The sequence below is a fragment of the Henningerozyma blattae genome, chromosome 7, assembly GCF_000315915.1.
Source record: "Henningerozyma blattae CBS 6284 chromosome 7, complete genome".
NCBI classification, from domain to species: domain Eukaryota; kingdom Fungi; phylum Ascomycota; class Saccharomycetes; order Saccharomycetales; family Saccharomycetaceae; genus Henningerozyma; species Henningerozyma blattae.
In genome coordinates this window covers 666598-736700 of record NC_020191.1, presented here as the reverse complement: position 1 = coordinate 736700, position 70103 = coordinate 666598, and the positions used below count along the sequence as shown (strand labels likewise).

Here is a 70103-nt window from a genome sequence, read left to right as displayed (position 1 = left end):
AATAATTAAATTAATAAAAATAATAATAAAAATTATAATATTAATATAATAAAGAGTGTAATATAGGTTGTTTGTATATATTGCTTGTAACGTAAAAAATGAAATGTAAAGTGAAGTAATAGTTGTAATTATAGTAAAAGTAATAAAAAAAATTCATAGGAGAGGAAAGAATTGATGACTGAAAAATATTAATAATAAAGATATAAGCGCATCATTCTTGACCAAATCCAATAGTTTCTTCGACTGCCAATGTCAGCTTTTGCTTCATTGAATCATAATCAGTATATGGTGGTAAATCAACTCTATTGAAACAAGTATGTGATTTAGGTAATTGGTTTGATTCACCAGCCTTTTCAATGGTGAATCTTCTTGGACCATCGGAACCTTGCAAATCTTTGAAACCATTGACTGGAATACGAGAAGTACCTGTTGTGAATTGTAATAGACGGGCTCTTTGTTCATTATCCCATTCACCAACACATTTCCAGAACCATTGAATGACTTCGTCAGATTCTTGATAACCACGGTAATCAGTATGTTTTTTCCAATCTTCGATATCTATTTCAGCAATACCACCAATCAATAATTCTAATTCACGTTCATCAAAGACGGTAACCAAATCTTCCGGTATCAATTCATTGAAACCATCCATAAATGCTTTTAATTGTTCTTGAACTCTATCAACAATCTTCCATTGTGTAAATAGTTCGATATATTCTTTTTTATTTTCATCAGTAACTTCGATATTTCTACCATTCTCCTTCAAATCAACTGTTATAACTTCACCAAATCTTTCATCATCAGCACTAAAAGTTAAATCTAAAATACCTTCTATGCTGTTGTCTAATATCCATTTCAAAGAGTTATAAACTTCATTGTCAACACCTTCCATGTCTTGTAATACAACTTTCTTACGTAGCATCATTTTATATAATGCACCGACGAAAAAGGCATCCAAAAATCTTCTATGGAAGACACCTAACCCTACGACTCTACCAATAAACTTGAAGTAATTCAAATGCTCTGGGTTAATTGCACTGTTTGGATTGATTTGGATTGTATAATTATCATGAGCGGAATATTCGAACAAACAATAGAATGGATTAAACATTTCATGTGATAATAAAAAGAAAAATTCTCTTGAAACACCACCATAATCTAAACCTTCTTCACCATCGAATTTAATCATTAATCTTTTCTTTAAATCTTCAGGAGTTTGTCTCATAATTTCTTGATAAGCATCTTCAAAAATATTCTTTCTACGTACTTTAATGTGACATTGACCTGGTAATATTCTAAGAGCTGGTTGTGATCTGAAATAAATTACCTTACGTCTGAAATCACGCTTGTATTGTGGAACATTTTGGTCTAAGGAGGAAGGTAATCTTGGATCATCCCAAGTGGTAGTTTTTGTATTGTGATCTACGAAGTAAACACGAGCAGTGTTTGTTAATCTCATTTCCCAACCTGATGGCAATGGTCCTAGTTGTGATACAGGCTGTTGTTGAATAGTTGTGTTTGTTGGACCATATGTACGAATATATTGTTGTCTTCTTGGATCGACCCAAGTAGTGGTTCTTGTATTATGATCAACGAAATAAGCTCTCCCTTCTGGAGTGAATCTTTGTTCCCACCCTGAAGGTAATTCACCCAAACCTGAAGTGGTAGCATTTGTCATTGAGAAAGTAGCCGCTGCTGCACCATTTATAGCAGGCGTTGTAGCATTTGGATTAGTTTGTACGGTCACACTTGTACCGGTAGATTCTGACGATAATGAGCCCGGTAATGTTCTTCCTCTATGTTGTCTTCTTTCCAATTCTGTGTTTGCATTCATTTGATTGCCTCTTTCAGTTTCAGTTTGATCTAGAGTTGGCCGTTTCCAAGTGGTAGTTCTTGTATTATGATCCACATAATAAGTTCTACCAAAATTATCAGTTCTTCTTTCCCAACCAGGAGGTAGACGGCCATATTGGTCTTCAAAGGAAGAATATTGTCTTGCATTATTTGCATTTGAAGCACCAGCGGCAGCAGCACCAGTTGTAGTTGTAGTGGAAGTACCATTTGTTGTAGTAGAAGTTGTATGAGCACCCGTATGTAAAGTATTTTCAATAGCTTGAGGAGTTGGTCTTGGAGTATGAGAGTTTGTACGGGATGCAGGGACATTATTCAAATGATTATTTGCTGCTGCTGCAGAACCAGGCGCAGTGGAGGAATTGGTATTTGTTCTAGAGGCATGATTGTGAGAGGATGAATGAGTACCTGCTGCAGTTGAAGTGCTTGTCGAATTGGAAGCAGTTGTGTGACTTGTGTGACCACGTGAAGCGGAAGAGGGAGATTGATCCTTTGATAAAACTACAATCAATCTACCACTAACAGCCAAATTATCATTTGATTTCTTCAATTCCCTTGTGATTGTTTCTTCACGAGAACTATTACGAGATGAATTATCATCTAGATGGCTTAAAACATCACCAACTCTAACATTGACGACACCTAAGAAACCTTGATCTTTCTTTTTGAATTTCTTTTGATCAAAGACTTGAATAGTCAAAATAGAACTTTCACTGACGTCATTAAATTTAAACGTTTCATTCCAATATGGATTTAGAGTTTTCTTTGCAGCACTTGTGGATTTTGTTTGATAACCATCGATGGTTAACACAGCAAAGGGGTCTGGAGATCTGAAGACATCTCTTTTGTACAATGTCTCAGCCGCTACTAATTTGACAGAAATGGTAGAGGGCATTATAATAAAAAAGTGTATGGATGTGTGTGTGTATGATTAAGAGAGGAGAGAAAGTATATATTAAGTAAAAAAGATAGGGAAGGAAACAAAATGTATTAATAAGAAAAAGTGCGGTGCTGTTTTGATATATGGTCTTTTTTGATTTATGGTATATGCAATGATATATCAAGCTTCAATACTCAGTATATTGTGGGGAGGGGACGTGTGACAATAATAGTATGGTACAATGAAGTAGAGTTGCGATGTGAGAAAAAAATAAAACGGAACGCAGATATGAAAACCCAGAGAGTATCACTTAGGAGTCAAACTTAAAAGTATAATATTCTGCTAGTTCTATGCTTATCAACTGTTGTATGAATATCAATCAACTATTCTATGCGTGTCTGATTAACCTCAAAAATTTCTATGTGTAATATCAGCGTCAAAAAGACAAAGATCAATTGAATAAAGAATTCTTAGATACTAAAATATGGATAGTTGCTTGTGAAAAGATGCAATGAAAGCAGATATATATATTTGTAATATAAGGAAATGGAAATTACTAATAATACTAATGCTACCAATAACAACCGACTGACTCAGTACAACGTGATTTCTAACGGTGTAGACGGATGAATGAATTATTTTTCTGGCAAAGCTTTGAAATTGTACCGGAAACAGAGACAGGTTGGTATTTAGGATATTGCTTATAAATTAATATCTTAAAGATATTTGACTTTAATTTGGTATGTTTTGTTTTATTTTTTTTTTTTTTTTTTTTTTCTTACTATTTTACCCCTTTCTAGCGGGCGAAGGAAATTTCAAATTGGATTTCAAAATTTGATTCGAAAATTCCAATCAATCAATTTCAAAGACTCTTTTTGATTTTCAATGTTTTTTCGTTTTTCATTTTTCGTTTCTCGGCCTCGGCTTCGGCCTTTTTTTCTTCTGTTCGGAAGATAGGCCTCATCGGCATAAGCGGATTTCTAATTCCGTGTTTTCCTATTTTTGAAGGGGGTGTAAATGTCACTTAACGTGCAGCACGTGATGCGGTGATAAGGGCACGTGTTGTGACAGTTTTATGGATTGTAGTGACAGCATTATATATTTATAGTGACAGTAATATATATTTTGTATTGACAGTATGGTAACTGTAATGAGGCTATTTAAATACTCGTTATAAATTATAGAGGGCACCAGGCCAAGCCAATTAAAATGACAAGTGTAGTATATAGAAGTAAATATCAAGTAAAAGAAGGGAATGATAAAGTCAAATAAATAGGTTTATAAAATATAATCGATATGTGAATTATGACTATCGGGATGGGATTGAAATGAAATGAATTGGGTTCTAAAAATACAGAGGGAGTAGGGAGATAGAGTAGTGTAAATACAGATGTAGAGATCGAATAGGGGGGGGTTATGGGCAGCCTGATCTTGCTAGGATTAGCAGCACCAACCACAAGTAAAAATATACCACCATGAAGAACGAGTCGAGTTACGATTACCATCCTCAATAGGGTTACCATATTCATCGGAATTGATTTGATAATAATTGTTTTGAGAATAATTACTCATATTGCGTGTATTTGAATAACTATTATTATGCGAATTAGTTTTTGAATGGGGGAGATTATTATTATTATTATGTGAACCATAATTCATCTTATTATTAGAATTCCCATTCAAAGGGGTATTCAAATTGACTGAAGAAGAAAGAGTAGAATCATTGACAACAGGCACAAATGAAGGTTTGTTATCGATATTCGAAGTATTGTTAGTGAGTGTGGATATTCTTTTGATCTTTGTATTTAAATTGGAATTGAACCCTGTATTTGGAGTGTTTGTTCCATTTGTATGTGTATTATGATTATGTGAATGTGAATGTGTACGGGAATTTGTTAGATTAATGTTATTATTATTCAATTGTTGAGAATTGACATTAATATTGGTATTATTATTATTATTATAAGCGGCACTATTTAAATTCCCATGGCCGTGGATTCCATTATTATTTGGATTTGTAGTATTATTGTTATTAGTATTATTTGCGTTTCTTGTATGCTTTGGATTTGGATGGCCATAGCCATGCAAATTGATTCTTTTATTAATCTTAATATTCCAACCTCTACCATTATTTAATTTCAACCAATCATAATTACCATCATCTTTCAACCCATTTTTTAGTAAAGTATCATCCATTAATGAAATTAAATAATTATAATCTGGAGTTTCATCGAATTTTAAAGCTCGAACATATTTCAAATAAGTAGCAAAATTTTGTGGTAAAGGGTTCCCTGACTCTGATGTGGCACAATTAAACGTTAATAGATCATCAGGATTAATTCTCTGTTTTGTAAGTCCGATTTTTTCATATTTTAATTTATTATTTGGAGCTTTTAACCCTTGCCAAGGTAAATTGCCCAATAGGAAATAGAAAAATACATGACCCAAACTCTCTAAATCATCTCTTCTCGATTGTTCTTTACCAAAATGTGTATTTATAGACATGTATCTTGCAGTACCACTTAACGATTTTCTTTCTCTATATGGGATATGTTTTTTGGTCTTTGGATCTCTATATTGTTTTGCCATACCAAAATCTACTAAATAAATTAAAGAAGGATCATTACAGGCTGATTTCGCTATACCTGTAAATAAAGAACCATCGATGGGAGATATTCTTTGGTATTGTGAGATTAAGAAATTATCAGGTTTAATGTCTCTATATATTAAATCGTGTTCATGGATACACCTGATTCTATCGATCATTTGCTTAGCTAACATACAAGTTGTCTTTATAGAGAATTTGCGACCACACCATTCAAAAAGATCTTCCAAAGAGGGACCTAACAGATCTATGATTAAGACGTTATGCATTCCCTCTTGGCCATAATAGTAAACATTGGGGATACCATTACAATCGTTTAAAATTTTGTAAGCTCTGAACTCGTCTCGTAACTGGGGTGTATCTGACCTTCTTGGCTCGAACTTGATGGCTACTGGGGTAGGAGTAGAGTTATTTTTAGAATCGTTTTGTAGGATGTCTTCACCTTCGAAGATCACACCAAAGGAGCCTTCGCCTATCTTTGGGCCGACTGCATAATGGATCCCTACAATATGTTGATGATTAGATTGCATGGCCAGACGAAAGGGTTCTTTTAGCTTGTCTTTTTATTTTATTCTTATGTTTTTTTAGTTTTTTACAAAATATATTATTTTATTTGTTATCTTATTGAATTGTATTTGTATAGTATATATTATTGTCTTTTCTTATAAAAACGTTTTAAGGAAAAATAAAAAAATCAAAAATCAAAAAAGAAAGAAAAAGAAAATAAACAAATATAAAGAGAGATGGGAAAGTAGGAGGTGAAAGAAGAGAGAGAAAAAATATAAAATATAATGTAAATAGAATACACCAATGAGAAGTAAGGAAAGTGTGTTTGTATGTATGTATGTATATCTTAACAAACTTCTATTTGTAGTTATTCCGATAACGTAAGAAATAAAAAAATTAATAATAGTGATAAAGAAAAAAAAAGTTTAAAATGACACTATGTAAATCTCTTGACTCCATGCGATAGTTGAGATACGTCAGAAGTTTGTTGTAAAGTTTCCTGTTTCACGAGTCTAGAATGCTATGTTAGTATCAACATTCCTTTGCAAAGACGATTAGGAAGAGGGCTTATGAGTAATGTTCAAAGGCATAGGAATAAGTCAAGACTAAAAATCAACAATTCATTCTCGCCAACGCGGCCAACTCGGCGAGCGCGAAAGCAAGGCAACTGAAGGATAAAGATTAAGATAAGCATGAAGAAAAGAAATAAAGACGAAGTGTTAAGCCATTAGTCGCCAAGTCCAAGCATAAGTTAAGCAATCACCTTGATGCTACTAAAACCAGGTGAAAAGTGTCTAGCGTTCCATGGACCTCTATTATACGAGGCTAAAGTACTAAGAGCGTGGAACCCAGAGACTCAAGAATGTAGTACAGCATTACCCAGCACTGGTGTCAATGCCAACGTAAATGCCAGCACAAACAATAACAATAACACAAATTCAAGTTCGTCCAGTAGTAGCACGACAACTGGTGGAGATATGAATTGTCCTCCTGACGATCTTTTGAATGCCGAGAGTTACTATATTCATTACAAAGGTTGGAAGGCTTCTTGGGATGAATGGGTAGGAGTATCACGAGTGAGAGATTTGACACCTGCCAATAAGACGTTACAACAAAAATTGGCAAAAGAAGCTCGTGCAAGTGCCAAGAGTAATAGACGAGGGGCATCTACCAAGAAAAACAAAGAAAAAGATACCGCATCCTCAACAGCCTCCCCTACTGCAACCACTGTCATTGATCATTCTCCATCTCCTATGGGTTCTAATGGGATGGCTAATAATGGCATGTCTAGTGGAACTCCCAATGGTAATAATAACGGTAGTCGAATCACATTGCATATGCCCATACGATTGAAAGCTGTTCTTGTCAACGATTGGGAATACGTGACAAAGGACAAAATGATTGTGAAATTACCTCCTAAATTGACCATCCATCAAATAATGGAGAATTATTTGAAATTGAAAAGTGACCAATTGGAAACACCGGTAGAGCAATCTCAGTTAAACGAATTTATTCTAGGGTTGAAATTATATTTCAACAAATCATTGCCCGTGTTGCTACTATATAGACTAGAACGATTACAATTCAACAATCTAATTCAACTAGAAAATGTCTCAATAGATAATATCGATTTTACCAAAATATACGGGTGTATCCACCTTCTAAGATTGCTCTCGTTATTGCCAGAACTCATCTCCATGACTACCATGGATACACAAAATTGTACATTGCTTATTTCTCATGCAGAGAACCTTCTATTGTGGCTACTGCTGAATAACACCAGCGTTTTAGAAGAAAATGGTGAGCTACCGACAATCCGTCCACGTGATAGGGCACACAGGGCACGCCGTACAGACACAACGCCAGAACAACTTTTCTTTGATGAGGATCATGCAGGCTCATTCTATGTAAATACTTCTAGTCAATATGAAGGGGTTGCTCTAGGTATGTGACACTTTGTCTTATCTTCCTTTTTTTCTAATAAATCTTTTTGTGACGCATATCACGTGATCATCCCACACATGATCACGTGATACATTAAATAACTCTTATTTCCAGGGTTATCTAGAAGAACCCTCAGGGCTACAGGGCACTTTGGAAATGTGAATTTCCTAAAATGCTACGCTATCACATTCGATTCAATGAGATCTAGACTGATACGTGGATGTGTGGTTTGTTTATACATTGATGTTTTGATGCATTAATGTATTCATGTTTGAATGCATTAATGTTTACATCTTTTGATGCTTTGTGATTAAGACCTTTTTTTTTATCATTTCTCATTTTTCATTTTATTTTACTTTATTTCATATTATTCTATTTTATTTTTCCGGGGTCGAATGGAAAAGCTCGATGAATCTAATCTACTTTTCCCTATGCATTTATTGTAATCTACTTTTTTTTCTTTTTTTTATTATTATTACTCTAATTTTTATTACTCTATTTTTCAATGTTCGTATTTTTTTTTTCAATATTATTACTCGTATTTTTAATTTCTTTTTCTTAACTCTATAGGAACCATTCATATGAATCGTATCGCAGATTTCTATATTTAGACGCTTATACCAGTGGGATGGAATCATAACATTCGTGTTGAGCCTACTTTATTGATTCTCTTCTTTATTTTTTTTTTGTTTATCTTACATTTTAAAATAAAAGCTGGCAAAGTTATCTCCCCTCTCTGTCTCTCTCCCCCACTACCACTATCATCTAATCATAAATATCGTTAGCAATATCAACATCAATATTAATACAAATTGAGTTTCAAATGGTTATACTCTAGCACAATACCCGACTAATTAATAACATTCAATTTTTTTTTACATATATATATAACCACTTATCTTATCATGGAAAGATTGAATAGTAATAGTCCCAAGAGACAACTTCAAACCGAAATATTCACCAAATATGCCACTTATAATGTTTATGACGAGCCAGTATTGGATTTCGATTCATTTATAAAGCTAGTAAGTGATTCGAATAGTCTCACAGATAATTTAACAGACCATTCGTATAATTTAAATACTATCCCTAAGGGTACTTTTGGTTGTATATTTTTCGCTGTGGATGAAAAAAATAAAGGTTATTTAACTATTAATGATTGGTTCCATTTTAATAATCTTTTGGAATTAAATAATTTCAACTATATCATCTTATATGAATTTTTTAGAAAATTCGATCAATTGAAATATCCAACTTCGAATTTCTTATTCCCTAAATCAATCAATTATAATCAAAACTCTTTATCATTCGATACTTTATTTCTAACTAAAGAAAATATAATAGATACTTTAGATATCTTACATGATGAAATATTAAATCTATCGTTTTTAAATCCAATTGATAAATCAAATTTCGAAAAAAATTTCATCTTAAATTGGAAAGATTTGGATTCTAACTTATTAACTTTTTATCAGCAATTTTATTTTAATCCAATTCAAACTAAAACACCTTTACAAATCCCAATTATTTCATTGAATTCCATATTGACTATAATTCAAACAGAATTGCCAAATATAAGATTGAAAAAAGCTTTTAAATCATTATCAAATTATCACCCCAAAAATAATAATTTAATCATTTCCATAGACCAATTGAATTACATTTTGAAAATTTTTTATATTCATAGAATCTCTATTGAATTTTTCGATTCACTTAAAAATATTAAAAATTTAAATAATTTTTATAAAAATTCAAATAAAGATTCCATCGATTACAATACCATCAAGGACTTATCCTTTTTAATCCAAAATTTCGATTTGATTAATCAAATTTTAATTAAATTTATTAAAATTAACAATTTAAATGAGTACAACATTAAAAATAATCCTTTCACGAAATTTCAATTTATTAATTTCATTAATAATCAATATAACAAAGTCAATAACATTACTTTTTTCACTCCATCACAAATAGATTTATTATTCAATATTGTAGAAAGTTCTAAAAAAGTTAAAAATTTGAATAAATGGGATCCTGATAATGCAAAAAATCTAGAATCATCATCATCGTTTAATGCTTATAATAATCTTCATCATCATCAAATTCAATCCATAGACGATTATATTTCAAATGAATTCATTCATAATTCTTTCAATTCAGATAATACTTTAAAACCAACCTCTCCAACTTCTACTACGTTATCTTCAAGGCCAACATCTTTATCAACTACTTTAACTTTACAAGATTTTATGAAAATCTTAAATCCAAATTATTTAAATGATTTAATTCATCAATTAGAATTGAATAAAATTCAATCAAATTCAATTTACATTAATTATTATTTTTATCCAATCTTCAATTCAATTTACAATTTTTCTTTGGGTTCAATTGCTGGTTGTATTGGTGCCACTTTTGTTTACCCAATAGATTTGATTAAGACACGTTTACAAGCCCAAAGAGATCTTTCTAAATATAAAAATTCATTTGATTGTTTAATTAAAATTTTAAAAGTAGAAGGCCCCAAAGGTTTATATTCAGGGTTATCCCCACAATTGATTGGAGTGGCTCCAGAAAAGGCTATTAAATTAACTGTTAATGATAAAATGAGATTTAATTTGAAAAATTGGAATAATGGGAAATTGACTTTACCATTAGAGGTCATTTCAGGTGCTTGTGCTGGTACTTGTCAAGTTATTTTCACAAATCCTTTAGAAATTGTAAAGATTCGATTACAAGTAAAATCTGAATATGCAAATGAAAATTTAGCAAAATCGCAAATTACTGCAATTCAAATTGTTAAAAAATTAGGTTTATCAGGTTTGTATAGAGGTGTCACGGCTTGTTTATTAAGAGATGTCCCATTTTCTGCAATATATTTCCCAACTTATGCACATTTGAAAAAAAATTTATTTAATTTTAATATCAATCCAGACCCAATTATTGATGACCCTACACTTATTAATCAAAATTCAAATACTACTAACTCAACCACTAATAATAATAATTCAAATCCATCAAAGTTTAATAGATCAAGATTGAAAACTTGGGAATTATTAGTCGCAGGTGGATTGGCTGGGATTCCTGCGGCATTCTTAACCACTCCAATGGATGTAATAAAAACAAGATTACAAATGGATCCGAAAAAGGGTGAGACGAAATATAAGGGGGTTTTTGATGCTGTTCGTACAATTTTAAGAGAAGAAAGCTATAAAAGTTTTTTCAAAGGTTCTACTGCTCGTGTTTTAAGAAGCTCACCTCAATTCGGTGTTACTCTGGCGGCTTACGAATTATTTAAACAATTCTTTCCTCTAAAAAATGATGAAGAAACAAATAAAATCTCTAATAAGAAGCAAGATTTTCCTAAAGTAGTAGACTCTTTTACAGAATTTTCTAAAAATTATGCGAAGTCGTCTTCAAGTAATAATACATCAACAGAATTTAATTTCTTTGCCCCGAATGTAGATCCATATGGAAATAATTATATTAATTATTATTATAAATGTTGCCAGGCAGCAAAGATTTTTATCGATTTAGATACAATGTTTGGAAGATTTGATAAAAATGTGTACAATAGATTTCAAAAAGAGATTAATTCAATCTCTCAAGAAACATCAAAGGATTGATACTACCTTTAAAAAAGTAATTATCGCATACTTATTTTTTATTTTTATTTATTTATAGTGACGTAATTTGTAAAATAAACAATATATCTGTATTTTTATTTAATCGGCTTGTTCTTTGAAATTCTAGCCTTTAGGTCTACCATCTTCTAATAATATTTTTAATGCATTGAAATTTTATTTATATTTTGGAATTTTTTCTATAAAATTAAATTTTTAAAGTATAAAGTTATATTAAAAAAAATTAAAAACAAAATTTTACAAAATAAATAGATAATTTTCTACTATTCCTCAAGTCTAAAATGTTGTATCCTTATTACTTTTTGAAAACTAATAAAATCATTTACTGTTTAAATCAGACTTTTCAGTTGAAGCTGCTTGAGTTGCTGGATTGCTTTCTTTGGCAGTAGTGTGTTTTTCTTTATTTTCTAGCTGATTATTCGAGGTTTTCACACCTTTTTTATTTGTATTCTTTTTAGAGTCTGTTTTCTTAGTATCGCTAGTTCCATCTGATTTATTACTGCTTTTTGAAGAGCTTGCGTCTTTTACGCCCTTCTTATTGTGTGATTGCTTATCTGTAGATACGGGTATTTTTCTTTAGTAGTAGTTTTGCTATTTTCAGGTCTTTTCAGTATCTTTGTTTTTTTACTGGTGACCCGATTACTATTATTATTATTACCCTTAATAAATTCTTTCAATTCAGCACTTCCCTTTTCGTCAACCCCACCGTTAAGATGGTTTGCATTAAACATCATATTTGGTGGAGGAAAATGTGGGATACCTTGCATATTAATTGGTGGGAGAACTCCAGGAAACCCAGGGGGAGGAGGAGGCATGGGATGAGCGTGAAAATTGCCCGGTAGCATTTGAGCGTGTGGTGCCATACCAGGAGGCAATTGGTATGGAAGACCATTCTGATTTATTTGTGTACTAATAGGGCCAGCATCTTGCTCAGCAGAATAGCCATCGGTGCGGATCTGATTTAAAACCGCGCTATAAACATTATTAGCAGTGATATCTTTTGGTAGTTTTTCATTTCTAGTAGAAGAATCTATTATGGAAGTAGCATCAACTTCATTGTTTATTAAAGCTCTGTAAGAAATTGTTTTTGGTTGAGGAGCAGTTATCTTCTCTTGAAAGCTCTCCTCTTCTTCAATATCTTTGTTATCAGCTTGCTTTCCACCTTTCTTAATATGGTTCAACAAATTTTTAGCCTTCTTGGTTTTCATTTCTGTAACCTTTTCTTGTAACATCTGATTAGTGATGCTTTTAGAGTTAGCCTGCTTGTGGTCCTCATTAACTTTCTTGGAGGCCTTTGAGTGATAGATAAATTGTCTATCTGTGATGTTTAACAAAAATGAAGCATCCAAACCCAGCCCACGATTAGTTCTTAATCTGCCACCAAATTTATTACCGGCAACGATTTCATGGTCAAATAAAACTTGAACAGAAATTGTAGAGCCCAGAGTGGTATACCCAACAACAGTACCCTTTGAAAACAATGGAACTTTACCTGAGTCTTGAATGTATACAACACGGTCACCTAGGGAAAATTTCTGCGTACGCAATAAAGAAAAGGATGTTTTTGGATCTAAAATTGCATCACGCGGAACTTTTGCTAGATGCTTCTGTTCTGGTTTTGGTTCTTGTTTTGAATACCGTTCAACATAATCTTCTACTGCAGAAATAGATACTTTGGTTAGTGAGTCACTTTCAATGGACACTTTAACAAAATTTGCAGTAAAAGTTTTCAAAAACTCAGTAATATTCGAAACTAGATCGTTGCATTGCTTAGGTGAATAATTTGGGAATAAACTTTCAATAGATGGGATATTATCCTTGTTCTTAGATAACTTAGCAAAAAATTCTTTAAAGGTATCCCTATAGTGTTCTAATAACGAAACTGCAATATTGGAGAATTCCCAACCTTTTGGATTTCTTCTTGCATAACCTAACACTTTTTCATGGCGACTTTCAAACTTAATTGGAATACCAACATTTATATGTTTCCCATCAATGCCTGCAATTAAAAACTTCGATAAGATTTTAGACAGGAATAATGGATGCAAATTAAGTTTTTTAGAAATAACATATGATGGATAATATTTAATTTGTTCATTATCGAGTTTTAATCTTTCCTTACCAATATGAGGTTCAAATTTACTTAATTTCTTCTCAACAGTTAATTTTAATCTTGTCTTACTACTATAGTCGTCAATAATGGCTTTCCCACCGTAAGCATAATCACCTAAAAATATAACTTCCGATCCTCGTGGAAACTCCTCTTCAATAGGCTGAGGTGGCTTTTCAGCATATCTTTCATCCTTATTTTGAATGTCCCGGACCATTAATTGAAGTGGAAAGTATTCAGAGGTGCTAGAATATGTTTTAACATATGCACCCTCTTGATTTCTTACTAAACCAGTAACTGGTAATACTTCAATAATGGCAGTTAGTTCTCCAATATTAACAGCCTGTTGTTTTAAATATTTTCTAGCTAATGAAGTTTGGAGAGAATTAAATTGTTTTTTTTCTGTATCCTTCATTGGTCTACTGGATATTTTGATATTTTTCGTGAATGAAGACAAATAATGGTCAAGAGGGTTAACGTTTACCAAAGAAACTCTTTCATCAGATTCATAAATAGTCTTACCATCGCTAATAGCAAGCAATTTAGATTCTCTCAAATATGGCCATCTTGTGTAGATTACCTTACCTAAATATCTTTTAGAAATATCAGATAATGATAAATTAGTTTCTTTGTAAATATTATTCACACTCAATACCATTGATTGTTGTCTAGAAGCCTGTTGAAAAACCATACTTTCATTATATTCAAGTTTATAATCAAAAGGAATTGTAGCTAAAGTTGGGAAGCCTGCTAATAAATCCTGACCAAATTTTGCGTCAGGTAATAACCCATAAACATAATCTTTCCCATCCATAGAAACAGTTTTATGTTCTTTTTCGACACAGTGATTGTGTTCTAAATCTTTAAATATACCTGATAAAGGTGATTTATAAACTTCATCAATTTGTGGATTAAAAGTAAACGTCAAATTTCTACCAAAGGAATTACGAATCTTTTCTTCTGGAGATAATTTGGATAAGTAAGGCTCCATGGCATCAATCAATCTTTTTTCATCTATAAAGGATAATAGAACAACAGCTTCCCATTCGGCAGTTTTACCATTTTTATCTAATTTTACTTCATGAGGATAAAAATCGATGATTTTAGAATTCTCTTCGTACATCAATGGTCTCAAGCAAACTGGAATTAAATTTTTTGATCTTTCTGGTAAGACAGCCATCAATTGTTGAAATGGAGTGAATGGTACACTTTTTTCAAAGTCAATTACTTGATGTAAACCTAAAATTAAATCTGAAATTCTTGGCGAGTAATGATGTGGATAATACCAACTCCAAGATTGACAACCTTTATAATAATAAAATAATACCCATTGTAAACCCTCCACATAATCGCAACTCAACTTTTTTAATTGTTGTTTACCTTCATCAGTATTAGTAGTGAATTGTAATTTATCTTTGTAGTATTCATTTTTCCATTTTTTAAATCTGTCTTCATACACTTGTTGTTCACGATCTAATTCACTTTGGTCATCGACTAGAATGGAAGATTGATAGGTCTTCAACATTCTTCTAATAGATTGCAAACGCTCTTCATGCTCCTCTTCGGTTTCATTTGGATTTATTGCATCAACGTCAATACGCAAAGAATAAGTATCAGTAGAGTTTGAATGAACAACAATTAAACCCAAGTCAAAAGCTGCCTTTTTCAAGAAATCTATATTTTGGTTAATAACTTCATTTTGTTTTTCCTTATAGATATTTTTTGTGTTAGCATTCTCTGAATCTTCTTCCGAATCTGAGTCTAAATCATGTAATACAATAGAGGAATTTAATGATAAGCTAGGAATTTCCTCATCAGCAATATCAGGAGCAAATTTTAATTGCATTTCTTTCAAGATCCAAGGCTTTATCATGCCAATTATTTTTTTTTGTTGTTTTAGTATTAATTTTTTACCAATTCTAGCTCTCTTTCTTTCCCCTTCAATTGAAATGTTTTCTAGTTGTTGATTAAACCAGTCAACATCGATATCTTTTTGTTCAAAATTCATTAGTTCAAATTGAGTCAAATATTCTAACCAAATTTTTAATCTTTGCAAATTGATTTTGCCAAATTCGTTAATATAACCATCTAAATGTAATAATGCTTCTTTAAATGTTTGCAATAATACAGGGAAAGCACCTTTGTTTAAATGTAAATCTGGTAAATTTGGTAAGAAATCGTTACCAATAACAAATAAAATTAGAATAAAATCATCTAAGACTCTTTCAAAATTGTATTCAAATTGCAATTCATCTGCTATATTTTCAAATTCTAGTTCCAAATACTCTCTTAATAATGAAAGATGTAATAAAAAGAAATTTTGATTTTCTAATGCTGGAGTTTGACCACTTCTTCTACCAAATTTAACCTCTTCTCTCAATAGGGCAAAATGTGGAGCATGTGTTGATAAACCTAAAATGATTAAATCGGCATCTAAACCATATATACAATGTCTTGTATTTGGGTTGTAACCTTCTTGAGATCTAATTGTTCTAATATAATCCATAATTTTATGTTCACCTTCACCCGGTACTTCATGACCAGAGAAGACAATTTCAACATTTCTCCAATTTGAATCATTCGATATTTTGTCATGAATAAAATATTTCAAGTTCTTTGTTAATTTAGCCATAAACTCAGTACCAGGGGTAATAGAATTGGAGTCAAATGGTTCACCTTTAGGTATTTCTGTGCCTTCTTCGATTGCCTTTTGCAAAGCCTTTTCAGCGTCCATGGCAGTTCTAAATCTTCTTGCTCTTTGCTGATTCATTTTAGCTCTTGGAGCAACACCATCAATGGCCATATAAAATGTTTGTTTTGGTTTAATTGTCATGAATAAATGATCAATATAAGTGAAAATCTTTGCAAAAACTTCTTCCTCACTTAATCTTTTCGTAATATCACTAGAATCATCATTTGAATGCGTGCATGTATGTAAGATTGAGTTCATATCTAGATATAGATTATCAAATTCTGGAATTTGATTACCTTCAATCAATTGTAAAATCATAGGCCATCTTTCTGAGATATATCTGAAAAACTTAGGAATACCCATGATTGATTTGTTTCGTAAAAAGAATTAATTTAATATGGTTATGATAAAATATTGTTTAATCACTTATAACAAAAATAGTAATACAGTAAATGAATTAAATATAATGTCGTCAAATAAATACAATTGGGGGGGGAACAAAAGCGAATATAGATATAACAATATCAACAACACTGAGCAATAAATATCTGAGTAAAAAAACAATGAACTCTAGGATAGTTTTATCGGATAATTTTTTTTAAAAAGTAATCTTTCAATGGCTAATTGAAAATAAAAAAAAAAGGGTAGTAATAATTTCTGTAATAAATAACTAGAAGAACTTATACAGTTATGAACTAATATAGCTTAAGTTCCAAAGTTCGTGGGCAAAAATATAGTTATTTTTAATTCTTCCTTTCAGAGTATTTTTTTACTAATTGAATGAGTTACTTTTTTTCTCCAATTTCCCATTACACGTATATATTAATTTTTGTTTTTTTATTGCCTTGTCGACATGAATCAGCCGAAGATAAAAAAATCGCGAGATAAATGCGTGATTATCACGTTTTGGAACTTTATAATTCTATTGTCAAAATATGTTCGGATTTAGTTTGATGTCTTTTGTTTAATTAGTTTCAGTAAGTAGTTGAAAAATAAAAAAAAATAAATAAAATAAAGTGTAATAAAAATTCTGGAATCTGAAGGCGTCACAAATTGTTTCGCTAAAATTGAGCCATTGTTGCATTATTGGCGAATTATAAATTAGTGATTCATATTGGAAGCAAATAATATCAATTATATATAAATATAGAAGCGCAATATGAATAATCTTTTTGGTAAATCGCAAACTAGTAATAGCTTTTCGTTTGGACAAAATAATACTTCATCGAATACTGGTAATACTGGGTTCTCATTTGGTGGTGGAAATAATACACAAGCTAATACTACTACCAGTGGAGGACTATTTGGTAACAATAATAACGGCACTAATACTGGAACTAATACCTCAGGCTCTTTATTTGGTACTGGTAATAACAATAATGCAGCAACCAGTGGTGGATTATTCAGTAATACCAATAATAATAATAATAATAATAATAATAATAATAATAATAATAATAATAATGGCACCAATGGTATCAAAAGTGGCGGGTTATTTGGCAATTCAAATAACACAAATACAACTACTTCTACAGGTGGTTTATTTGGCAATTCTAATAATACAAATGCAACTGCATCTACAGGTGGTTTATTTGGCAATTCTAATAACACTACGTCTACCACCGGTTCACTTTTTGGGAACACAAATAATAATGCCACTAATGCAACAACAGGTAGTCTCTTTGGTAATTCTAATAATAACGCCAGTCTTGGATCTGGCTCATTGTTTGGTGCTAAGCCGATAGGATCTACAGCTCCCACATCAAGTGGAGGATTATTTGGTGCTAAACCCATTGGATCTACACTTGGCCAACCAGCTACGACAGGGAGTTTATTTGGAACGAAACCAATTGGATCTACTCTTGGTCAATCTTCTGCCACGGGCGGATTATTTGGTAATACAAATAATACCGCAAATACTGGGTTATTCGGTAATACAAACAATACCACGGGTACTGGATTATTTGGTAATACAAACAATGCTACAGGAACTGGGTTATTTGGAAATAATAATATGAATAACAATAACAACCAATCTAATGAAATTTTAAATAATGTATCACAATTGGCAATAACACCGATGACTCGTATAGCTGAATTACCACCTCATTTGAAAAATGAAATCACTAATATTGATAATTATATTCAAAGACAAGTTCAAATATGCCAGCATTTAATGGAAGATAAAGAAGAGCATAGTGAATTAATTGATTCTATTCCTCGAGATGTGAAATATTTAAATAACAAGATATCGATGACAAATCAAAATTTATTACAAGATTTAACTAAGATGAATAAGATTAGAGAAGAAGTGAAGATCAATGTTGATAATTCTCAACAATTTTCCTTGTTTTTGAATGGATTAATGATACCTGATCATAAGATTAGTAGTAATGAATTGGAAAGATTTTTCAATAATAAATTAATATTATTTCAAAATAAATTGGATGAATATTTCAGTGTTTTGGGCGACATTGAAAAAGCTGTTAATGGTATTGATGAAGGTATATTTAGTGATAAAGATGGTGTATTTAAACAAAGAGAATTAAAGAACGGATTAAATGCATTAGTGAGTACGGTAGTGGAAGAATTCCAATTATTTATGGAGACTGCAGAAAGAATTGCAGAATTGCATCAACGTGTCAGAGATATTCGGGGCAAGATATAAAGTTGCGTGTACGATCTGTATATGTATGTATTATGTAGGAATAATAAATCGCATTGTATATTAAACCATTTGAAATTTGAAGCGTGCCACCACGGGGAGTTGTAAAAAAATAAAAAGCTTTAGCGAAGGATCAGGCGAAAGGGCAAGATAAAAAAAAAGATAAAAAATAAAACAACCATAAATAAGCACAACTACGTACAGAATAATAATAGAGCAACCACACAAAAGATATCAATGACGAAAGGGCTAGTTAGAATCCGGTTATCAAGACAGTGTCGTAAAAACACACCATTCTATAACATTGTAGTCACTCAAAGTTTTAAAGCCAGGGATGCCAAACCTATTGAGGTGATAGGGACTTATAATCCAATTCCTATACAATCTAATATTACCAAGAAGAAGAAGACAAACGCTGTCAGTGTGTTACCGTATAAGGATATTCGATTAGATTTCGAACGTGCCAAGTATTGGATTGGTGTTGGGGCTCAGCCTACGGAAACCATGACCAAGATACTCATCAAAGGTGGGATCTTGGGGAAAGAATGGAATAAGTACGAAGCTAAGAATACAAGGAAAGTGATTCGAAAGAGACTTGAAGTGGAGGAATAATGAACTTAAAATGCTGTATATATATATATATAATAGCAATTAATAATAATCACTATGTAAAGATGCATGCGTAAATATTCCTTTTAAAAAACAATGAATTAAACCAAAAGATATAATATATATAAGTGTAAATATAAAGGTAAATCTGCAGATTTATACATGAATTAGGAAAAAAATAGAGTAAATAGCTAGTTTTAGAAAATGCAATCGAACATTAAAAAAAATTAGAAAATGTTCGTCAGGGTATTATAAGATTAAGCGGGTGAACGAGACCGATATGCAGACAGACAGACAAAGGGAAAGGAAGAGAGAGGCAGATGGGATATTAGAAAAGTCATAGAGGGGCAAAATTGAGGCCTAATCTAGAACCAAACCCTAAGTTTGAGTTTGATCTTGCTAAACCTGGTTGTTGAAAATTGATATTTGGTGGTTGTAGAGGGAAGGGAAACCCAGGTAAGGATGGAGTAATAGCGTTATCTGGTAATAGAGGGTTGTTGCACAAGTTGGTAGAAGATTGATTCATGAGTTGCTGTTTATCGTTCTTCAACTCTTGTGCGAGTCTCTTATGAGCAGCTTTGATCAAATCATTATTTGAGATAAAGAATTCTTCCGGGTTATTCAAGTATATTTGAACGTTACGAGATGTAGCTAACTGAATAGAAGCAGAAGCAGCTCTTGAAAGAATACGAGGAGGAGGAGCTCGCGAAGGATCTATTGGAGTTACAGAAGGGTCTGAAATGGCAATATTAAAAGTTTCTAATAGCAACGAAACAAATTGTTGAGTAAAGATTGGCTCGTTGGAATAGCTAGGAGTAGTGGAGTTTAAATTAGAAGTGGACAAATTGGATAGCGATAGATTACTCATGACACTTTCATTGCCAGCATGACGGACTCTAGAGTAAAGCGTAGCGATAGGTGTATGTACCGGAGTATGCACAGGAGAAAACCCGTTTGAGTTGCAAGCACCATTAATAGCAGCAACGTTGGATGTGTTTAATCTTAAAGGTTGAGGAGCAACCACTTTTTGAGAGTACATTTAGAAAGAAGGGAAGATAAGATAAAAATGCAAAGCTAAAAAAAACGAAAGAGGGATTGGAAAATGCAAATAAATAGCAATAAAAAAAATTGTATGTAAATTGCAAATGCAAATGCAGAATACGAAAGTTGAAAAAGCTTGATGATATCTTTAAAAATACCATATATATTATCCACACTAAACCATCTCCTTCACTACTGCTACTGCCTTATATATACGTCAGCCTAAGGTCAACCCACAGAAAGACCTAATGACCACACCGGACCACCAAACACCTCTTTGGGCAGAATTTTTCACCCTGCCAATGCTATTTCCAGATCTGGAAACTGTCCGTGCCGAAACGCGAGGGCACGCGTGCTTTCCTAATCCAGCAATCTCCGCGCCCCACTCTTCCCCCTCCCCGCAGCAACGCGAAACGCGAAAAAACGGTCTTTTGCCATTCCGGAATTCGGCGGGTGGGTAAGTGGAGTCTTTTTCCATTTGTACAGACAGACACTTTCTTTTTCTCTTTAGGCAAGCTTATTATGGGCGCCTGTGGCTGCTGACTCCTGATGGAACACGTGCAGCAGGCCAGCCACGAGCCAGCCGGCTGGCCAGGGCGATTCGGAGTCGGAGTTGGAATCGGAAATCTGGTGAGTCACGTGTGTTGATCTGGTCACGTGTGGTGGTGTGAGCAGCGTGCGTAGAGAGGTCACGGGACACACTCCTGTCTTTGTGGTCATCACGGGCAATAGTGTAACACAACAACGACCCCATTGATGACCTTGTTGAGATTGAACATGATCTGGATCATTATTATCTTGTGATTGGAAATCAAATGTTTCTTTAATGAAATCGCCTTCGACCACAAAGTTGGGATTGTTTTCCATGTCGGTAGTTGTGATAATGTCAACCCCCAATACATTACAGATACTAGAGTAGCATGCTCTATCTGCATCATTCATCATTTCCAACGCGTTTGTGTGAGTCCTAATGAAATCGTATATTTTGCCTCGAAGAATCGTGATACTTTCCATCCCCTTAGTACTGGTATTTGAATTTCTCAAGAAGTTTTGGAATCTTTGGTTATTGAAATACTCGTCCTTTAATAATGATCTTAGATAGTGGATAAATGTTGTCTTGATATCATCGTTGGAATTCGATTCCTGAGATATTTGAACCTCTTGGATCGTTGGGTTTATCTTGGGTAATTGCCTGTTATAGATTTGGTATGTCTGGTACCAACCAAACCCCTTGGTATTATTCACCGAATCGATTTCCCATTCCTTATACAGGGGCAAAAACATGATACGATATTGATATTCAGAGACTATTCGATATTTAATAGAAATTCTTTCCATCGTATACCCAATAGAAAGGCAATATCCATCATTGGAAAGAGTAATCCCATTGATATTGACTTTGGTATCATATTTATTGAACTCATTTTTCAACCCATTCCATTTTTTGAATTTTTTATTCAATTGTTTCCCTACTATGTTATCATCTATGAAATTCATTCGTTGTGCAATGTTTTCTTGAGAGTCAATGGTTAGTGTAAAACTGGTTTCATTCGATAATAGGATTACTTCTCTCTTATCGGTGTAATGTTCAAATGGGATGATATAGAATTTCTCTAAATAGATGTCTTGGTTATTATTCATCAATTGTTTGATTTCATGATGATGCACTTCGTGAGTATTAAATATTATCAGTTCTACTTTCCCTGTGATACTAAGCAAAACATATCTTTTATTATCATCAGGGACAAAGGGAAACATATAAACTTGGTTTATCTCAAACCGATCATTCTCTTTAATCTTAATGACTATGGAAGACTCACTTGTTGGATCTTTTCTAACATAATACACACTATTGTTGATTAAACTGACAATCAATTCTCTGGACTCGCCCACACCTTTGGCAATAATATGTCTAATCCAACTATTATCAACAGTATTACAATCCACGATCTTTATTGTAGTAGCATTGGTCACATTTAACCCATCATCAATTTGGAAAACAAGAACGTCTCCATTTTCATTCCCCACAAGCAATTCTTTACCATCATCACTCCATACGAAACAATTGTACGCTCTCTCCCTAGCACTCTTTCCCTTCTCATCGATGCAAATGGCATTTTTGAATTGATTCTTATCATTCAACCCTTGCTCTTCATTTTTTAATATGTAAATATCACAATTATTACTCATTAATCCAAGCTTACCATCTCGAGATAATTTAATCATACGAATAAAGGAATTGGGTTGAGAATTTAACAACGTATTATCATCGAACTCATTTTCAAAATCCCATTTATTATCAAGTTCAAATATTTTCTCTTCAATATGAAATAATCTTTTACTACTACCACTACTGCTACCACTACCACTATCGCCATTCTCATTTCCATTCTCGATAGCTGGTTTTTCTAAAACTACCAAATTGTCTATCTCTCCATTATAGTTTATTCTTGTATCAATTACATCATTTCCAATCTCTTTCTGATAGATTGGTTGTCCAATACTTAAATTAGGTAATGTATTCAAATATAATTTCCCTTCATGGTTCCATTGAATATTATCTTGGAAATCTTGATATTCCTTCCGATTGATGACTAAATCTTTCATTTCTATACCAATTATATAAATATATTCAATTAATTGACAATCTTATATAATTCTGGCTAGCTATCATACTTGGGTTGTTTTTATTATTTTTTATAAATTAAATCAAAACCAAATTAAATCAATCTCTCAGAAAGTTGAGTTTCTTTTATCGCAAGTTTATTTTATTTTTTTTATTCATTTTTCATTTTTTTTTTTGGATCAAAGATTTTCGGCCGAGCATATAAGAGATTTACAATTCAAAACAAAACTTGTAAAGCTTATTTCCCTATTCTATACCCTTTTGTTTTCCATCCTCATTACCCGGATCTATATAGCATTTGGATGAATCGTTTCTCCATTTTTGAAGAGCTGCTGAGTTAAAAATAATATGAGAGTATAATGTTGTTGAGCGTGAAATATTACGTACTAAGTTATATTTTTATACTACCTACATTTCTCGTAATATAAATAGAGCTCATTTTTATATACTTCTGTAGTTTTATATACGTTATTTAGCTATGTTATAAGAACAAATCATATCATAAAGATCCAACAAATATACAAGAAATAAAACTAATAAAAATTTCAGTTAAGTAATTTATGACCAACGGTCGAACTGTTCAAAATATTGTTGCTCATAGTTTAAATCTTAGTTAAATAATCTGTTTGAATAATTATTATATTATTAGTATAAATAAATCTCCTTACTTCTTTCGAAAGGGAATATATAATATATACAGGATGTACAATGAACAGTTATAAACTATTGGGATATTTTCGTGGTAATTTATACTCCAAAAAATGGACAGATTCACCATCAACGAATTAGTGGTCTGATATTAAAATAAAACCTATCACATCCTAATACCTCCTTAATATCATTACCTGGGTATTTTTGGTAATGAAGCCACGTATGCTTAATGCATGTTGGATTATTAATTATATTAAGATATAAAATAGACGTAATATGATGGGTAATAAGCTTCCATAACTCAGCATAACTTTGTTAGTACTCCAATCCGACAAACTAAGTGATAGGCTAACAAACTAACAGCCACCATGAATCGATTCATTATCGGAAGTATAAGTTGTATTAATATTAGAGTCCGACATTGTTTAGGGAATAATTCTGTTGTTAATAGTAAAGTTATATTATAAAAACCTCCTACCCTTCTGAATAGTGCTAGATATTTATGGTCTTTATACATACAACAGTATATATACTGTTTTAGGATGAAAGATAGTATAACGTGAATACACGTTGCTAATAAAAATCCAAATTAGATAATTCGTTGTCACTAATTTAAGAACATCATGTAGATTTTACATGAGGTACTAAACATGAGAGATAAATAAGTCTTGTGAGGTTAATTAGGTGGAAAAAAAATTTTCAGTTATAGACGACGATGAATTGACTTCTCTTGTCCAAAAAATAATGTATAAATTGCCAATATTTCAGTCGATATCTAATCTTATATATTTTATATTTTTCATAATTTTAATTCCTACTCAAAAGGGTAGGAGGTTTCTATGATATAAAATACTTACTAAAAAAAGAATTATTCTCTTGATTATGACTAAGAGCAATACTAATATTAAGGATTTAAATCTTGTACAAATAGGAATAAATATATGAAAAAAAATATATATATATAAACTCATTAATTATTACTTGTTTCGGGTATAAAGTATTTTTAATCTTTAATAGCATCAATATTCAACAGTAACATTAATTTTTAACAAAAAGCTTCAAATTTCAGATTGTTCTTACAAGGATATATATATATTAATCTTTATGTTGATATTTTAATACATTCTAAAGTATTAATAAGTATGACAAGTTTAATATTATTTAAATAGGTAAAATAATTGAATTCTGAACAAATTATAAAATAAAGTGGTTAAACTAGCTTTTCATGTATTAATTTTTTTTTTATATAGATATATACGTGTCTATGTGAGGGAGGTCACGTTGATAATAGTTTGTTGAGATAGAGCCTATTCACAGGCATCTTGACCTTTTGATATTATCGTTTGAATCAGAAGGAGTGTTTAAATCTCTTGGCAATTCCGAGGGACTAAAAATACATTCTAGATTATCAAAATCATTCATAATCTCGGGAGGTGTCTTGTTATTAGGAACGACCGTGTTCAAATTGGCATTTGTGTAATGTGATGATGGCAAACATGGGTAAAGATCGTTGAAGATTTGTGTTGGAGTATTGATTATTTGTGTTGGAGTATTGATTATTATGGCCGATCCATCTTCAAGGATATTTGTAGCAGGGGGCGTGGAGCAAGAAGCGTCTAATAGCAATTTGATGTTGGGTTGGGATTTCATTGAAGTTAAAAACTCCAAGACTTTCTCGATATCATGTTGTTGTGACCTGTGTCTTTCTCTTGCCATTATGTTTTCTTTCCATAACAATTCGTTATCTTTGCGAATTCTTAAAAGATCGTTGGAAATCGTGACGTGGTTATATCTTAGTTTTTTCAAATCGTGTAGAAGGTTGGATATACGACATTGGGAATCTTCATTGTATTGGGGTATGGAATCATGGGTTGCGGTTGCGGTTGCGGTTGCGGTTGCGGTTGCGGTTGCATTTGCGGTTGCATTTGCGGTTGCATTTGCGGTTGCATTTGCGGTTGCGGTCGCGCTTGAGGAAGACTTTTGTCTAATGATATTTTCCAATAAATCTTCTCTACCTCTGATGAAATTTTGATTTTCAAATTGCCATTTTTCATCGTTGGTATTTGCCATGTTCATTGAGCCACTACGGATGTCTTGAACTTTATGCCAGCCATACATATTCAATTGTCTGACAAAGGATGCAAAATTGCTATGTTTGAAATAATTGGGTAACACATGATGGACGAATTTTTCTCTATTAACAACAAGAAAGCTTTTGCCATCGTCGTTCCATCGGATCATATCTTGGTTGATTGGTTCTTTGAGCATGTTCCAGAGCTTATTGACAAATGCGGGTCTTGTCTTGGCAAGAACACGTTTCTTGCTTGCGGTGGTGGCGGGGAGCGTGGTGGCGGGGAGCGTGGTGGCGGGGAGCGTGGTGGCGGGGAGCGTGGTGGAGGGGAGAGTGGTGGTAGAAGTTAATTTTATCAATTGATTCGTTGAAGTTGAATTATCGGTTGTGACGAGTAATAGATCATCCTCGACGTCGTCGAATAGTTGGGATGGGTTCAAGATTTCGTCAAAGAGGGAATCGTCCAAACCAGCGCCATCTGCAGCATACATTGTTGAGTTGGAGGAATGGCGGAGTTGGACGAACGATGGACGATGGCTCCAGAATATTTCTAAAACGTCAACTTGTTCCTTGCACATATTTATACGCGACTAGCGGCCGCTTGGCGGCCGCTAGTCACTCAACGAGTCTTAGCTGGGCATAGCACTGGTACTTATTCGTCTTTGACATTCCTTTATATTCGTTCGTCGCCCTCCCTGGCACGCTCCAGCCTGCTGGACCCTTTTTTTTTCACGTTGTTGTCACGTTGTTTTCACTCTTGCCGTTCTTGTCTGAATTTTTCACTCTTGCCAAAAGCAACGCGCATTGCAAGATGGCCTGATCCTGGAGCGAGTTTGCACCACCACTGCCCTCCATTGTGCACTGGTCACACGCCCACCGTTCTGGGCCATCCGTTGCTCCGCGGAAGGCAGCCATCGCCCACCGCATCGCCCACCGCGTAGTCTGGCCCCTAAACCCACACACCACGCCTCCGCCCACACACCACCAGCCCCGCGTCCGCCGGTCCGCCAGGCACGCCATCGCCGCGCCTATTGATATATAAGACTGCCTGTGCTGTGCTCCACCAAGCTTCATTGCCCTGCCCTGCCCTGCACTACACTACACTACACTGTGCTACCCCCACACCCCCACACACACCCCCACACACCCCACACCCCCACAATGCCTCCCTCAATGTCTGCCTACGCCTCCGACAACTCGCTCCGCGGCTCGTGTCCGCCAGCCTCTTCCTCTGCCGCCTCGCTTCCAGGCTCCGATTCTGCCTGGCTCCGCGTGGCCAACGGCCTCAGCGACGACGCTTCCAGCCTGGCTGCTGCCCTTCTACGACCACTCCATTACTGCTGCACTGCTAAGACCACTGGCCCTGCCACTGGCCCTGCCACCACCACCACCACCACACCAATACCCCCCGCCAACTCTCGTCGTGTGGATCCCGACTCTCTGGCCGCAAAGGCTCTTGTAGGCTGGGGCGAGTCTGCCCAGGAGTTTGCCCGTGAGGCTGCTCTAGAGGCGTCTCATTTGCAGGACTCCACCGGGCCCAGTGCTGCCCAGAGGAAACTGGATGCCCTGCGCAACGCATACTCGTCCCCAGTGGACACAGAGCGGCTGGACAGGATTGCCCGTGCGTCCAGAGACGGGCTAGCTGGCTGGGGCGAAACTGCCAGCCAGCTAGCCGCCGACGAGCTGGCCGATCTCGACTGGCAGCAGCGCCATCCTTCGGCTCCCCGTCTGGAATCTGCCCTGGCAGCGGCTGCAGAAGCCGTGGGCAAAGCCGAGCAAGAAGTGGCCAGCTTGAACGCCTCATCGTCGTGGTGGTGGGGCGGCAGTTGCAGCACGGACGAGTCACGTGCAGCAGCTGCGGACAGGCTGGAGCGTGCCCGTGAGGAATACACGCGTGCCAGGAAGAGACTGGATGAGTTTTTGTCCAGGCAGTTCCGTTAGGCGGGCGGGTTTGTGGGCGCATTGCCTGCTGAATGTTTATTTTTACACACTTGATAGTTAGATACGACTAGTTAGATACGATTAGTTAGATACGACTACTTAGATACGATTAGTTAGATACGACTACTTAAACACGACTACTTAAACACGACTACTTAAACACGACTACTTAAACACGACTACTTAAACACGACTACTTAAACACGACTACTTAAACACGACTACTTAAACACGACTACTTAAACACATCCAAACACAACACATCCAAACCCATCGGCGTGACCCCGCTGCTATTGTGACGCCCCCAGTTTGCGACGCGTCTCGCTTCCACAACGCATGACCACACGCCTTCGGTCCTGTCTTATTTCTCGCGCCATATATTTTTCTGCCCTTGTCTTTTCGCTTCACGTGCCGTCCGCGACACTTTGCCAAACTGCCATCATTCAGTTCCTTTATCTCTCCAACTTGTCTACTTGACTTTTCTCACTTTTCTCTACTACTGTTATTTTTAACTCATACCGTATGCCGAGAAATTATTATAACACCCTGTATAAGCAAAGGTATTGGCACAAGAACTTCAAAGTGTACAGAAGTATACAGAAGTATACAAAAGTATACAAAAGTATACAAAAGTGTAAGCACATCCATCCATCCATACATATATATATATATATATACACATATATATATATACATAACCACAAACACTCTCCCTCCTCCCTCCTCCCTTCAACAACCGTCATTTCGATGGCTCATCTTTAGCACAATAGCAACAGCACAATAGCAACAGCACAACAGCAACAGCACAATAGCAAAGGCACCCCAGCATCATGAGCGAACAAACATCGACCTTCCACATCGCCCACGTGGACGACACTTTTCTAAAATTATCCCCCACCTTATTCACCCCTCAGAAACTCAACAGATTCGACGATTTGTTGTTGTATTTATCCATCATCAAGAATAAAAACATCCTGGAACATGGCGAGCGGTTGATGAATCTCAGTTGGAGGATTATTAATAAAAACCTGGCGAAACCCAGTCCTGCTACCAATTCCATGAAACGAGATGGTGTCAAGAATTTTTATACAGTTTTGTCATCGAAAAGGCAGCCGAATGTGAAGGCGAATGTGAAGGCGAATGCGAATGCAAATGCAAACGCAAATGCAAACGCAAATGCAAATGCAAACCCCACTGCAGCCCCCACTGCAACCCCAACTGCAAAAGCAACCCCCCCACCCACCCCAGCCCCAACCCTCAACGCCATCGAACGTTACTCAAACCTGCAACATCCACACACACACCCAGATGTCGTCAAAGGTTTCGACACCACCACTCTCATCACCAAAAACCCTACATCAACACGCTCCTCCACATCAACACGCTCCTCCACATCAACCTCCGCTTCATCCTCACTCTCTTACAACACACTGCCCCCAGCCTCCACTCGCCCCTCCTTCTACATCGCCAAGACCCCCTCCCAAGAATCTTTACCCAAGGACAACAAACTTAGACAAACCTCATTGTTCACCCATAATCGACCGAACACTAACCACCAATTCCACCACACTTCCTCCTCCTCCATGCATGACCACAACGAACCCAAAATCATCTTTTCCAGCGAAGATGACGAATCAGATTGGGACACCACAGATTCAAACGATGACATCAGCAGCACCGAAGATTCAGAAGATAAGTATTATCAAAACCAATGGGACAAGCTCATGATAGCAAGATCCCCACGTCTGACAAAGACAATATCAAACACTTCCCCACAACACGATACAATCAAGAGAAGTCTCTTGAGTGGTCTTTTCAATAGTGCAATCAACCATGATTTACATTTCCCGGATTCCACTGTCAAAGTAAACTCCACAACAAACAAGCCTACCTTAAAGACCTCTACAATCACTGCACTCGGCTCAGTAACACCAACTTATGCCATTCTCTCTACACAAAACCATCAATCGAAATTGGGTAATGCAAATACCCTCAATTCGCCTTCAAACGCTCCTCTCACTGCACACACATTATTACCCACGGCATTAGCCACTCATATGTTTATTCCAAACAATATTCGACTGCGTAATAATACAACAGCGCCACCACCACCACCACCACCACCACCACCACTGCCGCCAGCACCACCACTTAAATCCCCTTCCCCTAGTGATTCCTCTTCCTCCACTCACCCTTCCTTATCCAAGAGAAGAACTTCCATGGACATCCCTTCCAAGAATAGAAGTTTCAATTTTAGCAATACTGATCTGGTACATCTAATCCAATCCCCCAATAACAGCTCTGTCATGGGTATGAAAACAAGAATGGAAATCTCTGAAGAGGAAAAGTTTGTTAGAGCTTACAACAGATTAGACAAGTTTAAACCAAAACAAAGCACAAACACATCCAAGAATGGTAATACAAATCTACGTTAACTCTCCTTCGTTCGCTCTTTCGCTCTTCCTTCCCACACTCACACATTTTTCATATTATTATCATCACGACTCCGTGATTTATACAATTGCATCTTTATAGACTATTTATTTATTTATATTTCGAATATTTATATTTCCCTTCACTATTCGAATGTTTATTATTTTCCCCAACTATTTCTCTTTATCAAAAATCAAATAAATATCTTTTCTTTTTCTTTACATTTCCTTTATTTGCTTTTTTTTTTTTTCCATCTCGCATCAAACCCTCATCGATTTTTGAAAAATTTGAAATTTGATATTCCATATTTGATATTTGAAATTTGATATTTGATATTTGAAATTGGTGACCCCATTGTACAGCAAACACAACTCAATCTAATCAATCACAGACCCCCTCCCCCCCTCCCCCTCCTCCCCCCCCCCCCCCCCACCAACCCCAAATATGTTGAGAAGACAAGCTCGTGAAAGAAGAGATTACTTGTATCGTAAAGCTCAAGAATTACAAGAAACTCAACTACAACAAAAGAGAGCCATCATAAGACAAGCTTTGGCTGAAGGGAAACCATTACCCAAAGAAATTGCCGAAGATGAACAATTACAACAAGATTATCAATACGATCAAACTATTGCCAAAGAAAATACAACTAATGACGATGAAGATTCGATAGATGACGAATATTCGGCCACTTCAGGTATTCAAGACCCTCGTGTCATTGTTTCCACTTCAAGAGATCCAAGTACAAGATTATCTCAATTCGCAAAAGAAGTGAAACTTTTATTCCCCACTTCCATCAGATTAAATAGAGGTAACTATGTCATGTCTCATCTCGTGGCCGCCTGTAATAAATCTAATTCCAGTGATTTGGTCATCTTACATGAACATAGAGGTGTCCCAACTTCCTTAACTATCTCACATTTACCTTATGGTCCTACTGCATTTTTCTCCTTACATAACGTCGTCCTTAGACATGATATTTTAAATAGTGGGAATCAAAGTGAAATTAATCCTCATTTGATTTTTGAAAATTTCACTACAAAATTAGGTAAAAGAGTAGAAACTATTTTAAAACATTTATTCCCTCCAGGTGTCAAAAAGGATTCATCAAGAGTAATCACTTTTGCCAATAATGGTGATTACATTAGTGTAAGACAACATGTATATGTAAGAACAAGAGAAGGTGTGGAAATGGCCGAAGTTGGGCCAAGATTCGAAATGAGATTATTCGAATTAAGATTGGGGACTCTGGATAACAAAGACGCTGATGTTGAATGGAAGTTGAGGAGATTTGTAAGAACAGCTAGTAGAAAGGATTATTTATAGAAATATAATTTGCATATACTTACTAAATAAATAAAAAATACTGTACATTATTAAACGAAACCATTTTATTTTGTGTTTTTTTTTCTCTCTCATTTATAGAAAGCGTATATTTTAGCCCTAATAATTTTTTCTTGTCATAATTTTTTTCAACATATATATATAGCCCGAGGAATGGTTTTAAAATTACATCTTCCAAACTCAAGAATTCAAGGCAAATGATCCCCTCTAACGAACTACCATGATAACAGATAAGTATATTTGTGACACAAAAGGGTTTGACTCAAGTTCAAGAACTTTTTTTAGTGTGTGCGTGTGCGTGTGTGTGTGTAGTTTCCTGGGTATCACATTACTCTAGACATCGATGATGATTTAAATTTCTGCGTTATCGTATTGAGGCTAGTTTAAGTACTAGTCAACTGAAAACAACTAACACACGGCTGAGATGTCTTCTTGATATTAAACGTAATTTTATATGTAATCTTAAACGTGATCTTAAACGTGATCTTAAACGTGCTAATGCATTTGGAATAACCTCTAATTCAAATCACATACTTTTTATACCACAGTGTATTGTGTGCAACTCTGGCAATCCGGTTCCGGGAACCGCGTGACTTGAAGCGATAACACCAGCGATGCCGAGGGGTGTCGGACAAGGCTTTGTGTTGTTGGAAGGATTACCGGGCTTCATGAAAATGTATGAACATGTAAATGGATGGATTAAAGGTATTTCTGTAACGCAGATCATCTACCCTTGAGACATTTGTAGGTTATTATTATTCATCCTGTTCGGAACTGATCTTCTAAAAGTAAAACTAACTAACGTTTTTGAATTTTTCTTTCTACCTGTTGATATAATTAACTCAATTACCATCCGTCCGTATTCATAGGGGTTTTATTTTTTTGTGATTTATACATTATTTCATTTTGTTGTTCTTCGTTTAATCAAAACTAACAATCTGAACTATTATACCAATTAAATTTCTCTATTGGATCATCAATTCCTCATACATTCGTGTGTTTTCTTTTCATTTTTGGATTTTCTTCGAGAACCCTTAAATTTACTAGATTGGAAAGACAAAAAACCTAAGTCATTATACTTTTTTTCCTTTTCTTTTTTCATTTTTATTTTTATCTTATCTTTAATTAAATAACATTCCTCTTTTTATTACGCATACACACCACTCTCAATTATAATATCATGTCTGCCTTAACTAGAACCACTACACGTTTGATCACTCGCCAAACTTTATTGCAATCCACTCGTGCTCGTTCTCCTTTGATCTTGCGTGCATGGGCTTCGTCTTATCCACCTCATACAATCATTAATATGCCTGCTTTGTCACCAACAATGACTCAAGGTAATTTAACCAGTTGGTCTAAAAATGTTGGTGATGCTTTGGCTCCAGGTGATGTCTTGGCTGAAGTCGAAACCGATAAGGCTCAAATCGATTTCGAATTCCAAGATGAAGGTTTCTTGGCAAAAACTTTTGTAGAACCTGGTACCAAGGATATCCCAGTTAATAAGCCAATTGCTGTCTACGTCGAAGATGCTGCTGATGTTGCTGCATTTGCTGATTTCCAACCGCCAGAAGATTCTGCTTCTGCTCCAGCTCCAGCTGCCGATGCTACCGCTGCTGCCGATGCTGCCCCTGCTTCCACTCCTGCCTCTACTCCTGCCTCCACTTCTGCAAAGGCTGCTTCTGAATCTTCTGCTCCAGTAGGCAGAATCTTTGCCTCTCCATTAGCCAAGATGATGGCATTAGATCAAGGTATTGCTTTGAAAAATATTAAAGGTACTGGTCCAAAGGGCAGAATCGTTAAGAAAGATGTTGATAACTATTTGGCTTCTAATAAACAAACCCAACAAGCTAAAGCTGCCACACCAGCTACCACTGCTGCCACTACTGCTTCTTATGAAGATGTTCCAATTTCCAACATGAGAGAAATTATTGGTAGACGTCTGTTAGAATCAACCAATTCAATTCCTTTTTATTTCATTTCCACTGATATGTCTGTTTCCAAATTGAATAAACTAAGATTATCTTTAAATAGCTCTCCAGATGCAAAGGCAAAGAATTACAAGATTTCCATAAACGATTTATTAATTAAAGCCATCTCTGTAGCTGCAAGACGTGTTCCAGATGCTAATTCTTATTGGTTACAAGAACAAGGTGTTATTAGACAATTCAAGAACGTCGACGTCTCTGTAGCTGTTGCTACGCCAACTGGTTTGATTACTCCAATCATTAAAAACACTGAATCAAAGGGTTTACAATCTATTTCAGTAGAAACTAAAGAATTGATTGGTAGAGCTAAGATCAACAAATTACAACCAGAAGAATTCCAAGGTGGTACTATCTGTATATCAAACATGGGTATGAATGATGCCATTTCAAGTTTCACTTCTATCATTAACCCCCCACAATCTACCATCTTGGCCATTGGTACAATTAAGAAAATAGCTATTGAAGATGCTCGTTCAGATATTGGATTATCTTTTGATTCTGTGATGACTATTACTGGTACTTTCGACCACAGAACTATCGATGGTGCTAAAGCCGGTGTTTTCATGAAGGAATTGAAGACAATTGTTGAAAATCCATTACAATTATTATTATAAATCTATTAAAATGATAAGAATATATAAATCCAATATTTTCAACTTGACCATTAATTCCATCTAACCATTAATTCTAATATTGCCGCTATTTCTTCTACTACTGCAGCTACTCCTATATTAACTTCTTATTTCTATATATCTTAGTTGTCAAATATTAAAATTTAGTATGAAAATCTTGTAAAAATACATATCATCCTCTCATCTACATATTTTTATCTTTCTCTCTTTTTTTCTATTTTTCATTCTCCCTACCTCATCGATTTCCTTTTTTATTAATTTTTTTATCAATTACACAAAGCTGTATACAGTTATTAGCGTTTTTTTTTAGGTTACACGTCTATTGTATTTGACCCTGGCGGGTAGCTATATAAAAAAAAATCAAGAGCAGAAAGACCATCAAAAATAAAATATATATTAAAAAAAAATATAAAGATTGAAATTATTATAATTTTTATAAATATTATTACTCTTGATAAATATATTTAATTTTAGTAACAAAAATAATTGAAGAACAAATTAAAAAAAAAAATAAAAATGTGTTCAAGTGAATCTGATCATTCCTTTGAAATGGAAAATACTCAAAATGCATTAGAACAAATTGAGCATGTATCTCCTAACAATACATCTTCTGATGAGGATGTTTATGTGGAAGATATTTATGTGGAGGATATTGACCCAAATCCAATCAAACTAAGTGATTTATTTGAAGATATAAGATCACATTTTGATGAGAAAACAATTGCTAAAATGAAAAGCAAAAATATAGATCCTTTAAGAATGTTAAATAGAAAACAAAAGATAAGGCTTAAAAACATTAAAGAACAAACAAAAAATATTAATAAACTTATAGATAATAATAAACAAATGAATGTTGTATATAGAAGTTTTGAAAAACAAATCAGAAAATTAGGTAGGACTTTAATTGCATTTATTAAAAGATTGATTGAAATTGAAGATAATTATTGTGAAACAAATGTAATGATTAAATTAACAGAAAAGTTAAATGAAATTCGTCTTTTATTTATGGAAAGTGATGCTAATTTTTTTATTATTCAAGAAAGATTTGAATCGATTTTTGTATATTTTAAAATGTTAAGACCAGTCATTGATGCATCAATCAAACATCAAGCTTCAATGATAAGTGAATTAGAAAAGGAAAGAAGAGAAAGAAATATATTAGAAAGGTGTGAAGAAATTAAAAATTTGACTATTTCTGATCAAGATAATTTGAAAGATGCTACGTTAGAAGAAAAGGTAGGATCATTAAGAGAAGATAGAAAAATTTTGGTTTTCACAGCATGTATGTTGAATTTTTTATCAGAAAAACAAGTTGAAGAAGCCATTGAAAAACATTTAGAAGAGTATTCCATCGATGGTCCAGAGTGAATAGAGAATAAAAAAAACTTTTAATGGATCAACGCATTATTAGAATCAAAAACGTCATTGATGTCATGGGAAACACACATAGCTCTCCCTTGTATTGTTGTTGGGTATATATATATAAATATTTTTTCTTTGTTATATAAGTTTATGTTTAATTACTATTTTAAATAAAAATATCTTTAAAACTCAATATATTTCGTTTTTTTGAACTATGCATTCTTCATGGGACTACCTACCCTTTTTTTCGTAAATCTCCGACCTCTGAGCTAATCCGCATGCGGGGATAAAATTGTGAAGGATATTTGTTCGTATAAATAAAAATAAATGTTTTGAATAACTATATCAAGAGCAAACATGGAAAATTAGTACCAATTATAATACCAAAGATATAAGTATGACATTATCCTTACTTTCCAATATTACATTATCTATATAAGTTATCTATAGCAAAGAATGTCAACTGACCTTACTCAACTTCAGAAAGAAATAGTGTCTGGTTTAACAGCAGGTACTTTAACTACTTTAATAGTACATCCATTAGATTTAATTAAAATTCGTTTACAGCTATTGGTAACTTCCCAAAACAACTCTTCTGGTTATGCACAAATTATTAAAAGTCTAATAACTAGTCAAAAGAATCATCCAATTAAAGAAATTTATCGAGGGTTAGCAATAAATATCTTTGGTAATGCAATCGCTTGGGGTTTATATTTTGGATTTTATAGAACTTTTAAAGATTATTTATATAATAATTATACTCTAAGTTTGAAAGACTTGCCCAAGTCAAACTTATCCTCAGACTCAAAAGATGCTCAGTTAACGCCATTGATGTATTTAACTGCAAGTGCATGCAGTGGTATTTCTACAACATTAATTACAAACCCAATATGGGTATTAAAAACTAGGATAATGTCAACTAGTGTACAAAATCCAGACTCCTATAAATCAATCAAAGATGGTCTAACAAAATTATTAAGAACTGAGGGAATATCATCACTTTGGCGAGGCTTGATACCTTCAGTATTCGGTGTAGGTCAAGGTGCAATATATTTTATGACTTACGATTCCTTGAAAAAGAAAGTATTATCTTATAAGATAGTTAAAACAAGTAGTGCCTATGAAGAGATTTCGAAAAATAACAGCATATCCTTGAATACCTTTGAAATTATATCAATAACCTCTTTAAGCAAAATGTTTTCTGTTTCAACTACCTACCCTTTCCAATTAATTAAATCAAATTTACAAAGTTTTAACGCTTATAATCATAACTATAAACTACTTCAATTCATATCAACATTATATAAAAAGCGTGGCATAAGAGGTTTCTATAAAGGATTATTAACAAATTTAGTTAGAACAGTACCTTCTACCTGCATTACATTCTGTACTTACGAATGTTTTAAAAAACATTTATGAACATTTACTAATAGACTTTTTTTCAATCACTTTCAATAATTATATAGAAGCATTAATCAAAAAGTTTTAACAACAGTGAAATATTTAATCTCCTTTTATCTTGTATAAAGATTACAAGATGAGTATGTAAATTGTTTCTCAGACAAAAGGCACCAATCCATATGATATCTTCATAAATGTGCCTTTAGAAGAAGAGCGATAATAACTAACCAGAAGAAAAATATATTTACATTCCTATTTTTTTTCTAAAATTTAAATATTAATAAAGCTTACTTTGTTTAATGACGGTTAGTTAGATAAATTGAATAAAATACTATAATATATAATAATAATAGAATTAATATAATATTGTTATCATACATAAAAAATTAAATTAAATTTTAATTAATTTAGTAACCTAAAGTAGCCAATTTCTTAGCAGCTTCAGATTCGGCAGCAGCAGCAGTAGCAACAGCCAATTTCTTGTTGAAAGCCTTCTTCTTGGCGTAGTATTCGGCGGATTGGACCTTTCTCTTGTCTTCTAATTTAGCGACAACATCTTCGTATTTCCAACCGACAGAAGTGGATAACTTACCCAAAGTGGTGTACTTTCTACCTGGCTTCAATCTTAAGACTCTTAAAGCTTGTGGAACAACAACTCTCTTCTTCTTGTCGTATGGTGGTGGGACACCTTCGAAGACCTTTAATCTTTCCATAGCGGCAGTACCACGAGCAGTCTTGTGGGAGACCATACCTCTAACAGCCTTGTAGAAGATTCTAGATGGAGCTCTGAAGTGGAATGGACCACGTTTCTTGTTGAAAGCAGTAGCCTTTCTCAAATAGTCGTGGTACTTCAATTTGTTTCTGAAGAATTCACCGGAGATGTTCAAAGCTTCAGCTCTGACAACAACGATCTTTTGACCATTCAACAATTGCTTAGCAACAGTAGAAGCCAAACGACCTAATAAATGGCCCTTACCTGGTTAAAACACTTTAAGTTATATTTCAATAAAAAATCAAAATATAAAATAGTTTGTTAGTAAAATTGTTTCTTTTTTCGTTTAAAATATTTTTTCACTCATTAAAAGCTATATTAAAGGAACATTATATTAAAATATTGCATATTTGTTGTTTGTTGTAAACATTTTGATATTTCTCTTCAAACCACGTTATACTACTAGTTTTTGAATATTCTTTTTATATTTCAATAATTCTTCCATTCCTCTTGAAAATTTTTATATTGCTTTTATTGATAGCTCACTTATCATTAAAATAACATACCATCAATGACGACGACTTTTTCGAAAGTAGACATTTCGTTTGGTTGGTTATATATTCACTTGGAATTTAGGGTTAAACCTCCAATATAACTTCTAAAAAATTATATATATTTTATTATAGGACGTTCTAATAATAATAACATGATTTATTGAATTTTAGGTGTTTGCTTAGAATTTCAAAATTGAGATTGAATCGGGTATTGGTACCGTAGGTGGGAACCAGTCTAGAAACTAGTCTAGACTTACAAGAATATCATGTCTAGGCAGAAGCTTCAATGTCAGCTAGAAGGAAACCTAGGTAGAGGGCTGGATGGTTCTAGACAGAAGCTTAGCCTAGACAATGATTTCGACTGGTAAAAGAATCTTGATCTTAGTAAGAGTGGCTGACAGTAAAGATTGACATACTCCATGTCTCTTCCATGAGTAAACTATTCATTTCCAAGGAGGACGTAAAATTTCAGGAGGAGAACGAGTGGTTACAATATTCTGCGAGTGCGTCCTCTCTAGAAAGGCCGTCGTTTTCCCACCGGTAAGCGAAGCATAAAGAAAAAAAGTGAAATATTGGGTGCACGGGGTTAGCAGGGAAGATAAATTTCATCAAGAATGTTTTTTCAAAATAAAACTGTTCGGAGTACTCCCATTTAGGTAACTCCATATCTTGTGACTAAAAAAGTTGCTGCCATGGTGATCATATGTAAATAAATAAATGATGGCACAATAAAGAAGACTAAAAAAAAGAAAAAAAAAAAAGAAAGTTAAGAATACGTAAAATAGTCTCTTTTTATCAAATTGCACAAAACTGTGTATGAGATGTTGTCTGTTGATGTATATGTATATATATATATATAAGTATATGAGTTAACGTAGTACTACAGGTGTAGACATGACTATTGATTATTCATATTAATATTCATATTCATATTCATGTTCATGTTTAAATTAGGATTTGCATTAGCATTCCGATTTACATTTAAGTTTACATTGGGATTCAAATGATTACTGTTTGGATTATTATGAACAGCATTTTGAATGTTTGGGTTATTAGTGTTTGGTAATGGCATTGGCATGGACATTGGTACCCCCATTTGCATCTGCATTGGCATTGATATCGAATTACTATTCATTGGTATCCCAGTTGGTAATGTATTCATATTGTTGGGCATTACATTATTATTTGGGTTATTGTTATTATTATTATTTCCTAATGAATTTAAGCCCAGCATACCCCAAACAGTAGATGCATCTCTACTAATCGAAGGTTTATCACCTAAATATCCAGCATCGAGAGCTGTTCCAGTAGCTGTATTAGATGTGCTTGTGATGGGAGTTGGTAATGTCACCGGTATTGTCCCAAGTCCCTGTGGATTGGGTATTTGTTGTGATATTTGATTATTGAGTCCCATTTGGTGATTATGAGTGACAGTGGTAGAAGTAGTAGTATTTGTGGGATTCTGTATAACATTATTATTAGTAGTATTTTGTATAGGGTTTGCATTATTAAAAGATATCAATGCGTTATTTGTTGGGTTTAGCGAATCTTTCTTTAAATCATTAATAGATATAGGTGCTATTGGGTTTGAATTAATAGAAGTAGGATTTGTTATATTGGTTGGTGAACGTTGTGAATTTGGTGAACCGGGTCCAGAACCAGAAGGAGATGAGCATGATGAAACAGTTTGTTTTTCATTATTGCTTTTCGTGTTATTCAGGTTAGCATTAGACGATGGAGTTCCATCCATTGGATAGAATGAATCTTGGCCCGGTAGTTTATTATTTAATGATAAATGTAACCGTAATTGTTTGGCAATGGAGGAGCCTCTCCTAATTTTTGTTGGTTTATTAAAATAATAGTTATCTAAGAAATCTTTTAAATAATCCTGGCTAATTCTCCAATTCATCCCTTTCCCTGGATCATTTGATTTTCTGGGAACTTTTTCAAAAGCTTTATTTAAGGATAAATTATGTCTAATGGAATTTTGCCAACCAGTCTTTGTATATCTAAAATATGAATAATTCTTGTAAACGAATTTATAAATATCTGATAAAGATATTATACCTTCGTCTGTGGATAAAATAGCCTTTGTAATAATAATTGCATACGAATGTGGTGGTTTCGAAATCTTATTGGAATCATTATTTAAGAGTGATGGGTCCGAGGGAGCCATATAATTGTTCATATCAGTAGAGCTGGTAGTAGTAGTAGTCATTGAAGTTGGGTCATTATTTGTCAATTGGTTTGCATTAGTAGTTGCGTTTGCATTGGCATTGGCATTGGCAGCAGTTTGATTTAATTCATTAATCATTGGTTGAGTCAAGGCATTCCCATAATATGTTTTATAATAATTTGTATTTTTAATTAGATCTAAAATCAATTGATTTAAACTTGGATTTGATTCTAAAGAGCGTAAGTTGCTGGGACCAATGGAATTCAAAATCTTGGGTAAGAAATGATTTAATGAAACATTATTAATGATCGGTAATTTATCTGGCAAGATAAATAACATTTGTGTACCACCAATGTCAATTACAGTCCCCGAAGATAAGGGTAATATTAAGGGAGTCTTGGACTTATCTAATTTATAGAATCTTTTATAATTGATCTTACAACCGTTTCTACCATACAAGAGCAATTCCCATCTTCCCTTGGTTATATTGAATTTTATAATAGCATGCTTTCTTGAGATGACTTTCGTAGGACCCAAATCGATATCAATTGATTCTTCATTCTTAATAGGAGCCATGTTGGTGTTTGTTATATCTGTGGTTAATCTACCAATTGTGATTTCTAAATTCTTGATATAATAAGTCCAATCTTTCCCCACGATCTTGGCATACGCTTTCACTTCTAAGTTTTTATTAATAATGTTTGCATAATTCTTAGATACCATTGTTTTATTTTCTGGGATCGATAAGATCGAAATGATGGAGTCTATTAAAGCTTCTTGTTGCTCGACAGTATAATCTGTTGTTATTATAGGAATATTATCATGGTTATTATTATTGTTGTGGGATGTATTAGTACCATTGGTGGTGGGATCTGTGTTTGTCACGTCAGTAGCCGGATTTGTATTGGCGGGTGTAGTCCCATTAGTAGATGGATTGTTACTATTATTATTTAACAATGCAGACATGATTGTAAATAAATAAGGAAAATAAAAATAGAAATAATGCTTTGAGGTGTGGGGCTTGTTTATATTTTTTTTTTCAGAATAAATTGTGGAGTGTCTCTAATATTTTCGATTTCAAAAAACAACCAAAAAACAAAAAATTAAAAATAAGGTAGTGGAATCAAATCAACAAGGTTTATTTTATTATTTATATTTATTTATAATTTTCTTCCAAATTATTAGCAAATCTGTCGGGGTAAAAGATTTGACTGTTTTAGTTAATGTGATGCGCTGGATCAATAAAAAAAAAGCTGTATAAAAACTTGTATAAAAATCAAGTCAAACCACACAATGAAAAATTGTAAAACTGTAAAAAAAAACGGGTTAGAGTATACAGCAGAGTATACAGTAGATATTAAAATGGCAATTCGATGGTTGGTGTATGCAATTTTCCACAGGTAGTGTAAAATAAGAGAGAAAAGAAAGAGGCCAAAGAGAGAGCGTAAGTGGTGTTACAGAGTGTGTATTGGAAAAGTATGTATATACGTATGGAATACGTTAGTACGTTACTGGATGGAAGTACCTTTGTTCTGGTGTATAAAAACTTTCTTGGTCTAGGCTAGCGGATTGATATCAATTTGCGATGCGTTTGTTATTGTTTTGTTCTTTTTAGTTTCTATTCTGATCTGTAATTGTCAAATCTATTGTCAATACAAACGCTCCTACTATTTGTTATTGTTGTTGTTGTTGTCGTCGTCGTCGTCGTCGTCGTTATTGATCTTGTTGCTATTTGGAATAATATCTGTAATTAATTAATTAACAGGAGAAAAACGTAATAATTTCTTAACTTTCCAACTTGGTATCTATTAATTTCATACACTCCATTGACTTTGTTTGTTTGTTTTCTGGTGGTTGTTTTTAGATGTTTACTTTTTCTTTCATTTTTCCAATAAGATGGGCCAATCGGGGCCAGATCTTTGCCAGAAAACCCCCGCAGTCCGAAATACGGCCGCAGGTGCATTACCTTTTCCGGTGAGCGATCCGGTGTTCTCGGGTTGTTTCTGGGTACCTGTGAGCCATTGAGGACCCAAACAGGAAACTCCCGTCTTACCACAGGATGACCACAGGATGACCATGCCGTGTCACGTGAGTCCGGGTAACCTGTTTCTCCGGAAATGCACGGAAGCGGCAACAGAAACATCTGTGCACCATGGAAAGTACAATTAGAACTCTGTCATCCCATACGGCTCTGGTGCGGAAAATTGTCCTTGAAAAATTTGGCGCTGAAAATTGGCGCGGCTCGGAAACCGGCCAAACGGCGATGGGCGGCTACGGCAGCTACGGAAGCCCAGAACTGGCCGTAGCAAGTGCAGGTCATTGCCGGTTCGGGTATTCCCAGGGCATTAATTCTGGCTTACTATGGCGACTGGAGTGTCACAGAATATCCAGAAGAACAAGAACAGCCCTTCAAAGTGGTATTAAATTACCCTAAGGGGAAGGAAATGCACGAACCAAGATCCGAAGGTATCTTGGGCGGCGAAGAGGTGGGGTCTATTTTGGAAAGAGATGAGTTGGGTCTATATGCATATATATACATGTTTGTATGTGTATCTGTGTGTATGTGTATCTGTGTGTGAATATGTATATATATATATATATATATATATATATGTGTATGTATATATATATGTGTGTATGTATATATATAGAGAGGCAGAAAGAGAGAGAGAAAGTGGATACTTTTATATTTTTAATTTTCAGGGCCGTACGGAGTTTTGGACTATTATAAATTGTGATTGTTCTGTTTGCTGTTATAAGGCTTTTCTTGTGATGCTTTTTTAGCTTTGATTTTCTGTTGATTTTTTTTCCACCTCAATTGCAATTTAGTATTTTTTGGCGTCTATCCCCTGTATCCTGTATATCGTGTTTCTGCGTGCTGCCTATCCTTTTGCTATTAACGTGGCATAAACTATAGCTATTATATCGTTTCGCTTACCACTTCCTAAAAGAAATAACCCAATCTCGTTTCCGCCTCGCTTCCACCTAATTTTCATTTCGCTTCTGATTTCCTCTTTGAGCAAACTTTTTTCAACTTATTTTTTTTTAAAATTATTATTATTTTCCTGTCAGAGTCACTGGTTCTTATTTGCATATTGATAATCAAATTTAATCATATTATATTTGATTTAAACGAAATTTCAATAATTTTTCAAATATTTTGAATTTTCTCATTCCCCGGTAAATCTTAAACCAATTATTGGAAATTAAAGGATTTTCTTCCATTGTTGGAAAATTTTGACAGCTTACCCCACTGTTCAAAGCTGAACCCCATTGTTGAACTATTAATAAAATATATGGAAAGATAGATATTTGTATATCAAGACTATACCACAATACAATACAATACAATACAATACAATACAATAAGACTTCAAAAAAAAAAAAAAAAAAAAAAATTAAAGCACTACGCATACTTTAAGATGGAAATTAAAAATTCACCTTCAAGTACTGCTAATTCAATACCAAGCAAAAATAGTGCCACTCAAATAAAACAAGAACATCAACCGGAGATAGGTACTACAACCCCGATCCATACCACGTTAAATATCCATAGCATTAATTCAAACACCCAAGGTAATCCAATACAGTTGAAGAGAAGAAGAGTCACAAGAGCTTGCGATGAATGTAGAAAGAAAAAAGTCAAATGTGATGGTCAACAACCTTGTATCCATTGTACCGTATATTCTTATGAATGTACCTATAACCAACCTTCCACAAGAAGAAACAATAGTAATAGTTCCACTCCGATCTCCACAATGGTGAATTCCCATTCAATGACTAATTTGACCATGATGTCGAATCAATCCAATACAAATTCCAATATTAATAAAAAATCCACACATTGTAATAAAAGATTGAATAATGTTAAATTGAATGAACAATTAAATAAATACAAATTGTTATTCAACGAGTTGTTCCCCAAATTATCCAACGAACTTAATAGTAATATCGATAATTTGGATTTACCAACTTTTTTACAAATTTATCATAATTTTAATTCATTTAATAATAAGACGTCAAATAATAATTATATCTTAAATGATATAGCTGAAGAATATCTTATCATTGCCAAGACTCATACTCAATCGACATCCACCAATAACAATTTCACAACCAACAACGGTTCATCATTACACACTGAACCATCATCGGTTTCATTAAATTCAGAAGCCTCTGAATTAAATTCTTCCAATTCAACTGAATTTAATTCCATTGGAAGAGAAATTAAAATATTATTACCACCAAAACCAATCGCTTTACAATTTTTGAAAACTGCTTGGGAAGAATGTTGTGTATTGTTGAGATTCTATCATAGACCTTCATTTATTCAACAATTTGATGATTTATATGAAACAGATCCTGAAAACTATACTCAATTACAAATGCAATTCTTACCTCTATGTTATTCCACAATGGCTGTGGGTGCATTATTTTCTAAATCAATGAGAAATCATAAATCTACAAATAATTTCTTGCAAGATGAAGGTTACAAATATTTTGTTGCAGCAAGAAAATTGATCGATATTACCAATGCAAGAGATTTGAATTCCATTCAAACTATTCTAATGTTATTCATTTTTTTACAATGTTCCGCAAGATTATCTACATGTTATTCTTATATCGGTGTAGCATTACGTTCAGCTTTGAGAGAAGGTCTTCATAGAGTTATACCAACAAATAAAATTGGTACTGGTACTGATTCAAGATTCAATTGTATTGAAATTGAAATGAGGAAAAGATTATTTTATACCATTTATAAATTAGACATATATGTTAATGCCATGTTGGGTTTACCAAGATCGATCTCACCAAACGATTTCGATCAAAGTTTACCCTTTGATTTATCGGATGAAAACATTACAAAGGATGAAATTTTCTTCGATAGACAAAATAATGTTCTTTCCTCTGCTGGTATTGCAAATCAACACACAAAATTAATGATGATTTTTGATTCCATTATTACAGAATTATATCCAATTAAAAAGACAAGCAAATTCTTTATTTCTCATGATTCAATTACAAATTTCGAATTGAAATTAAATCATTGGTTAAATAATTTACCCATTGAGTTGAAAAATTTATATACTCAAGATGTTCAATTGGATAAATTAAATAAAAATAAAAATAATGGCAAAGATGGTGGTGGTGATGATGATGATGATAACATTCCAAGTAAATATGAAAGAGCAAATAATTTATTGCATTTATCTTTTTTTCATGTCCAAATTATTCTTTATAGACCTTTCATCCATTATCTTTCTAAAAACGTTCAAATTAATTCAAATCCTGATCCACTATCCATTAAAAGAGCTAAAAATTCAATCATAGTTTCAAGAAATGCTTTAAAATTAGCAAACAAAATGTTGATGAAAAATTTTCTAACAGGTTCTTATTGGTATGGTATTTATACTATTTTCTTTGCTGTGGCTTCGTTATTATATTATATCCATGAAGTTAAACCTGAAAATGATTTAGAATTGAAAGAATATAAAGAAATTATTAAAGAAGCTGAAGAAGGTAGGAAAATTGTTATAATATTAAAAGATTCAAGTATGGCGGCTAATAGAACCTATAACCTTCTAGACAAGTTGTTTGAAAAATTAAATTTGAAAACAATAAGATTATCTTGTATGCAATTTGATTCTTCGCAACAACAACAGCAGCAGCAGCAGCAGCAACAACAACAACAGCAACAACAGAATGGTTTCACTCAACAACAAGTTATGTTCCAACAGCAAAATATAATGTCACAACAGCAGCCTATGGACTCACAAAATATTAACCAACCAACTAGAAGAGGTCTTCAAAATGATATGCTTTCCAATAATACACAACTACCTATATATCAAAATAATAACAATAATAATAGTATGTCAAATGTTTTTCAACCTACTACTCAAATATATGAACCAAATGCATATATGCAAAACAATGTAGTTAATACTTCCATGCCTATAAAAAATTTGAATTTGAATAGAAATCTGAACACTATACACGATAATAATATTGTTGATCCAGAAACTTTTAATAGTATCTTGACAGGATATAATTTAGGTGATTACATCAATAGCATCTCTAATCATAACTCCAATACTGCTTCTCCACAGATCATTCCCCCCTTGATGACTCCTTCAAATATGGCTAGCACTACTTCTAATACTCCAAATGTAATGCCTCAAAATGTTGATCCTTCCAATTCAAATTCAAATAGTTACTTCCCAAATGTTAATACTTTGAACATAAATTCAGACATCAATCAAAATATTACTCTGAACTCTAACACGAATATTAACACAGAGAAAAATATTGGGGAATCTCAACTATTAGATCAATTATTTGAGAGCTATCTACCTCAATTGAATAATAATACACACTCATCTAATAATTCTAATAACACTAATAATAGTAACCTCAATGTTTAAACCACTAATGATTAATCAAGATATAATTAATAATTTTACATTCATTTTAATGTGACCAACGCCTTTTTTTTTCGATTTTCATGTTCTTATAGACTTTATTTTTAACTTTTACTACTTTTATTAACCATATTTATGTAATGACTTAATGTTTCTACTCTCCTCCTTTTTAATGTTTTATACTTTAATTGCTAATAATTATATAATTTTTTAGTTTAATTTCTACAATAATATTTATAATCTTTTTTTTTTTTTTGAAATTTTAGAAATTAATAACTGAATGTCAAAATATATCCAAATATTGTGTCAATAGATTTATGATTATATACGAAAACCTAGTTTAAATTTATAAACAGATGAATAGAAGTTGTATAGGTGAATTGTTTATTATGTAATATTACCGGAAGTATAAGTTGTATTGATATTAGAGTCCCACATTATTTAGAGAATATTAATGTTGTTAATAGTAAAGTTATCTTATAGAAACCTCCTACCCTTCTGAGTAGAAATAAAATATATAAAAAAACATATAAAAAATACGAACTTATAAATCGAATTAACGTAGGCTATTCGTAAGATTTATTTTAGGACGTGAAGAGTTAGTTCATGGCCAACGTAAGGTAGAAAATTTCTCACTTAGGTTACCTGTTTAGTGCATCATACGATTTATAATAAGATAAAGAATATTATGACACATTAATTACTTTAATAGTAAATCTTATGGTATACGTATTACCTTATTAGTTAATATTATGGTGCTTGAATTACCTAATTGGGATATTATTAGTATCATTTTTTGTATATTATACTCTTCTTTTATCCTTAACCAGTAATTATTACTTGTTTACGTATAAAGACATGGTATATCTAATACCATTAATGCCTAACGTAGTACTTTACGTTTAATGAATTCTTTTATTATTTTGTTTGGTAAGACTTTCATTTTTTCTATTTATTTCTTTTGTAATAAATCAATCAATAAGGAACAAATGATAAATTTCTTTCCCTAAAAAAATACTAAAGATGAAATAAAAATTAAGTCAAATAAATAGTTTCTTCTACCTTAAATAAATTACAAAAACAAAATAACAATTTTATGATTATTTGAAGTAAAATTAGAAAATTTCCTTAGAATTTTACATTTTTTTTATTTTTTTTATGTTTACATAGTTCTTACTAATAATTCTTCGATTTAAAGGTGCTGTAAAATTCCGAGGGCTAATGGTGAAAAATTGTGATGAGTTAGGTACCTACCTAATCTTAACACAGATATACATATAAAACAGATCCAACTCTTGACACAAGGAACAGATAGCTTTTAAGTGGCCAACAAAATAAATCTAATAAATTTAGTTGATTAACAAAAGAGAATAATGATAGACTTAACTAAAAGTGTGGAAGAGTTTGTTATAAACTATAACTTAAATGAAGCTAAAAGTGAAGAAGAATCATTAAAGATTAGTAACTCTTTCCAAGAGAATCAGTTTAAGCTGATAGAATTTATCAAAGCAGTAGGTGACTTAATCACTTCACCTGATCAACTGAACAGACAAAAAGGACTTGATTTAATGGGAAGAGTGTTATCTAATTTATCCTCCGACAAGCTAAAACTTAATGAGACTACTCTATTGTTCACTTTTTTTCAAGATAAATTGAACGATGAGTTTACACTAAAGGAAACATTCGTTGCCCTAAACTCCTTAGCTTTAATGCAAAACATTAGCATCGTTGATATTTTAAATACCTTAAAATTATTGAGCAAAGTCTATTCTCCAACTAATTTTTTAGCGCCAATAAGATATTTGTCATTTACATTACTTAGAAGTATTTTAAATCAATTTGAATCTGAATTCGTTAATAACAAATCGTATTCACAGGCATTTATCAAGGCTTTTATCAAGATTGCAACAGCAGAAAAAGATCCAAGAAATTTATTGATATCATTTCAAATTAATAAAGATATCACAACAAAATTAAATGAATATTCTAAAGAATTTAAGGAAGATTTATTTGATGTTGTTTTCTGTTATTTCCCAATAACTTTTAAACCACCTAAGAATGATCCTTACAAAATTACGAACTATGATCTAAAATTAGCATTGAGAAATGCAATTTCTGCATCACCACTATATGCAGAAGATGCATTTAGTAACTTAACTGATAGATTAAGTGCTTCTTCACAAAATGTTAAATCTGATACTTTAGCTACAATTCAGGCCTGTATCGAAAATTTTGGTGGTGCATATTGTCTAAATGAATGGCTACCTTTATGGAATGCCTTAAAATTTGAACTCATGCACAATGCTGATGGGGGTGAAGTAGGATTAGTAATCCCAAAGGGAACAAGTATAGAGCAATCAGTGGCTGACTTGTCACCTCACCAATTGGCCTTAAATGTTATGAAAGCACTATCTGTTACCTTATTAAATTATAATGAAGAAGCCTATGATAAGTTTTTCAAACATGTGTTAGATGAGTTAAAGCCAAATTTTACATACAATAAGGATTTAAAACAAAGTTGTAGCTTGCTAGCTGCAATTGCCAGTGCTTCAATCGAAACATTTAATAAAGTTATTAAGGAGACAGTACCATTGTTTTTAGAAGAAACATCTGAGTTAGAAAAATTGAAACTAATTATCATGAATTTATCATTTTTCTTCGACGCATATATTAATGTGTTTGGTTCTGAAACCTTAACAAAAGATTCAGCAAAAGTTCCTGCAAATGAATTGGGTAGCCTAAAGGATGATATTTTAATGCTTTTAAGTAAAGCATTAACCGGCAGTTCCAAGTCTGAAATTACATTAAGGACTTTATCGGTCGTTCAGTTTACTAAATTAGTTAAAATGAAAGATTTTTTGGATAAAGAAGAAGTAGCATTAGTTGTTCAATATATTTCAGAGAGCATTCTAACAGATTCAAATGTTAATATTTATTGTGCTTGCTTAGAAGGGTTGAAATTAATAAGTGATGTTTATGAAAATGTGGTGTATGAAGTTTGCTTAAAGGAATTTTTACGCTTAATTCCAGAAGATCCCTCTGAAGGTATAAAAGTGTTAGATGAAGACGTGGAAAGGGAGACAATCTTAAAAGTAATATTAGATTTCACTACATCTCGTCATTGCCTTGTTAAAGAAAGTATTATTGGCCTATCTCACAAACTATTCAGTGTTGTTAAGTATGAGAACTCCAAATTGGATTGCTTTATGATAATATCTACTATTTTCTCTTTATTCGAAAATAACTTTGCTCAATTTGATGAAGAAACTGCTGATTCAATAAAGACAGAAATTGAACCGTTAATGATAAAATCAGCCCTTAACTATCCAACTCTAATGGATGATAACTATAATTTACTTTTATTAGCGAATACTTTATTTTTCATTAATTTAAAGATTTCAAAAACAAACTCCACTACCGAACTTTCTAAAATAGTTAATCTTTTTATTGTTGAACAAAATATACTAGAAACACCTAGTAGATTGGTCATACTATTTGTCAAATTGCTAAGTTCTCTGGATAAAGAATGCGAATTCTCACAAGCAAATGAAATAGTGACTAAAGTACTATATTTATTGAAAGACAACAATTCAAAGATTACAGAATTTGAAAAGTTAGGTTATCTAGAGCTGTTGGCATTAATATCAAATAAATGGTTATGTGATAAGGAAGTTTTAGCACATTGCAATTTTGTTGACAATTCTCCTTCCAATTTAGAATTACTCATCTGGTTATGTAAAGGTTTAACAATGAGAAATTCTAATAATGCCTCAAGATTTTATGACCTTTTCATCTCTTTATTATCTTCCTCTGATATTGGTTTATATGTGTCTAAATGCTTCGAAATATTTGTTATTGATTTAAGCTCCTTCCAAAAATATAAAGGTGTAACTTGGACCAATAATGTTAATATTTTATATAAACAGAAGCTATTCAGCGACATTTTCAAGAGACTTGTAACACTATATCAATCCTCAACAGAAATGTACATCAAGAGAAATTGTCTGACAGCATTATCCCTTATCTTAAGACATACTTCAAGCAAACTGATAGAACCTTACATGCTAGAACTATTCCCACTTCTTTTACAAGCTTTGGAAATGCAAGATTCAGAAGTTAAAGCATCTGCATTAGAATCAATTAAAGCTGCTGCTGAAAAGCATAGCAAATTAATTGTCGAACATTTTGACACTATTGTTCCCTTACTATTGACTTCAGTGTCTCCAGAACAGTACAATAACCTTAATGTCAGATTGTATTCACTTCAATTACTTGAACTTCTAACTTATAACGTTCCTTTAAACTATTTGACAAAATATAAAGAAAAAATTCTAAGCTGTCTAGTCCAGCCATTAGGTGATAAGAAACGTATTGTTAGAAAACAATGTGTTGTTACGAGACAAGCTTATTTTGAGCTCGGAAAGGCAACACCACAAATTGCTCAACATGGCGGCCATGCATAAAATACCATATGACTATATATAATATGTAAGTATTTATACAACATATTAGTAATAAGTATTAACTAATACACTACAAACGTCAATAAAAATAATAACAATAATGTAAGACTATTGAGACCAATATTTTATGGCGCAACTTTCTTTTAAAGCACGTGTGCGATTTACCCGACCTCATCTTCGGTTTTTTTTTGATTGAAAATTGAGAATTCCAAAAATTGAAAAATAAGAAGAAGGTGGCCGTTGATAATCGCCAACTGAAAACAACCATCAGAAAAAGTATAATTTATATTCAAAAAAACACAACAGGAATAATACCGGCGGCTATAACGACAACAGCAAAAATAACTTACATTTATCAGCTTAAGGTGACAAGAAAAGAAACACCATTGTTAATATCATCAGATTGAACTTTGTATTTACTACATCAATTATTACTTGCAATAAGCTGGGTGCCAATAAATAAAAAAACATTCCAAATTTAATTTTTAAATTGTTTATTTGCAATTGTATCTTTTGATTAAACACTTATTTTTACCATTGATTTACTGTATTTCCTTAGTTATCAAGTTTTTCTCGTATATTATTTACTGGTAGATTATACCCAAGCCGTAGAATAGCTGAGAGTAAGCGAAGAAAAAAATGCTAAACGAAACATTGGATACGGTTGCCACCACTTCATTGGCCAATGATGTAACTCCAAAACAAGTAGAGCCACCAATCGTGGAAGAAAAGATCCCCATCATTGAAATACCCAAGCCAACATCAACAGAACAATTAGAACAACTTTTATACCGTTACCGTGCAATTCTTAATTTTCCAAAAGAGAATCAAGTTGAAATAAAAGCTATTGAAGCTGTATTTCATAAGATATCAAGGGATCAAGATGAATATAATGAGAAATTATTATCTTTAAGAAACGAGAAGAAAAATGATATGAAATATGAAGGAACATTATTGGAAAATCAACTTCTAGCTTTACAATTACTAGAAAAGGATATGGATGTTCCGGCTGCATTATTAAACTCATTGGATTTGGAAGATGAAATTATAGAAGAAAAACCAAATCACATAGTTAAATCTATTAAAGTTTCTCTTGATTTTGATGAAAATATCAAATCTTTTGGATTAGATGGCAAATTCACAAATGCTCCACCCACTATTTTATCAACCCCAGAAATTGAAGATGGTATTTCAAAAAGAATCGCACAAAGAATCAACGATTTAGAAAGATTACCTGCAAATTTAGGTACTTATTCTCTAGAGGATTCTTTGGAATTTCTAACTAAAGATGACATTCCTTCAAGAATTGATTATTTAAAATTAAAGGCATTAATAGAATTAAAAAGTATTAAAATTTTAACTAAACAAAAACAATTAAGACAAAAATTAATCACAAATATTACTAGTCAGGCTCATCACCTTGTTCCATACCAACGTGATTCTCCTTATACAATGGCGGCTCAAAGATCTGTTCAAGTACGACCAAAAGTAATTGTTCCTCAAACAGTTCGTTTGGCAGAAGAATTAGAAAGACAACAACTTTTCCAAAAACGTAAGAGAGAAAGAAATTTACATTTGAAGAAAGTTACTGCCATTATTGAAAATGTTCAAGAAAGACAAAATGAATTTTGGTCACGCCGTGATCGTTGTTCTCAGTTTGGTAAGATTATGCATAGTGTCCATTCTCAAATTGAAAAAGATGAACAAAAACGTGTCGAAAGAACTGCTAAGCAACGTTTAGCTGCTTTGAAATCGAATGATGAAGAAGCCTATTTGAAATTATTGGATCAAACCAAAGATACAAGAATTACTCAATTGTTAAAGCAAACTAACACATTTTTAGATTCTTTAGCTCAAGCTGTTAGAGTACAACAAAATGAAGCCAAATTATTAAAAGGTGAAGAAATTACTCCAATAACAGATGAAGAAAGAGAAAAAATCGATTATTATGAAGTTGCTCATCAAGTTAAAGAAAAAATTGAAAAACAACCTTCAATTTTAGTCGGTGGTACGCTAAAGGAATATCAGCTTCGTGGGTTGGAATGGATGGTATCATTATATAACAATAGCTTAAATGGTATCCTAGCAGATGAAATGGGGTTAGGTAAAACTATTCAATCTATCTCGTTAATTACTCATCTTTTTGAAGTAAAGAAAGATCCTGGCCCATTTTTAGTTATAGTTCCATTATCCACAATTACTAATTGGACATTAGAATTTGAAAAATGGGCACCAAGCTTAAGAACTATTATTTATAAGGGAACTCCAAATCAAAGACGTTCTTTACAGCCTCATATCAGGACTGGTGATTTTGATGTATTATTAACTACTTATGAATATATTATTAAAGATCGTGCATTATTAGCTAAACATGATTGGGCACATATGATTATTGATGAAGGTCATAGAATGAAGAATGCTCAATCTAAATTATCATATACTATTACTCATTATTATCGTACAAGAAATAGATTAATTTTAACAGGTACACCATTACAAAACAATTTACCTGAATTATGGGCATTATTAAATTTTGTATTACCTAAGATTTTCAATTCTGCTAAGACATTTGATGAATGGTTTAATACACCATTTGCTAATACAGGTGGACAAGAAAAATTGGAATTAACAGAAGAAGAAACGTTATTGATTATTAGAAGATTGCATAAAGTGTTAAGACCATTCTTATTACGTCGTTTAAAGAAAGAAGTGGAAAAAGATTTACCTGATAAGGTGGAAAAAGTGATTAAATGTAAATTATCTGGATTACAACAACAGCTATATGAACAAATGTTAAAGCACAATGCATTATTTGTTGGTGCAGGTACAGAAGGTGCTACTAAAGGTGGTATTAAAGGTTTGAATAATAAGATTATGCAATTGAGAAAGATTTGTAATCATCCATTTGTATTTGATGAAGTAGAAAGTGTTATTAATCCATCAAAGACTAATAATAATTTATTATTTAGAGTCTCTGGTAAATTTGAATTATTAGATAGGGTATTACCTAAATTAAAGGCTTCGGGGCATCGTGTTTTGATGTTTTTCCAAATGACTCAAGTTATGGATATTATGGAAGATTTCTTAAGAATGAAACAATTACAATATATGAGATTAGACGGTAGTACTAAAGCCGAGGAAAGAACCGAAATGTTGAATGATTTCAATGCTCCAAATTCTGAATACTTCTGTTTCTTATTGTCTACAAGAGCTGGTGGGTTAGGTTTAAATTTACAAACTGCTGATACAGTTATTATCTTTGATACAGATTGGAATCCACATCAAGATTTGCAAGCTCAAGATCGTGCACATAGAATTGGTCAAAAAAATGAAGTTCGTATCTTGAGATTAATCACAACTGATTCTGTGGAAGAAGTTATTTTAGAGAGAGCTATGCAAAAATTAGATATTGATGGTAAAGTTATTCAAGCTGGTAAGTTCGATAATAAATCTACAGCTGATGAACAAGAAGCATTTTTAAGAAGACTATTAGAGAATGATAGTAATAGAGATGATGATGATAAAGCAGAAATGGATGATGAAGAATTGAATGAAGTATTAGCTCGTGGTGATGATGAGAAAGTACTATTTGATAAGATGGATAAAGAAAGAATTGACAAAGAAATTTTAGAAGCCAAGAAGTTGGGATTAAAAGAACGTATGCCTCGATTAATTGAATTGGATGAATTACCTAGTGTCTTTAAAGAAAATATTGAAGATCATCTTGTTCAAGAACCGGTTGCCATTGGACGAATTAGAGAAAGGAAAAGAGTTTATTACGATGATGGGTTAACTGAAGATCAATTTTTAAGAGCCGTGGAAGATGAGAACCATACATTGGAAGAAGCTATTGCTAGAAAACGTCAGAGAAGAAACAGACAAAACGGGGGAGAAAATGGTGAGATTGGTACATTGGAGAATACTCCAGTACCTGAAGGTGAAGACGAAGATGAAGAAGATGAAGAAGCACAAGAAGAAGAAGAAGAAGAAGAAGAAGAAGAAGAAGAAGAAGAATATGTAGAAGTTGAGAATCGTACACCTGAAAAGAAACGTCGTGGTAGAAGGAAAGGTAAGGCCACCGCCAGTAGCAATAGTAGTAATGGTGATGGTAGTGACGAACAATTGAAGAATGACATTGTCAAATTAAAAGTCAATATCAACATGAAAATGAATATGAGTGACAGCAATAGCCATAGCCATGGTAGTACTACTAACGAGGAGGTGAACGATATGGATGAGAATGAGAGTATTTCATCTACCAATGGACAAGGGGATGCAGAAGCGGAGACCGAGGGAGCAATTGTAGAGGAGAATAAGAAAACGAAACCTAAATTCAAAGTGAAGTTGACCTTAAAGAAACATACAGCTGCACCTGCACAAGACTCGAAAGGTAATGATAATGATAATACGACTACGACTACGACTGCCACTACCACTGACACTGCCACTACCACTACCACTACCACTACCGCTACTACTGCGCCTGTAGTGAAGAAAGCTAAGAGAGGTAGACCAAAGAGGAAATTAGAACCCAAACTGGAAGAAGTGGAAAATGCGACGACAACGACAACTACAACGACAGAACAACCGGCACTGAAAAAATCACGTAAGAACCGCGGGATGACTAAAAAAAATGATGTTCAAATAGCAGAAGAAGAATTAAAGAACGAGTGTGTGGAACTACTGAACTCGATGGGTGAAGTGGTCGATGAAGAAGACCAACACGAATGTATAGGGATATTTATGAAATTACCATCCAAGAAAGAATATCCTGATTATTACAAGATTATTAAGACCCCTGTCAGCATCGATCTTTTAAAGAAGAAGGCCAGGAAAAACGAATACAAGAGTTTGAAAGAATTGCAAGACGATTTACAAGTTATGTATGATAACGCCAGGTTTTATAACGAGGAAGGATCTTGGGTGTATAACGATGCAAACAGATTACAAGCCTTTACTGATAAATGGTTTCAAAATAGAAATGATCTGAAACATTCATAAGGGGTTAGACATGGCACCATATTAGGAAACGACGAGTTTCCAGATAATCTTATTCTAGTATGCCGGTGACATGCCCAGCTGCTTCCTAATCCGGATAGTATCTAACTATTCGCGCAGTACATAGTAATGTATAGTGTCATGTATGTTGTATAATGAAATATTGTATATTGTATATTGTAATGTAAGGCGTATGTGAATCTTTGACAGTTTCGCGGGGATCGTCGGGATCCGCTGACAGGACACGTGTGAGGGACACGTGTGGAAAAATAGGGGCTCGGGAGGTCGGACGAAGCTAACATTTATGTATATATATAAAAGAGAGGATGTGAATAGATATGAAGAGATGTGAAGGGATACGAAGGGACAAAAAGGAGTGTTAACAATCTAGTTAGATAAAACAGGATAAACATAGCATACAATTTTTTTTATCATATATACAAATAATATACAATGGATTCTAGTACATCTGCACCACGTAAAGTGGCATTAGTGACTGGTGCCTCTTCCGGTATTGGGTTTGCTGTCACCAAAGAATTAGCTTTGAAGGGTTACAAAGTCTACGCATGTGCGCGCCGTACTGAGCCTATGATACCTTTAGAAAAGGAGTTTGGTCATGATATAGTCGTCAGAGTTAATTTGGATATCACAAACATCAAAGAAGTGATGAAATTTAAAGAACGTTTGAATGACGAATTGGTTGATAAGAAGTTGGATGTTTTGTACAATAATGCAGGTCAAAGTTGTACATTACCAGCCTTGGATGTCACTATGGAACAAGTGGAACAATGTTTCAGGGTCAACTTCTTTGGTCATGTTAATTTGTGCAGGGAACTAAGTGAATTTGTCATCAATGCTAAGGGGACCATTTTGTTCACTGGTTCGGTCTCTGGTATCTTTATTTTCCCCTTCGGGTCTATCTATGCTGCCAGTAAAGCTGCCATCCACCAATACGCACGTGTGCTTCATTTAGAATTGAAACCATTTGGTGTACGTGTGATTAATGTGGTCACTGGTGGTGTCGATACCAACATTGCCGACACAAGACAACTACCGGCAGACTCTATATACAACTTCCCAGAGGGCCAAGCGGCTTTGGAAAACCGTCAATTAATGGCTAAGAACAATAGACCAATGAGCGCTGAAGAATATGCTCGTCAAGTGGTACAAGATATTGCCAGTGCCAAGGACCCTGTCGATGTTTACCGTGGTAAGATGGCCACTGTCCTATACTTTGTCAGTGTACTCGTTCCATACTGGCTGATCGAAATGTTTGTCGTGCACAAGTTCAAACTAGGAGCAGTCTTTGCCCGAGCCGCCGACGCCAAGAAGACTTTATAATCGTGTGTAGTGATGTATATCTAATATGACGTATAGCCGTTTTGTGGTTACTGTTTTTGTTGTATTTAATTTTCATCGGTCAGCGGTCAACAAGTGTAGGTGCAGGTGCAGATGCAGGCGTAAGTTCAACCTTAGTTTCGAGTCACGTGCAATGCCAAGTCCTAAAATCAAGTTGCCTTGTTTCAAATTTTTCGTGCCTGATATTTTCCCCATTAGTCGATTCTGCATCAATCCTTTTTTTGCTCTATAGAGCGATTCCATATCGGGCCATAACACCCCCACGCGAAAAATCCCCTCCAAAGCCATGCTGGCTCAACGCGAAAACAGACCCGCAGCAATCTTGAAACACAGATTGTAACGAACAACACGCCCACATTCTGTTGCCCCAAACGGTGACCCAGCACGACGCGAAAATGGCAACAAAAAAATAGCCTAGTGCCTAATGACCAGTGCCCAGATTTCGTGGATTTTTAAGCCACTGCGCCTGGCGGCTGCCAAAATATGCTTATATTGAATGGACGTCCTTGGTGTGTTAATTGTGCCTGAATTGCTCCCGTAAGCCATATATAAAACACATGGCTTGCTGGACATTATTACTATTGACTTCACTACATATCTCTCATACCCTTAAACCCGCATCGTTTCGCTTTTTCACTCATTTATTTAACCCAACTAACTAGCTAGCTAACTCACTAATTAACTAATTAACTAACTAACTCACTCACTCACTCATTTTCCTTCCTTTTAATAAATAATACTACATCATGAAACTTTCTACTAGTCTCGCCGCGGCTCTTTTAGCCTCTCAAGCCATCTCTGCTTTACCTCATGCTAAACAACATAAAGTCGTTAATAAGAAAAGAGTAGCAACTACATTAGATTCACAAGCTGGCCACAAACATAATAAGAGAGCTGTTGTATATACATATGTCTACGAAACCGTGGTCGTTGATAATAACGGTAACACTGTATTGCAAGCTAATGATAACAATGGTAATGTAGTGTCATCTACTACACTACAAAAAAACCAGCAAATTGCTACTAGTAATGGTAACTTGGTTGCAGTAGATGAAAATGCAGTATTGAATCAAGGTACTACAAATGCTGTTGCCACTGCTGGTGGCGATACTACTACTACTGTGACTGGATCTCCTGTTGCATCAACTAATGCAGTTGTCACCACCTCTAATGCTGCAGCCACATCTACTGGTGCAGCCACTTCCACTGTTGCAGCCACTTCAAGCGTAGCTGCTTCCACTTCATCAGTCTCTTCCCAAGATTCAAGCTCAACTGATGATAGCAACACTTCACCAGCTTCTGGTTCAGGCTCCATTTTCGGTGACTTAGCCGCCTTTGTGTCACCTTCGGAAAAATTCCAAGACGGAACAATCAAATGTTCCGATTTCCCCTCAGGACAAGGTGTAATCAATATCGATTGGATGAACCAAGGTGGTTGGGCAGGTATTGAAAATTCTGATACTTCTACTGGTGGTTCTTGTCAAGAAGGTTCTTATTGCTCGTACGCTTGTCAACCAGGTATGTCCAAGACTCAATGGCCATCTGAACAACCTTCCGATGGGAGATCCGTAGGTGGGTTGTTATGTAAAGGTGGATACTTGTATAGATCCAACACTGACGCCGATTACTTGTGTGAGTGGGGGACCAATTCTGCCTACGTGGTTAATGAATTATCACAAGGTGTTGCCATCTGTAGAACTGACTATCCAGGTACTGAAAATATGGTTATTCCTACATTTGTTGAATCCAATTCCAATTTACCTTTGACTGTCGTTGATGAAGATAATTATTACATGTGGCAAGGTCAAAAGACATCTGCTCAATATTACGTTAATAACGCAGGTGTCTCTGTGGAAGATGGTTGTGTATGGGGTACCTCTGGCTCAGGTATCGGTAATTGGGCTCCATTGAATTTCGGTGCTGGTTCCACAGGTGGCATATCTTATCTGTCATTGATTCCAAACCCAAATAATAACTCTCCTTTGAATTATAACGTAAAGATCGTAGCAGCAGACTCGAACTCTGTTGTAAATGGTCAATGTGTTTATGAAAATGGTAAATTTAACGGTGATGGCACTGATGGGTGTACTGTTTCAGTAACTTCAGGTTCTGCTCATTTCGTCTTGTACAACTAATTAAAAGAATAGACTTCTTTTTGGCACTTTTTAATTATTCATCTCTTTAGGACATTCATTCGCTTTCATGTTATTTTTCACTTCACTCATTCTCTCGTTTTTCTTAATACTAACCGGCTTCCATTTTGACACGTACTTTCTCTATCCATACAAGACTTACCCACTTTATCTCTTTTTTTTCTTTTTTTATTTTGTATATTATATTTCAATCTAATAATACCAATACATCACACTTTATATATACTCTGTATCCATTTAAAGACATTGCTCTCCCTCTTTCAGCCATCCAGTGCTCCCATTTGGGAACTCTTATCTGCACCCTAATTCCTAAACCACACACCATTTCGCCAAGATAGGAACACGCAGACGCATTAGGATCCCCTAAAAATCTGACATTCATGGCTACATTGGGTAAACACTACCTAACTAGGCACTCGTATCTACATTAGGCACCCACATTGTGCCTCCAATCTCCTGTCTATATACGGTAAAGTGGCCATTTCAAGACTTCCAGGACATCTCTCCTTTTGCCTATTCTTGCTCATATGTTGACCATTCTTATCCATATAATTGCCCCAGACTATTCCTTTTTTCTCCTTCTCGTTGCTTTACCTATTATAATCATATAGTCACTGTAAATGGTGCCTGCCAATTACAGTTTATACTTTTTTAGACATCTGTACGGCATCCCTTTCAGATACAGGCACCACATCGGTTTCCCCCATTAGGAAGTATACCACCGCGCTACCTCTTCGGAAACTTGCAAACGACACATCCGTTTTAGGAACTCGCACTGTCATCACATTTCCAATTTGGGCCACCCTTCGGGTAAACTCACCCGCGATCGGCGGATGTCTTGGTGCTCCGCCGTTTTCTGAGAAATCAGCTAATTTTAGAACCATCCAATATTCCAATATATATATATATTTATATAAGCAAAACAAAACTTGACGCGTCACAGAAAAAGCAAGTACACGTCAACTGGTATTCAGGGTGAGCACAGAACTGGCCGCACAGCCACAATGTATCTGCGGAAATACAATTTCATTTCCCTTTCAGGACCCCAGATTTGGCGAAATTTTTTTTTTTTGTATTTCATTTCGGTTTTTTGATTTCATTTCATTTCATTTCATTTCTTTTTTATTTCTCTTCTCTTCCTTCTATATCAATTATGTTAAAATATGCTAAAATATGTTAAAATATGTTTTATATTTGATACAATTGGTCCTGATTTTATAAAATTTCATTTTCATTCAATTAAAGGAAATTTTTTCAATGAAACTTACCTCATTTAATTTCAATTTGTCTTGGAATCTCCTTTTTGTATTTCCGTGCCTCCCTCCTGATCCCTCTAAAACATTTCAAACCAAGGTACATCTTCTACTCTGGGAAAATCGTCCCAAGGTACCATCGACTAAAATAAACTATTCTTGTCTCAACAATCAAACACCCTATATATCACTGCGTCCCCTCTCTCTTTTAGAATGCCTCCATTTCCAGAATGAGTTTCTTTCAATTAAGCAAATTGACGACGTAATATTTGATCCAGAAATCCTACTTTCCATTACATATATATCTATTACTTATTTCTTCGAAAGAAAAAAAAATGAAAAAAAAACCTATAATTAAAAAGACATAGCTGGGTTTTTGCTCTCTCACTCTTACTCCCTCTCTCTCTCTTTTTCTTCTCTTTCATATTTTTCTCTTGGTATTTTTAGTTTTTTTTTTAAATAGATTTTATTTATTTTTTGAACCTATCTTCCTACTTACCTAATAACCCAATCTATATATCACATTTGCCATTCCCTAGATAATATTCTGCCCTATCAGTAATTAAAAGTTCGCAATATTTAAACATCAAGAAAAAAGAGGTTAGAAAGAAAAAACAACAACTATAGTTTTTAGCAAAGAATTGGGCATATTTATCAAAAAAAATTTTAAAGAAAAAAACTTTACAATACAACCCACCACTTACCTTCCCCTTACCAAAGCAAATAATTATTTAAAATAAATATTACATCCTTTTGTTTGTTTGAAACAAATCCATCTACTTTATTTTTAAATCAATCCTATTAAAAGAATCAAACTATTCGTCCTTCGCTTAACCAATTATATTTATTTAAATCATTAATTGACCATAACTGCTTATTTTTTTTAGGAAAAAAAATTAGCTCCATTTCTTTTCAGTTACTCTTTAATTGAAAAAAATAATAAAAAGATTACAACAAACAAATCAAAATTACAATAATTTAATCAAAAATACCCGGATCTCAAACAAGATATCCCTCCTGCACCATTTTGTTTCTGTTTCAATATTTATTTCTTTGAAATTTCACTAGACAAAAAAATTACAATTTTTTTCCCCGATTTCCTCATCACGTTTCACGTTTCTCGAAGATCTGAAGGGAAATTAAATAATATCGGCTTTTATTACCAATTAGAATCATTTTTTTTATTCGTTACATTTTTTTTCTTTTTAATTGTATCTTTATTCATTTTTTTTTTACTTTATTTTGTTTCATCTTTTCATCATTTTCTTTTTTTTCTTCAAAATCATATTCAATTCATAAATAAACCATTTTGTGTTATTTCTATCGAAATTTGATCTTTCCTTTTTTTTTTTCGTCTTTTTTTAATTTATTACTATCTCTTTTTTTCCCTATCTCTTTTTTTTCTTCTTTTGCCTTTTTTTTCTTTATTCACGTTTAATTAATTACTAATGCCTTCTGATAAAGATAAACAAATTTCAAAGGATAGTGAGAAAAAAGATAATAGTTCAATTGAAGATCAACCTATAAAAGAGGACAAACATATCGAAACTAATCCAAATACAAATATTTCACGACCAACGACAGACACAACACAATCGACTGATCAAGAAAAAAATGAAAAAATTGATAGACCAACTGCAACAACAACAACTAAACCAGGAATAAGTACAATTAAATCCATTATTAATGATAATCCATCTTCAAATGTTACCACTGTAGATAGTGGAACGACCACTGCAACCAGCACGGCTACTGTAACAGCAGAATCGAGTGGGATCAAAGGTGATAAATCGAAAAATTCGTCATTAACCTCTATGAGAGATCATATACTTTTCAAATTGGGGTTAAATGATAAAACAGAAGATATATCGGATACTATTCTACAAAATTATCTAACTTTTGAAACTCATAGATTAAACAAAGAAGCAGAAGATATAAGACATAAAAATTTGGAATTACTCCAGAAATCCATTGAATTTATAAGTTCGAGTGGGTTTTCCAATGATTCTCTTAATAAATTGTTAGATTTCATCGATCCATATAGAGTAACCGGTTCTCGCACATCGACAACGGCAGCAGAATATGCCCCTCAGTTGGGGTCTCCATTAAGTAAGAGAAGAAGACTAGATCAAGATCCTTCTAGAAACCAACAAAGTTTATTGCATGAATATGCCTCGAATGTGAATGTAAGCCCATCTTTTACAGCTACAAATAGTCAAAGACCATCAAGACAAAATAGTATATCTGCAAGTAATGCTTTTCCGATTCAACAAAGGCCTGCTACCGCATCTTCCGTCTTACAACAACCTCAAACATTTATTCCATTGAATAGCAATACGTCTCCTTATTTACATCCACAACAACCATATATGACTACATACTCTCCTGTTCAAGGAACAAGTGCAAATTTAGCTGCTACTGGGAATACTAGTCAAGCTTCTACGATACAAGGCCAAAAATATTTTACGCCCACAACAGCACCTGCAGGCAATCAAGTTGGACAACCTATTATGGTTTTGGCGCCAGGGTTTAATCAAACTCAAAATCCACAACCTACTTATATACAACAACTACCTTATCAACAGGGCCAATTACAACCTCAACAGCAACAACAGCAATATTTGAGACCTGGTATTGCAAATCAACCTTTATCTTATTCAATACCTGTTGATGCTACTCAAAGAAATAGAAATATGGGTCATAGAAGATCGTATAGTACAAATGTTTTACCGCAATCAACAACTTCATCAAATATAAATCCTAATATAAGTAGTAGGTCGCCAGGTCGTATGACACAAATATCTCCACAAAGGCCGATGAATTTTTTAATTCATACACCGAAACATCCTCCACCTAAATAGTGGCAAATAATTTACCTTTCCATATTTCTAATTCTAATGTTCCACTTTTTCCCCTCCCCCGATTTCATTGTAGAAATTATTTCCATCTTTCCTTTTTTTTATTTTATTTTGAGTTACTAGCTTTTCTCAATTAACATTTTACATTTTATGATACTCAATAATAATTTCTAATTTCTGTTTTCTATCCTTTATTCATCTTCATAAACCCTGCTTTCTTTATTACTTTTTATTATGGGTTTAATCCCATGTTTCATTTCATCACATTGTAATCAATACATTAACTGACATACCCACATACATTTCTATTAATAACAATACCCCAAAACTAGATCATATCATATATTAATAATTAATTTTTTTTTTACTCGCCCCTCAATACCCAAGATTTTAATATTTTGATTCACTCACTACATTTTCCCACATCTTCATCATTTATGTATATTAAAAAAAAATTGATAAATAATAATAACAATACTAACCATAAAAATTAAATTTACGTTGTACTATTAAACTGTTTTTTTTTCAGGTTAAAATTTCAATTCTTTCCCTCATATTATTGTTTCGTTACTATTTAATACGCTAGCGTTGTTTCATCCCTTCTGTTTTCGTTTTATTTTTATTTCTTCTATTTTTTTTAAAAATTAGTTATTTTCATTCCCTTATTTTTATTTTTTTCTTCTATATCATTTTATTAATTGACTACCCACGTCATTTCCCCTCTCATAAACTTTAGTTTTTCATCGTTTTGCTATTTCATTACATTCTCCTCCTCCTTTTATTTTTGTCTAGATTTACTAGGAGTCACATTCATTTTTTTTTTCTGTCTAAGTCCCAAATTTCAAATTCAATTCTGTTCAATTCACTTCAAGTTATATACAATTTTAAGTTTTCATGTTATTTTTCGTATCTCACTCCATTACCTCACGAAAATATCTTTATGTTTATATGCATGTATAAGTGTATGTATTTTTTTTCACCATTTTTTTCATTTTATTTATTTATTTATTTGTTCATATTTAAAAATCAACATTTTGAATCTCAATTCAGTATGTATAACAAGATTATATTTCCAAAAAGAAATAAACAAGAAAAACAAATATTATGCGTAGATACATGTTTCTACTTTATTACTGGATCAAGATCAAAACAACTCCCAATATTACTTAGGTTTGTAATATTTTTTCAAATTTTTTACTAATACATAAGTTGACAAGTGGCAGTTACTACTTAAGAACATAAAAAACATTCTCGCTAATATTTATGTTCAAAAAAACAAACATCAGAAATCCTTCTTGAATATATTACTTCCTTTTCAAAACCTAATGTATAATAGTTAACACACTTTGTATATGTAGTAAGGTTTCAGTTATACAAACTTTGATCCGTTAATCTTATTACATTTCTCCTAGATTCTATATATGCTATCATCATCAACAAAAACCTCTTTCTAAGCTAAAAAAAAATCAAAATATCAAAAGAGAAAGAACGATCAACAGTTATTTCTCATTTAGTTTGAAGAATATTTATTCTTATTCATCCTCATCAAATAGTCATTTAGTTTATCTGTCATGACCCCTTGCCTCTTATCAGCCTAAGATGAATCAATTGTAGCCAGTAAGTCAGTCCCCTTGCTTGTCATACAATAGCCTATTTTTCTTTTCTTCTTTTAGGATATTGCTCCTGATGAGAGTTCCCGACAATTTCCTTCAAGGCAGATCTCGGGAATTCTAGGCCCAGTCCAAATATGGGACTGTCCATTCCTTTTGACTTCCTTAATTCGTGGAGTCAAAAAAAAATAGTTTCTCCGTCGGGAATTTTCGCATACGTAGCTTCCGCAAATACCCGATCCAATGGGATCTTACGCTGAAATTTCAATGAGGCACAAATTAGTTAGCGCCACTCTTAATATAGGCCCGGAACCGCCCGACACGTGACATTCCCGCGCCGTAGATCCCGGAAATTCTCGCATCAGGCCACTCCGAAGTTTTAATAACTGACTTCCCAAACCATATCTTACTTCGTTTCTTTTTTTCCACGAAAAACATAATGAAAAATCGCTTGGTGCTAGTTTTTCCGCCAGTAAATTTCCGTAGCTACTTCATCGCCAAACTTTGCCATTCTTAAAGTAGTAAAAATGGTAGGACAATTAAAAAAAAATAATAGTCGATTGTCTAATTTACTATAACAGAGTTAATAGCAAGTAGATATTAGTCAAATTGAGTATTTATTATATGACTGTTTATATTTAGCAAATTATATAAAAACATCATCATAATCATTTAACCTATTCTCTTGTAGTCTTTGTATGAATATTAATTTTTGTCATAACCAATTATACATTCTACCCGGAACTATACCCTATACTATTGTAAATAATAAAAAATATACGAAACGATGGCAGAGAGCATCACATCTTCACAATCGTTTAATTCATTAAACACGCAACCTCCGATCCCATTAACAAATCAACGAGATTCTGATGACGATAAAAAATATGACCCAGATTATATACCTAATCAAGACGGAACTTACTACTTAAAAGGAACTCTATCACATACTACCACACGTGAACTCCATTCTGATGATTCTTCCATAGATACTTCACTTGATGGAGAATTGTCAACACCAGATGAAGAAGCACAAGAACATACCCCTCCTCATTCCATGCTATCGTATTGGAACAAGTGGGGGATGGTAGCTGTATTAACCATGTGTGGATTCTGGTCATCACTAGGTTCACCTATTTATTATCCTGCTTTAAAGCAATTAGAGAAGAAATTTAACGTGGATGAAAACCTAGTCAATGTCTCTGTGGTTGTCTATTTAATCTTTCAAGGGTTTGCTCCTGCTGTCAGTGGTGGGCTAGCTGATATTTATGGTCGTAGACCAGTAATCCTTTTTGGTATGCTAGTGTATGTAGTTGCATCAATTGGTATTGCCGCCTGTAATTCATACGGTGTGATTATTTTCCTAAGATGCCTGCAGAGTACTGGTATTTCTCCATTGATCGCCATTAGTTCTGGTGCGGTTGGTGATTTCACTGTCAAAGCTGAAAGAGGTACTTTTGTAGGTGCTGTATCAGGGCTAGTATTAATGGGCCAAGCCTTCGGGTCTTTGATTGGTGCAGCTTTGGCTGCAGCTTATAATTGGAGAGCTATCTTTTGGTTTTTAGCTATTGGTTGTGGTGCATGTATGGCCATTGCAGGTATTGTCTTACCAGAAACTAAGAGAACTCTTGTCGGTAATTTATCCGTTACACCAAAGAGAATTATTAATAGAGCTCCAATCTTATATTTAAAACCTGTCAAGAAGAGATTCAAGTTAGATAGCCCAGATTACAATACTATCGATCCAAATATTCCTAAACTAGATTTAACATCTGCCATTAAAATCACTGCTCAATTGGAAATTTTCTTGTCTTTATTTCCAGGTGGACTACAATTTGCATTATGGACATTAATGTTAACATCCATTTCAGGGCAGTTAAGTGCAGCACCTTACAATTATAAATTAATTATCGTGGGTCTTTGCTATTTACCAGGTGGTATTGGTGGGTTACTAGGTTCTCTTTTAACTGGTAGAATTATTGATGTATTCTACAAAAAATCTTTGAAAAAATTTGAAGATGATAAAGCTGCTGGATTAATCCCACAAGAGGAAGAATTTAATATTTTTAGAGCTCGTTTAATTGCTGCTCTCCCACAAAATTTCTTGGCTGTTATTTCCTTCTTACTTTTCGGCTGGTCTGTTGATAAAAAATGGAACATCGCTGCAGTTTGTGTTACTTCATTTGTTAGTTCTTATTGTGCGATGTCTACCTTATCCACTTCTAGTACTTTATTAGTCGATCTGTACCCAGGGAAATCTTCCACTGCCACAAGTTGTTTCAATTTAATTCGTTGCAGTTTAAGTGCTTTATTTATGGGTTGCTTTGCTGACATGAAGGAAGCTATGACTATTGGAGGTGTATTCAGTTTCTTATGTGGTTTAATTTTACTGGGTAACTTTTTAGTGTTTATCCCAATGAAATACGGTACAAAATGGAGGCGTGAAAGACTAAATAAAGCAGAAGCAAAAAGATTGGAAAAATTGAGAAAAAATGGTGATTTAGAATCAATCCAAGATTATTCAAATCTAAAAGAAAATATGGAATCAAATCAACTCTCAGATATAACGAGCAATACTTCAAATCAAACTATCACAGAACGAGAAAGCATCACTAGCCTAAAAAAATAATGAGAGCATGCATATTTACTAGTGCACATACACTTACTTAATGTTATAGACTTTTTTTTATTAAACGTTTCTTTTTGCATCTTATTTACATTACATTCATGCATTTTATAATCCATCCTTAATTTAAATATATATAAATGTATATATATATTCTTCTAAACAATCTATTCATCGAAAATATGAGAATATTTGCTTTTTTTGCAAAATTACTACTAAAAAATAACTCTTCACAATTTCGTATAGAATATACACTCACCTTGAATATCTCCTCTAATATAATGATCTTTGCGTATGATGTAACATATCTAAAATTTTCCTCTATGCATAATTATTATTACATACGTATTCCGAATATATAATAGGAATATATTTGTGCAAGCCAGAAGAAAATATAAAATTAAGGAAATGCAGATTGTAAATAAATAATAATTAATATAATGACTTGTTGATATTTCTAATATAACAATATTTAAGTAATATTAGGGACTCTAATTCCCCACAGAATTTTAGGAAAGTATTTTCAAAGGGTAACATTAACACGGTTTTCATTGTTACTACCAGTGGAATTACTACTACTGTTCGTAGTTGAGTTACTGCTTTTTGTGTTGTTTTCGTTTTCATCACTACTATTTCTGTGATCATCAGAAGTACTAATATTTTGACTTCCACTATCACTATTATTGATAGTATTACTACTATTACTACTACTAGTTTGCAAACCATTAGAATTTTCACTTGAATTACTATTATCACAACTACTAACACTATTACTATTTGTATTACTATTGTTACGATTAATATGATTATTGCTAGTGTTATGATTATTACGTGTGGTGGTTTGATTGGGGTGTAGCCCTATATTTGGTGCTATTGGATCACTTTCAGCGAAAGCAATATTTTGATTTGGTAAATACGGCATGTTTAACGGTAATTGTATATTATGAGGAATATTATTATTCATATGGTTAGTATAATGATTTAGATGACTATTTTGAACAGGGATCGTACCAGTAGGATGAACGCCATTACTATTGGATGAATTCGATTGGTTCGATTGATTTAACAAGTTACGATTAAGGTAATTACTAAAATTTTCATTCATCACCATGGAGGAAGTAGAAGATGAAACAGTTGAGTTTGTACCACCAGAACTACCAAAACTAGTACCATCATTTATAATATTTGTCGAATTCAAACCATTATTACCAGGGATTGTATTCATCAATATTTGTCCATTATTGTTATTATTATTAGAATCAGTATTTGAGTTTTGACTTAAGCTTACTTGCATGCTATTATTATTGATAGAGGTTGGGTATCTCAAATCATTATTTTGGAAAATTGGGTTAAAATACTTATTAGTAGATCTAAGTAGAATGCTATTGTTTTGCATTAAGTTTGCATTCATAATTGCTGAACCTGAAACAATATTACCATTACTATTAGAAGTATTATTGGTGGCATTGTTCGGATCAAATTGTAAATTACTGTTTGCTCTATTGTTTAGTAGATTCTCATAAAACATATGTTGTTCATTTAATCTATTATTATTATTAATGACCTGTGTTCTTAAATTGTTAATCTGTTCTTGCAAATTACTTAATACATTACAAATAGACTGGTACATAGCATTCGTATAATTGCTATCATTTGGAGTTTGAGTATTATCTGAATAAGGAAAAGGATGGATATTGGATATTGATGGGGAATTGTCGAAATTGTCGTTAGTATTATTATTAGTATCGCCAGTATTATTATTATTATTATTGCTAATATTATTAGCATTATTATTCTGAATAAAATTTTGATGGATAGCGCTATTAGTATTATTAATTTCTGTCCGTGGGATCTTAAATTTTGGTGAAGGTTTGTTTATGCTCCACTTGCTAACTCCAGGATTAGAATCTACAATTAAAGAACTAGAA

At 33.4% G+C, this 70103-nt stretch overlaps 26 protein-coding genes across 26 annotated transcripts in view; 17 read left to right on the top strand and 9 right to left on the bottom strand.

The window, feature by feature from the left end:
- Positions 1-211: 211 nt before the first annotated feature.
- RSP5 (NEDD4 family E3 ubiquitin-protein ligase) lies at positions 212-2746 on the bottom strand (the record flags this gene model as incomplete). The annotated part of the gene is made up of 1 exon (XM_004181688.1): positions 212-2746. The coding sequence occupies one exon, from the start codon at positions 2744-2746 to the stop codon at positions 212-214; it is 2535 nt and encodes an 844-aa protein (XP_004181736.1).
- A 1425-nt stretch (positions 2747-4171) lies between these two features.
- Positions 4172-5866, bottom strand: YCK3 (casein kinase YCK3; the record flags this gene model as incomplete). The annotated part of the gene is made up of 1 exon (XM_004181687.1): positions 4172-5866. One exon carries the CDS (start codon positions 5864-5866, stop codon positions 4172-4174), a length of 1695 nt encoding a protein of 564 aa, XP_004181735.1.
- Positions 5867-6610: 744 nt separating this feature from the next.
- On the top strand, positions 6611-7795 carry EAF3 (Eaf3p; the record flags this gene model as incomplete). The annotated part of the gene is made up of 1 exon (XM_004181686.1): positions 6611-7795. The coding sequence occupies one exon, from the start codon at positions 6611-6613 to the stop codon at positions 7793-7795; it is 1185 nt and encodes a 394-aa protein (XP_004181734.1).
- Positions 7796-8692: 897 nt separating this feature from the next.
- Positions 8693-11410, top strand: AGC1 (citrin; the record flags this gene model as incomplete). The annotated part of the gene is made up of 1 exon (XM_004181685.1): positions 8693-11410. One exon carries the CDS (start codon positions 8693-8695, stop codon positions 11408-11410), a length of 2718 nt encoding a protein of 905 aa, XP_004181733.1.
- A 542-nt stretch (positions 11411-11952) lies between these two features.
- Positions 11953-16593, bottom strand: XRN1 (chromatin-binding exonuclease XRN1; the record flags this gene model as incomplete). The annotated part of the gene is made up of 1 exon (XM_004181684.1): positions 11953-16593. The coding sequence occupies one exon, from the start codon at positions 16591-16593 to the stop codon at positions 11953-11955; it is 4641 nt and encodes a 1546-aa protein (XP_004181732.1).
- A 796-nt stretch (positions 16594-17389) lies between these two features.
- Positions 17390-18898, top strand: NUP49 (FG-nucleoporin NUP49; the record flags this gene model as incomplete). Its single annotated transcript, XM_004181683.1, has 1 exon — positions 17390-18898. The coding sequence occupies one exon, from the start codon at positions 17390-17392 to the stop codon at positions 18896-18898; it is 1509 nt and encodes a 502-aa protein (XP_004181731.1).
- A 234-nt stretch (positions 18899-19132) lies between these two features.
- Positions 19133-19507, top strand: MRPS16 (mitochondrial 37S ribosomal protein bS16m; the record flags this gene model as incomplete). Its single annotated transcript, XM_004181682.1, has 1 exon — positions 19133-19507. One exon carries the CDS (start codon positions 19133-19135, stop codon positions 19505-19507), a length of 375 nt encoding a protein of 124 aa, XP_004181730.1.
- Positions 19508-19841: 334 nt separating this feature from the next.
- TBLA0G02720 (uncharacterized protein) lies at positions 19842-20543 on the bottom strand (the record flags this gene model as incomplete). Its single annotated transcript, XM_004181681.1, has 1 exon — positions 19842-20543. The coding sequence occupies one exon, from the start codon at positions 20541-20543 to the stop codon at positions 19842-19844; it is 702 nt and encodes a 233-aa protein (XP_004181729.1).
- A 509-nt stretch (positions 20544-21052) lies between these two features.
- TFC8 (transcription factor TFIIIC subunit TFC8) lies at positions 21053-23152 on the bottom strand (the record flags this gene model as incomplete). The annotated part of the gene is made up of 1 exon (XM_004181680.1): positions 21053-23152. The coding sequence occupies one exon, from the start codon at positions 23150-23152 to the stop codon at positions 21053-21055; it is 2100 nt and encodes a 699-aa protein (XP_004181728.1).
- A 1981-nt stretch (positions 23153-25133) lies between these two features.
- Positions 25134-26471, bottom strand: TBLA0G02700 (uncharacterized protein; the record flags this gene model as incomplete). Its single annotated transcript, XM_004181679.1, has 1 exon — positions 25134-26471. One exon carries the CDS (start codon positions 26469-26471, stop codon positions 25134-25136), a length of 1338 nt encoding a protein of 445 aa, XP_004181727.1.
- Positions 26472-27054: 583 nt separating this feature from the next.
- OM45 (Om45p) lies at positions 27055-27834 on the top strand (the record flags this gene model as incomplete). The annotated part of the gene is made up of 1 exon (XM_004181678.1): positions 27055-27834. The coding sequence occupies one exon, from the start codon at positions 27055-27057 to the stop codon at positions 27832-27834; it is 780 nt and encodes a 259-aa protein (XP_004181726.1).
- Positions 27835-28664: 830 nt separating this feature from the next.
- Positions 28665-30269, top strand: MKS1 (Mks1p; the record flags this gene model as incomplete). The annotated part of the gene is made up of 1 exon (XM_004181677.1): positions 28665-30269. The coding sequence occupies one exon, from the start codon at positions 28665-28667 to the stop codon at positions 30267-30269; it is 1605 nt and encodes a 534-aa protein (XP_004181725.1).
- Positions 30270-30711: 442 nt separating this feature from the next.
- IMP4 (snoRNA-binding rRNA-processing protein IMP4) lies at positions 30712-31590 on the top strand (the record flags this gene model as incomplete). Its single annotated transcript, XM_004181676.1, has 1 exon — positions 30712-31590. The coding sequence occupies one exon, from the start codon at positions 30712-30714 to the stop codon at positions 31588-31590; it is 879 nt and encodes a 292-aa protein (XP_004181724.1).
- Positions 31591-32788: 1198 nt separating this feature from the next.
- Positions 32789-34210, top strand: LAT1 (dihydrolipoyllysine-residue acetyltransferase; the record flags this gene model as incomplete). Its single annotated transcript, XM_004181675.1, has 1 exon — positions 32789-34210. The coding sequence occupies one exon, from the start codon at positions 32789-32791 to the stop codon at positions 34208-34210; it is 1422 nt and encodes a 473-aa protein (XP_004181723.1).
- Positions 34211-34744: 534 nt separating this feature from the next.
- On the top strand, positions 34745-35596 carry TBLA0G02650 (uncharacterized protein; the record flags this gene model as incomplete). The annotated part of the gene is made up of 1 exon (XM_004181674.1): positions 34745-35596. The coding sequence occupies one exon, from the start codon at positions 34745-34747 to the stop codon at positions 35594-35596; it is 852 nt and encodes a 283-aa protein (XP_004181722.1).
- A 450-nt stretch (positions 35597-36046) lies between these two features.
- Positions 36047-37009, top strand: FLX1 (flavin adenine dinucleotide transporter FLX1; the record flags this gene model as incomplete). Its single annotated transcript, XM_004181673.1, has 1 exon — positions 36047-37009. The coding sequence occupies one exon, from the start codon at positions 36047-36049 to the stop codon at positions 37007-37009; it is 963 nt and encodes a 320-aa protein (XP_004181721.1).
- A 389-nt stretch (positions 37010-37398) lies between these two features.
- Positions 37399-38303, bottom strand: RPL16A (60S ribosomal protein uL13; the record flags this gene model as incomplete). Its single annotated transcript, XM_004181672.1, has 2 exons — positions 37399-37967; positions 38270-38303. 2 exons carry the CDS (start codon positions 38301-38303, stop codon positions 37399-37401), a joined length of 603 nt encoding a protein of 200 aa, XP_004181720.1.
- An 852-nt stretch (positions 38304-39155) lies between these two features.
- Positions 39156-41399, bottom strand: TBLA0G02620 (forkhead family transcription factor FKH1; the record flags this gene model as incomplete). Its single annotated transcript, XM_004181671.1, has 1 exon — positions 39156-41399. One exon carries the CDS (start codon positions 41397-41399, stop codon positions 39156-39158), a length of 2244 nt encoding a protein of 747 aa, XP_004181719.1.
- A 2456-nt stretch (positions 41400-43855) lies between these two features.
- ASG1 (Asg1p) lies at positions 43856-46858 on the top strand (the record flags this gene model as incomplete). Its single annotated transcript, XM_004181670.1, has 1 exon — positions 43856-46858. The coding sequence occupies one exon, from the start codon at positions 43856-43858 to the stop codon at positions 46856-46858; it is 3003 nt and encodes a 1000-aa protein (XP_004181718.1).
- A 1370-nt stretch (positions 46859-48228) lies between these two features.
- Positions 48229-51318, top strand: MET18 (Met18p; the record flags this gene model as incomplete). The annotated part of the gene is made up of 1 exon (XM_004181669.1): positions 48229-51318. One exon carries the CDS (start codon positions 48229-48231, stop codon positions 51316-51318), a length of 3090 nt encoding a protein of 1029 aa, XP_004181717.1.
- Positions 51319-51957: 639 nt separating this feature from the next.
- STH1 (RSC chromatin remodeling complex ATPase subunit STH1) lies at positions 51958-56319 on the top strand (the record flags this gene model as incomplete). The annotated part of the gene is made up of 1 exon (XM_004181668.1): positions 51958-56319. One exon carries the CDS (start codon positions 51958-51960, stop codon positions 56317-56319), a length of 4362 nt encoding a protein of 1453 aa, XP_004181716.1.
- Positions 56320-56769: 450 nt separating this feature from the next.
- On the top strand, positions 56770-57657 carry AYR1 (acylglycerone-phosphate reductase; the record flags this gene model as incomplete). Its single annotated transcript, XM_004181667.1, has 1 exon — positions 56770-57657. One exon carries the CDS (start codon positions 56770-56772, stop codon positions 57655-57657), a length of 888 nt encoding a protein of 295 aa, XP_004181715.1.
- Positions 57658-58421: 764 nt separating this feature from the next.
- Positions 58422-59810, top strand: TBLA0G02570 (SUN domain-containing protein; the record flags this gene model as incomplete). The annotated part of the gene is made up of 1 exon (XM_004181666.1): positions 58422-59810. The coding sequence occupies one exon, from the start codon at positions 58422-58424 to the stop codon at positions 59808-59810; it is 1389 nt and encodes a 462-aa protein (XP_004181714.1).
- Positions 59811-62529: 2719 nt separating this feature from the next.
- Positions 62530-63942, top strand: POG1 (Pog1p; the record flags this gene model as incomplete). The annotated part of the gene is made up of 1 exon (XM_004181665.1): positions 62530-63942. The coding sequence occupies one exon, from the start codon at positions 62530-62532 to the stop codon at positions 63940-63942; it is 1413 nt and encodes a 470-aa protein (XP_004181713.1).
- Positions 63943-66336: 2394 nt separating this feature from the next.
- Positions 66337-68178, top strand: AQR1 (Aqr1p; the record flags this gene model as incomplete). Its single annotated transcript, XM_004181664.1, has 1 exon — positions 66337-68178. One exon carries the CDS (start codon positions 66337-66339, stop codon positions 68176-68178), a length of 1842 nt encoding a protein of 613 aa, XP_004181712.1.
- A 520-nt stretch (positions 68179-68698) lies between these two features.
- TBLA0G02540 (uncharacterized protein) overlaps positions 68699-70103 on the bottom strand; it is a gene marked incomplete at both ends in the record, with an annotated part of 2535 nt that continues 1130 nt past the window's right edge. Inside the window, one exon of the mRNA XM_004181663.1 lies at positions 68699-70103. This exon is cut by the window's right edge and continues 1130 nt beyond it. Within this exon, the coding sequence (XP_004181711.1) occupies positions 68699-70103 (1405 nt within the window).